The sequence below is a fragment of the Lytechinus variegatus genome, chromosome 5, assembly GCF_018143015.1.
Source record: "Lytechinus variegatus isolate NC3 chromosome 5, Lvar_3.0, whole genome shotgun sequence".
NCBI classification, from domain to species: Eukaryota; Metazoa; Echinodermata; class Echinoidea; order Temnopleuroida; family Toxopneustidae; genus Lytechinus; species Lytechinus variegatus.
In genome coordinates this window covers 25142433-25214521 of record NC_054744.1, presented here as the reverse complement: position 1 = coordinate 25214521, position 72089 = coordinate 25142433, and the positions used below count along the sequence as shown (strand labels likewise).

Here is a 72089-nt window from a genome sequence, read left to right as displayed (position 1 = left end):
GAAGACATGATAAATTCAATCTAGGCACAATGTATCGGGCGATCGAGTTGAAGGATGAAATTGATTGATTGGTTGGTAGAACGTATGCTCGGATATGGAACACAGCCCCTGTGAGGCGGGAGATTATTTAGAGCAAAAAGGAACACTTAATAAAGTATGCTCAAACCGATATGGTTTCAGAATGATGAGATATACAGAGTTTTTAAACAAAGTGTACTTGTAGGCCTTTGAATTCCTAGCGGACATTGGGGATTAAATCCAAACGTCAACGAACCCAATTGGCGTACTGAGTTATTCTTTTCTAGGAAAAACTTACTAATTGATTTTTATGGAGTTTAAAATAAGGCCTGCTCATTCAGTGAAGGAGGAATCAAAACATCGTACGTACATTCTCGAAACATGATATGTATTATAAAAAGCTACAATTATTACGAGAAATATAGCAATGGTAAAATATTTCTTAACAAATAATAGCATAAAGGTAGCTATCTTTGGTGAAATTTGAACTACTTGACGTCATTCCACTGCTCCTAATAATTGTATTGTATTCTGACTGTTAGAAAATCTATCTTTTAAATAAAAGAAGTTCCTGCAGCAGATTCTCAAAAACACCTGTAATCTTACCAGATTGCGTAATCTTACAGGAAACTGGTATTTGGTGTATGGAACCTAACAAATTTCCTTTAATAAAACACCCTTTTCCCTTTTTTTAGACAGACCTGTTCTGTTAGATTGCAGAAAAAATCATGTTTTATGAATTTACAGAATGATTCTGTTATTGCTTTTTGCAAAATCTTCTTTATTCTTTCTGTAAAATCAGGGTTTTTTAACAGTGTAACCTTTGTGTCTCGCAGATCCCATCTCATTGAATGTAGGGCCCTCTCATTTCTCTACTTCTTATGGGTCCTAAATTCCTTTCACATATCACGTATTTTGGTATCATCTGATCAGTGATCTTGATTTGTGCTAATGATGTCTGTTTTTAGATAGATTCAAGCTTAGAACTTTCATCCAGGAATGTATGGACATGCAGGGGGCGACCGCTCACAATCACTGTGTGTCCCAGTGGGTGAAATGAAACCCGAAAAGAACGAAAAGTGTCAAGAAAAGATTATTTGGCCATGGGGGGGGGGGGGCGGTGAATTATGCATCCCTTGTATTTTTAATTCAAGTACTTGACTTGTTCTTGTTTGTTCTATTTAGTTTACAGTTTTGATTTGTTATGATGACTCATAATTTAAGCAATATATAGTACATGTAGTTTGAATGCAGTAATTGTCATTGATTTTAAGTTTAAGTGAATATCATGATAAGAGTGATGGCTACATAATAGAGATATATTATTAAAAACAAAAATTTCCCCCAAGTGTTTAATATTTTACGAATTTGAATTTAACGTTTTGCAAGTCAATGCATAATGAATTGCCCACATACATGGCATATACCAGTGTTATATGTATTGCAGGGAAAAATCATTGGCAGTTCCAGACAAATAAGTTTTTCTTTGCCATTTTTTCACCTTTTTGTAACGGTCAAGTCAGCTGACATTCGATAGGTGCAACTCAATATGCACTCTATCATTTCTACAATCTGACAATAATATGCCAATGGAAATAGGTAAATTGCTTTGTAAAGATATTATGTGAGAAGCGGGGGGAAAACAGTGATGGTTAGAGGTGATAGCAGAGGAGATGAAGATGAAGGTGAATTGGGTGAGGAGATTGGCCTGTAGCGTGTTCAGGAGAAGTCTTCTAGTAATCGAATCAATGTCATGACGGATACACCAAGGGCGAGGAAATACATCACCATCAATTTACAGGCATCACCGAGTAACAGGTCATGTCATTAGTGGGCGGGGATGGGGTTAAGGGACTTGGGCTTGGTGCTTCTGTTCAATAGCCAAAATTTCAATTGCGTATAAACTCTTCAAAATCATACTGTTGCATAACTTCTTGATCTTTTGAAAGCCGACTGCTGGATAAACTCAAGGGGCATTGAATGCGATGATCTGTTTTTCCTTTCAGTGATTTTCTGTGTACTCTTTGTCATTCAGGTAGAATGTTATCTCCAGAGTTCCTTGTCATATTGTTGAGAAAATTTATACACGTATATATTTTTCATCAGCAGTGTTTGTTATTTGAAGACACAAAGTCGTTGATCGTTAATCGTATGTTACCCTATCTTTATATGTATAAATATAGGCCTACTATATTATTTTAGACAGTTGAAATCCGTCTGTTTGGAGAAGTTTTTAAACACCTTTTTAAATTTCTTTTAGGTTCAGTGGAACAGGACATAGCCCAGTAGAACAGAGACTGAAGCCTTGGGTCTAGTATTATCTGCGCTCCCAACATTTGTTTATATTTCAGCCATGACGTACCATTTAAAAGCGAATTGATTTCATGCACACATAATGAAACGTCGAATCTAGTGTATAGTCCCTTTAATGGTTGATATATGAACGGTATGCGGCATGATGTCTCAACTTCAGAATGGATCTATTTGCCAAGCTGTACCCAGTGCAGACTCTCACTCGGAATTGCAAAAACATTTTCAAAGCTGGATGATAGATCCAGTGAACAAACTCTTTAATTAAATCCCGCCTGATGTGAGTAAGTTGACACTAATTACCCTAAACCGGGTTATGCTTTATCACTCTCGTTTCCTAATGCTGGAGGACGAAGTACAAGGTCGGAAAAGAAAGAAAATCGCAAGGTGAGAATGAACTTCGATTTTGAAAACATGATAAGGTTGCACGGGTAGGGCAAATCGATGGCGGAGGTAAAGATCAATGTTTGAATAAAAGTCATGGCATGGTCAACAGGACAGTGACACTGAAAGTACAATGAATATACATAACACGTTTTGAAATATTCATTACGAAAAATCATAATAGTTAAAGAATCGAGCAAATCTTATGATTGAGATGACATTAAAATGTTGTTCATCACTGTCAATAATCTGTGTTATTGCAAAATTTAAATCTGATATTGCGCCGCATACGACCACATCGAGGCAATATCACAGATGCAAGCTGGGGCATACTGGTTGGGTTTTTCCTCGGTTTCTACTCACCTGGTCTATAAGTAGAGTATCTAATTATCAGATCGTGTTACATCGTCATTGCTAACTACATTTTCGTTGTCGCTTGGTCCACTTATCACTTGATCTAATACTCACTTTTGTTTACTGTCAATATTTTAATGCCCACATCATTTTGTTCATAAACGGTTCCTCTAATCATATAAAGTAAGTGTAGTTAGACCGAGTGGGCATCAGACGGAATTGGTGCAGCCTAACTGGAAATTTCCCAAAACAGGTAAATGAGCCCACTCTAAAAGTTAACATTTACCAAATATTGGGTAGAAAGGGAACATGCATGTTCGCTGGGTGAGTTTTTTCCCCAATATTGGGAGAAATGCATGTTTTAAGAGTACCTTTCAACGCAACATCGGACACAATTTTATAAAGTATTTGGTATTGCTTTACTCGGTAAACATGCATGCTCCCATTTCATTAAATATTGGGTAAACTTGGAGTATGGCAATTATACCCAATGGTATATACTTGAACTGGTAAAATAAGAACTAAGATTAGACCAAAGACAAAGAGAGTGTAGACCAAGTGGCGAACTACCCTTTTCAATGTGAGTATGTATGCTAGCTATATGGAAATGCATGGGTCAAAACATTTTGGCTTCAAGGGGGCATGAAGTGCTAGCCACATATGTTTATCGTTTCTCCCCTTAGACTCTTGGGCGCAAAGGTAATTGAATTCTCGATAGCGCTGCTATTCCTTATGAAGGGATCAGTAAAGAGTTGAAGACATGTGTTGAAGAAGGAGATAATGAAGGAGGAAATATCAAAATGACGAAGTACTTTAACAGAAGAAAACTAAAACAAAAACAACACGCATGAGGAACGAAAAATAGAACCGATAAGACGAACATCACATGAATACCATGAGTTTTTAGCCGCAGGAAAGTTGTTGGCGCTATTGTGAATGTCAGTACACTGGTTTCATTTCAATTTTTCTATTAAACCTAGCTTCATACAAAACACAACATTAAGGCAGCTACAGTAGTAACATTGTTTAGGCGACCAATGCAGGGCCAAGGCAGACGATGATTTTTTTTTCATTTCAGTAAACGTATTTAAAGATAGAGCATATTTATATCCAGTCAGAGATATAAAGCTTCGAATGCTGCAGGAAAGAACAAAGAATAGAATATTTGTTTCATCTTCATGTAATTGACACTGTCTTGAATAAATAAGGAAAGGTGATTTCTGTAATTTTACTTGGTGAGGAAAGTGGCAAATTGTAAACACACAGAGAAAACAGTTGTTAAATGTATGGCGGATGAAATTGATGATGCTTTTCAAGTTTTGGGCTATACGAACAGTTAGATGTTAAATAGATTGAGGGTACCTTTTAAAACCTCTTTATAAGATTGCTTTTTCAAGTCTACATTGAGACTTATAAAAGGATACTTTTTAAACCATCACCTGAACGAAAATGATTTTGCTTTGTTTTCGTTGTGTGTGGGTGGGTACGTTGGTAGGAGGGTGAGAGAGAGAAAAAGAAAGGGTATGTATGTGCATGCTTTATTTCTGTAATACCCATCATTGATGAAGAGGAATCTGTTAGCGGCATGATATGGGGATCACTGTCTTATACTACCTCTCACGGCAAAACCAGTTTTTTACCTCCCACCTTCTATTAAATTTTTCTTCAATCTCAGCTCCTTTCCATAATTAAAAGCGTGTATACATTGCAAATAAAGCCCGTCTCAGGACGGCATTAAGAGTTTAGATGGTAGTGCGTTGGTGTGTTTATCCGTTGATGAGCGCATATTGATGAAAATAAGACAAACATCGGTCCAATTTGTCCAACTTTTATTCATGAGGTAATTTTTGGCCTCTTCCTTAATTCTACCATATTCCCCATTACCTCTAGAGATTAACTATCCTTAAAGAGGATTAAAGCTTTTAGCTCTTCCATCAAGAGTGATGGAAGTTCACTGAGACATTTTCAGCGAATATCAATGAAGATTTTGCCAGTACAAATGGAATTTTGAGAAGGAACATTCAGTAAATCTACTGACGAGTTGTAAATGTTTATAATAGTTGGATCATTTTCAAAGTCCCTTTAGTTATGATAAAACCTTTTTTTTTTTATTTGTTATTGCCGTTCATGTTAGTGCGGATGAAAGTTTTTAGTTATAGAAGTTGGGATGTTTTGCCTGGAAATGCATTTATTAATTGATATAAATGATTCTTGTTATTTTCATTTAACTAGTGAGAAGCCGATGGAATATAGCAGATTTTAGCAGATTTATCAATAGATCTTTATGCTTTCCTTTGTTGACTTAGATTTCCGTCTGGTTAGAAAATGAATGCTAATGATGTTAGGATTGATCAAACAGACAACTTTATTATGAAATGTTCATCTTGAACGTACGGGTATTGTCAATTTATTTTTAACAAAATGTATTTATTCTTTACAGGCCTGTAAGTTTATGCATCTTACATTCCAATTCATATTTTAGATGATATATCTTTTAAGTAAAGTTAACAAGCGTCCGTTGCCATTAGGTGGTCGCTTTGGATTATCATTCATGTAATCCTTCGCCCGAGTAAAGCTCTCAGTAAAGCTCTCAAATCCACATCATCAGAGGCATAATGTGGTAGCTGCTATCAGAGTCGGGACGTCGTGAATATTAAAATCTATATAGGACTTATTTAGACAGAAAAATAATCGCTTTAATACTTGCTTGATCCGACTGCATGGTTATCTGAACATTCTGACTGTAAAAGAAAAGCGTCACGCTTTTTACAGCACCGGGTGAATCTGTTTTGCCTCTTACCATTGGTAATTAACGTCCTCGATCTTAACAGAAGGAAAGTTTGTATTATGATGGTTCAATAACCCATGCATAAGAGTTGCCAACGGGTGATTTAATGTCGGGGTGTGGCCTTTAAGATAACATCATTTTTATTCATGTAAACAGAGGGGCGTCCATGGGTACTTTTTCATGAAATGTTTCTTTCCTCTCCTTCCTTAGCCTCAACCTAGCCTTCTTAAATCTTCAATGCATTTTCGTGACAACTTGAACAGGCGCCGCGGAATGTTTTTGAAGGGTGGGGCTTAACATGCAAAATAAACCCACACAGATCGCATGGTCATTTTTAGGTTTTTGTACAACGTGTGGAAAAAAGTGGGGGGGAGTTGAACCCCCCTCAGTCCCCCCCCCCGGTTCCGCTGCCCCTGTTGGAATGATATGAATCGCCCTTGTTCATATCCTTCGAAACGTCCGAGAAAATTTTAAGAATCTTGTCAGATCCAATCAATAGTCATAGAACATGGTAATCAGGAATCACTATTCGGTTTCTTTTTGTTTGATGTGTTTTTTTCCTCAAAAGAAGGACATTAAGGATTGGGTCATTTCGATGAATCTCATCAAGATTCACAGCTGATTACTCAAGGGTACTTCTTCCGTTCTAAGGTCAGCTCAAACACCTAGAAAAACATAAAATGACCTGCTATTGAGTTAAGACGCACGAGTTATGGATTGATGGACAATGGGAATCTCTTCCAATGACTAGGCGTCAAGTTGACATCAAGTTACACATGTTAGAGCCTAGCGGAGCAGCTGTGGCTTCATCAACTTCTCTCTGAACAAGCTGATTACAACTGAATTGATTGTTCCAGGTGGGAGTTTCATAAAGCTGTTCATAAGGTTACCCACGACTAGAACATGTTCTTTGGTGTTAAGTGTTGATAATAATAGTAGGAATAATAATCTATTTAATTGATCGAAATAGATATCAGAAATAGAAATCCTCCGAAAGTTCCTTTTTGCCAAATTAATCGTCGGGCCTGACAGCCAGTGAGCATCACCAGATCGAGGTTGCGCGATCCCTGAAACCGTTGAACGCCAATCAGGGTATAGCACAACTCTTTAACGTCCTTTGGTCTGACGCGGCCGGGGTTTGTACTTCCAAACTCCTAGTTGTGAGGCGGGCGCTCTACCAACTGAGCCAACAGATAGTAATTATAATGAACATCAAAATGCGTTTAATATGAACTTTAACTTTAGTCAATGTGATTGGAATGATTGAGAAACATAATCGGTACTTCACCTTTCTGACTTCCGGCAGTCATGGTAGCATTACGAACAGATTCAATACACCCCATGGGTGTACACCCTTATCGGTTGAAAATCGAGGCGTGACATATAACCCTCGGGATCAAATAGAAAATTACGCATTCTGTTTTACTATCGGTTATCTCACATATAAGAAAATGCTTTGAGAATTTCCCATTACAAAATTTTGATAGATGACATATAATACATTCATATCTACTATAGAAAAAAGGTAATCCAAATCTAAAGGGCCAATGTTCGGATTATATGTAATATTGTGGAATCATTTTGAATTGATATAAAGGAAAACCTCATCAGCTTTATATCAATACCCTATACTATTTGCGCCACGCATGACCAAATTAATTGATGTTGGAGACAACTGTTGCAGGTACCACCTTTTCCAAGGTTAAGTAAAGTGGGTAGAATGTGCGCTTGGTAACAATGTTGGATAAAATGTTTTCAAAGTAATTTTTGCAATGGAGAGGCGAGGCAACCTCTGAAATGATGATTGAAATTTTAATGTCTTATCCACCCAAACCTTCAACATGTCCTCCTTTCCTTTGCACACAAAACTCGTAGTGTGGGGGGATTAAGGACATCTTGGAGAGCTCGCCTTACCATTGCCGGATTATTGCGCAAAAAGCATCTACCTCATGTGAAAGTCGGCCCTACAACTCATCAGGATCTGGGGGAGGTTTTTGTTTTAAGTGTATTCAAAGGAAATAATCATAGGGCGTAAGGTTAGGGGACCTTGGTGGCCATTCTACATCATAGTTGGGGCAACAACTGAATATCCAAAGAGTTCTCGGAGTCTATCTCGAACGATGTTGGACCCAATGGATAGGAGCGCTCTCCTGAATCCAACAAAGATGCAGATACTCTCTTCGAACCCGTCTATCAAAATGTTGGTCCAACTGTCATGACTGTGTTACGATCACTTCGTTAATCATTTGCAAGTAATTTGTCCCATTTACACTCCTTTGGAGGAAAAAAAAGACCCAATGAAAGATTTTTGCCAGCTCAGGCAGCGATTAAAGTGCTAAAGTATTTATATCAGCATCAGTTCCTTTTTCACATCCATGCAGAATAATTTCACAAAATGAAATATGATTCGAATATCAGCCCTCAACGTTTGGAATTCCATATTTTCTGAAACGCACTGTATATTATACAACCTCGTTCATGCAAATCTTTTTTTTTTTACATATTTGAAACAATGTAAGACCCGGGGAGCGTTTCATGAAAGGACTTGTCGGACGTTTTATCCGTCAAGTCCCATTTTATCCGACAGTTACTACAGTAACAGATCCTCTCAGCCAATCAGAATCAAGGAAAGATGTTAGATCTGACAACTTGTCAGACAAAAATGTTGATGAAACGGTCCCCTGAACTAAAATATTCTTACAGTTTGTTATCTAGAGTAGATGTGAGTGTATTAAAACGAATTCTATGCTATTTATGAATTATTCAAACAACAAATGAAGTGATATCGCATTATTTCCTTATTTTCGCTGATTTTCCGTGGAAAATGATATCACCGATGTTTTTAATGTTATCAACATTTATATAAGTATTACTTTCGTTATTATCATCACTATCATTATGTTGTTCCTGTTTTTATCATTATAATTATCACCATCATTACCATCACTGTCATCTTCATAATTGTGAATTTGACTTTAGGACAATCTTTGAATTGACATTTTTAGTCGAGAGTGCAAATATTGATGAAATGAGTGTGGCTGCTTTGAAGGAAGATTCGTAATAAAAAAGTGAACACTCTTCATCATGGTTGCTCAAAAGTCTTTCCATAAAGTCGATGTTGATTGCTTTCTGTTGCAAATATATTTAATGTTTTGTGACGAAGGTAGTTTGCAATCTATCCTAAGAAAATTGTCATCTAATCTGACTCATTCATTATGCCTTTACAGCGTGGTTACAAGCGTGAGTATGTTTCAATTATCAGAAAAGAAATTAATCCTGCCTACCCCCCTTTCTCCATCAAACTGTGTGAATGGGTGAAAATTGTTCCAGTAATTGGATGTGCTATGGGCTGTGCAAATCGAGTCTAGGGCACGGCAGAATTGAAATTGAATTTGTTTTCAGAAAAATGAGGACAAATCGAGGCAAAAGTGATAAAGGAAAGTGCCTCGCAGAATGAAGAGTCTCCCAGTGCTGGTTTTATGCCTATATTTCGATCTTCAAATTCATTTTGTTTTATTATCCTTGAGCTTCATAATCAATTATCGTGTAGCTACCGCGTTGATTTTCAGGTTGGGTTCGTTAGCTTATATCATAATTTTAAGGAAAATAATCACAATTAGCCTTATACAATTCACATTATACGAATTGATCTCATGTTTTCTCATTACCTAAAGCAGGATAAGTTTGCTCTTCCAGGAACAAAACTTTCACACACAGTAAGAAAGTTCTGTAGAAGGATACGTGTCATTTTTTTTATCATGCTTATCTTAAAAGGAGTGATACAAAAAGTAGCATTTCCACTCACTTTATCTGTTTCTGGATGTGCGCCTTTTCTTGAGATTTGTACGTGGGTGGTATTACTCGATGTGTAGGCGAGAAAGTGTGATATGAAGCTTTACAAGGAAATGAAAGAGGTGAAGTGGAAAAGTAAAACGGGGGAGAAAAAGAAGCGATACAGCTGAAAATTGATTGAAATACATAAAGTAAGCGTTCTTCAATATTCTCAGCAATTAGGGGGAGCAGGGGCGAATCCAGGATTTCATGTTTGCGATGGCGGCCCAGAATTACTTTACGAGCAAAAAAAAAGTAATGAAAGTGTTATCATTAAAAAATTGTCCTCTTCCTGTATGCAAATCATGAATGAGGAAACAACGAGGAAAATTAGACTAGCAGCTATGTCTAATTTTTGTTCACTCCTTCTCTATCTATTCTTCGTACACATAAATGATGATGTATAACGCATTTCTTTACTTCGTATAATATCAAAATAAACTCTTCGAGAAAAAAAAACTGACCCTTCAAAAATTGGCATTTTATTTCAAATTCAATTAACAATCCAATAATGGCATTTTCTTTCAAATTCAATTATCAAACACATTTTGAAAAAAAAAAATCATCCCGCATTATTTGATACCATTATGTGGTCTATGTTTACCCTAGGATGATCAGCAGGCATTGTTTTTGAGAGTGTTAAAATCGAATTGCCTCAGTACAACTGCCTTGTGTCATATTCGAACAAAAGCATTTTAAGGAACAAATTCTTTTCCTTTTTTCTTTTTTCTTTCATTTCCATTCCAGACATAATACAAAGTAATATAAAGTAATACAAATCAAGTACAATTATACAGAAGGGCATTCTTACTTCGTAAAACAAAAAAATAACATTATCACCATTCCAAGTTCATTAAAACATTTAAGCAGCAAGTCAGAAAATACCCCCAAAAAAATCATTGCAAAACAAATGTTTGTTTTGTTTTTCGCAGGTGCATTTTTTTGCGAAATAATTATGTCTTTAAACATTAAAAAATGAATGTGTGTTCATGACTCATTTTCCACAGTGTGTGTGTGTGCGTGGGTGCGTAAGCGAGTGTGGGGTGTTTTTGAATATGTGTGCCATGTGAAAGTTTGGGACAATTTAAGCGTTATTATATTGTATCTGCAAATACCAGATTAATGCTCCTATACAAACCATTTTGTTCAAACAACATAAGCAGTTGGACATAATTCTGAAAAATTTTGGGTGAAAATGCTCAATGAGGGTAATTTTGTATCCAACCAACATTGAGCATCTGTTTTTAGGCATTTTCATTTTATCCAGTGTGATGAAAATTTTGCCTATTCTAAAGTAATTGCTGCTTAATTTTTAACTTTACTAGACAATATGCTTCCCGCATCCGGTAAAATTCTGCCCCAAATTGGTTGGACACATAATTACACTCGTACTGGTTAGAATTTTACCCAATATTTTTTATAGTGTACTTTTTAATACTCTCACAAACAATGCCTCCTGCTCATCCAAATAAAGGGATACAAGAGCTACACTACAACACGAACAGAGGTTGAAGATGGAGATCACGAGAAAGAAGGTACTAATGACTGTCTATAAGTAGACCAGTAATAGTTATTTTCAAAGGGTGTTTCAGCTTAATGGCTCTAAGTAGTGGCGATAAATGTCAAAATAGTCTCCAGGATTTCACATAAGGTTATAAATGATACATATTATTCAGGAGCTGAGACATGAAATGCCCCTTAATGTGTATCGTTTTCTTCCTCTTTTATATCTATATTTATTCTTTATACTCTAATATGGCCAGATAAATGTTTACATGAAGCATATAATTATATAACGGTATCGCAGAGGTGAGTGTGTAAGCAGCTGATCTGACAAACACAATGCAGTGGTTTATGGTGGTGAACTACAGTGATGATGTTAATTGCTTATTTTAGAAGCTGTTTAGAGAAATAGCGATTAAATCTAAAGTTTTTCTACTAGTGGAGCTACCCTCAATGATATCAATTGATCAGTCAAACAACTATTAAGGGTTGTATGTGATTTATGTGGGCACTTTTAATTAACAATATCGCGAGGCAATCATCTATCCCACATTTAATCTTTTTTTCTGATTGTGTTCCATTTACAATTTAGGTTGTCATAAATCGAGAATTAGAGTTAGAGAGTTATTGTCTTACAGATAATATTCATGATGAAACGCGTCATTAATATCAATAATAATAAATTGGACGTGTATCGCACGAAGTCCACTCTGTAACGTTATCGTTACAATAATATTGACGGGATCGATGCACTGTTTCTCATAACTCTCTGTTGTAATCTATCATATTCCGTTGCATTTTACTTTAACCACTTCCCCTTCGCATTACCTGAACTACCTTCTCAGGTGTCGGTAAAAAGTGTAACAGGATTATTGTAGCAAAATCTACAATCCCCCCTCCACTCCGGAGTTCTCTTTCACTACTTACGCGTGCATGTTATGAAACATGGCCTTAGGTGTAATCATTTCACCAATCTCAAATCTTCTATCTTCTAGCTAATTACGTTTGATATCGGTAATGCATCGAGCAATATCCTATTTCACTGCCATTTCGTAACTTAGAAAACTTTGCTATTGTAACAAATGTTTCGTTGAATTTGTTTATTAGCTTTGTATCAAATGTCGAAATCACCTTCCCCCTGGATAGATCAGAATATTTTTGTGCTAAGAAATAAGCTTTAAAAAAGCCAGATTCAAATATCATATCTTAGCATGAAAGTTTAATAAGTATAAAGGTGAAAGCTCATCAGATGATATTCTTTGCTTTTTTATTGCTTTTTCATCGAATTCTACAAAATGAAAGAAGCGATAGAAATATTTAGAGGATAAAATGGAAGACGTAACAAAGAAGACGAAGAAATAAACAGAAACAAAACCAGATCTTGTTGCAGCTCACATGCATTTCAGAGATTAGCACTGCCCAGCTGATAATTAATAGGCAGAATATCTTAGGGCATCTTGGCCACAATTGTTTTCTTTATTACCATTTAATTTAGTATTTTACGCCTCTAGAAAAAATCTCGAACCATCGCTTATTTATCAAATACACATATATTACACTGTTTTAAGAATGTTAACGCAAGGTATAAACTCAAGTGTATAGAAAAATTGATTTCCAATAAAAAGCAATTTCCAGTAAATTATCAAAAATAAGTAGTGGAAAATTTCGTTTGTTCTTTGTATCGTGGAAAAAATTCAGGATTGTAATCTCTAACTGAGTCTAGCATACGAGGATTTTGGCCGTTTCATAAAGACATGGTAACTTTTCCATTATAAAAACATCTATGAAAACCTTGATTTTGATTGGCTACTAAGCAATGTTCTCATGGGATTTACCAGGTAAAGTTACAATAGATTTAAGTCTGAAGAAACAGGCCCATGATTTCCCCTATCTTGGTGGACAGGAACCCACTCAACACACGTGCAATGACACAAGCTATCGGCATTTTCAAACACAATGAAGATAATTTTGCCAGGACCATGAGTGCGGTATTTGTCATCTTTATTTGTCTCCTCGAGGACACCGCAATATAAGCAGCACTGCCATGTCACCTGCGTACACAACGCCAAAACTTCCCTCCGGCCTATTTTCATTTCAAAATTATTTTTATGTGGGTTATTGGATTGAGCAAGGCAACAATTACGTTTAATATCGGTTTCATATCTATTACCATATATACATTTACGTTACAAATATGTATTTAGATGTGTTCGTTATCAAACCATTTAATATTATTTGTTTAAAGCAGCTGAGACTTGCAGTAATCAAACCAGATGTGCCAAAGACCTGCTTATGATGAATAAAATTACTGCCATGTGATACTGTTCGTTTCTCATGGGTTCAAGAGTTATAATGACGACCAACAGGAGATGTTGATTTACTTAATTAACATTATCATAATATACTTTTGAAGAATAAAGCAAAAGATGCAAACGATGATAGAGAGTGCGAAAGTGTGATTCTATAGGTTCCATTATTCTGAAATACAAAATATCCATATGTATATATAATATATCCATATGTATATATAATACATAGCTAGATGTCATTGTTCCTAGTGATCGTTATTTAGAACGTACGTTAATCCAGAAAGAAGATTCGCACCGAGGATCGTCATACCGAAAATACACTATACACTATAATGCACTATAGGATATTACTTCGGGATCGTCACCGAAAATACACTATACACTATAATGCACTATAAAATAAAATAGGATATTACTTTATTTCTTGAATTATTGAAACTCGGGTTGAAACTACGGAATATCAAATCATATTTCATTTTTAAAGAGATATTATGATTAAGAAACGTTCATTCGGACCAATTGGCCTTCGAAATATCGAGTATTTGAACGTTTAGAATATCGAGCCATATAACATCTGTAACATATAAATGTACATGCAATCCTATTTGTGACGAATAATAATATTTATATATATTTTTAACTGGGAAAGTGCAATGCAACGCCCCTCCCCCTTCCTCACCATCTGATACAAATATCCAAATTTGATTTTTTTTTCGTGTTGTCCCCTCCAAATCCAAGGTAGGCATATGCGACTTCTTGTCATCTAACTCACAAAAAGAAAGGGCCGAACTATAACAATAAACTTAATCCAATTCAATCTCAATTCACGACGTTTACTCTGAATTCTCTATCTGGGGGTGATCTTCAATTGACGAAATTGTTATTGAAATAATATCTTGCAACCAAACGCCCTTCAACTGATTTAATCGCCATCAAATGGTTTTCTAGAGGGGCAAATTGATTGGGTTACGTTTAAAGAAAATCCTATTATAAGCTGAATAGTTCCACTGTCTTTCGTTTTGTTTCGTATAAACTATTCCTTAACCGTTTCCCCGTTTATGCAGTTGCGGATTTAGGTAGGACATGAAGGAGGGGCTTGTTAGATTTGCTTGTTTGAGAACCTTTCCCACTGGAAAGAACACAGAGACAGTGACCCACACTGCACACTTAAAATGTTGGGCAACATACATGTAATGTCCGCTGTGTCAGGTAAATATATATATATATATATTCTTATATATACATATATATATATATATATATATATATATATATATATATATATATTCTGTGCAATTATCATACAGGTGAGCAAATATATTACCCAATTATTAGTTTTAATGACCCAATTTGGACAGATTTTAACCAATATAGCTGTGTGGACAGTAAGTTGCCAAGGGTTGGTTAACAGTTCGGCATTCCCCCCCCCCCCCAACTATCTTAAGAGTGAGTGTGAACAGTGAGGAACACAATGTGAAATTACCTTAACATTGTTGAATTTGAGAATCTCATCAGTTTGAATCACATAGTCGACCATTTGAACGCGCTGTGAACAGTCACACTGTCGAGGTGTCCACAGTGTGAAAATATCTTTACATGGTTGAATTTTAGCATTTTATCAGTATGACTAACATACTCAAAAAGTCCACTATGTTTACACACTATACTCACACAGTGTGACATTGTGTTCTTTCAAGTATTTTTTTTTCGATAATCAGAAAATGCTTAAAAAATTGCCCCTTTTTCTGATTCTTTTACGACGATATCCTGTATTACCTTGTCTTTATTCTTGCATCGGCTATTAAAATAGTAAGCAACTTGGTCATAATTATCGGCACTAAAGGAATATTGAGCAAAATTATCTTAGATATAATAATGACCTTGAGAATACTAAAGATGCTCTTTTCCAACATGGGACTTTTTTATAAATCGTGTAAACGATTGCTTTAAGCTGTTGTTTATCATTACCACTATTATTTTCCTGACACTAATGGATTTGTTGACACGGTGGTTTTTTCTTTAAACCCTTGGTTCAAATTTGGTCCACAGAAACATTGAATAGATAACACTGCCGTTAGGAAGAAGTGGGTGAGTGATAATTTCTTGACGATTTTTATTTTGCTTCTATGAAAAGATTTTGACGGAAATATGAAACTCTTTCCGAAAATGATAATGATTATGTTGTTTTGGTCCTATTTTGTTTTTGCTGGGTATAATGCCTTTGATCTACATTACACTTTCAAATTGTACCAAACTGTAAAAAAAAATCGGTAAAAGTTAACCCAGCACGAGGGTAATTAGGTGTCCAACCACTTTGGGGCAGTTTGCCCAACGCGGGGAGCATATTGTCCAGTAAGGTTAAAAAATAAGCGGCATTTACTTTAGAATGGGCAAAATTTTCACTATACTGGACAAATAAAAATGCCCAACAGAAATGCCCATTAATGGTTGGACACATAATTACCCTCATTGGGCATTTTTACCCAATATTTTTTAGAGTGCACCAGCGATGAAAACAAAAACACAAGATGATATTGGCTGTTATATATTGCAATCAGATGACAAACCAGGAAGTCAAAAACATATAAATATTCAGTAAAGAATGAACAAAATATCGTAGAGATTTCAGGAAACTATTCCATTTCATACTGGAACGAATATTTCGTTTTCCGCAAGCTTATTGAATAGAGCAATTACAATCTCCATTAATTGGGAATACGATACGATTATAAGACTAGATTACTGTCATCCAAACTGTAATTACCTGAAAGTAAAATTTTATTGCACTTTATTGTATTTCCTTGTAATCATTTCAAACATAATTTCATTGGGTTTCCAGGATAATGATTATCATCGAATACCATTGGTCTAAAACAAATCAATTACACCTTCTTGTTACTTAATTTAACACTTTATTAGCGTGGTTATCAAAATGCATCATCAAAAGGTTTTTATCCGCACTAAGCGTTGGGAAAACACAGTTTCTTTCATAACAATAATGAAAAAATTAAACATGAACAAGTAGCAAAATTTGTTTTCATTTTTCTGTTTGTATTTTCATGTCAAATTTATTCAGCAACGTGAACTATTTATTGTAAAATCTATTTTTATCTTATCATTAATCAAAACAGTAGCTCCTGTTTTGTATAAATTTTCATTTAAATTTCAAAATGCATATTAATCTAATGAAGGCATGTTATGATATTGGTTAGATGACGTATAATTAACTGGGAATCCAACCCCCCCAAAACGTGTTTTTTGTGGAAAAGGAAAAATCAGACAAGTTGAAATTTTGAACAATATCCGACAAACAATACGAAAGGTATGAATTCTTAAAAGTTGTAAAAATTGGTATTCACTATACCCATGGAGACTTCACATTGGCCGCATATGTGATGTCATAGTGATGTAAGGCAAGGACCACTCTTCCGTGTACTCCAATACATAAAATGGCTAAAATGTCATTTTTTCAAAAGTTTACTTCAAATTATAGTTTTCATTCATGAGGACATTAAACAATATACTACCTGGGTTATATTTGGATTACTGCCCCAGGGGCATTGGTACTTCGGAGAAAACCACGAATCCCTGATAATTAAGTACATGTCCTATGGGAAAGTTGTCCTTGCTCCTTACTTGTTATGATTTACTTACCCAGTTGCCAATTTGAAATCTACAGTCTTAAGGATCTCAATTTTAAAGCAGCCATAACTTTCTTAATATTTGTCCGATTTCTTTTAAACTTTCACCATTCTCTTTTATTTATTTCTCTCCTTTCCAACACAATATATTATGACCAAGGCTGGATTCCCCTTTAAAATGTAATCACCGTGTACATGATGTTGCGGAATCAATACTGTGTAGCCATTGGCGAAATATTTAATCGCGCTTAATCGTTCACTTATCGAGTAAATGTATTTCTTCCATGGAGATGTGATAGCTCCTTGGTTCTTCCATCACGTTTTTTCTACACGAGCAATACAAGCCAGGGCGGTTTGTGAATTATTAGAATCACTTAGGAAAGCGGGTACTTACGGGAGAGGGTGGGGGTGATGACTTTAGAACTGGAAAATCTATGAGTGAAGAGAAAGGCGGGGGATGAGCGAAAATCAAAGGAAATGTAAGCCTCGTGTAAAATAGACTAAAAAAGTAGGCCCCCTATATGTCAAACGATGTTAGTGTGAAAATGCGACAATGGATAAGAGAGTTTTGCTCCAACATGTCCAATTTCTACTAAAATTAGGTATTTGCTTACAGCTCTTTTGATCTAAGAATCCTATAGATGCATTGTATTGTTACACGTGTTTGTTGAAGGGGTATCCCCTAAAAACGAAAAAAAAACAAATTAAAGGGAAATGTATATTAGAAATGTATAGAACTGACTCAAGCATTCACTTTCAATTAGAATCGATCTGTTCATGTGATATCAATCGTGTCGTTGTGTCATTTTTTTCTTCTAATTTTTGTTTTCTTCATTACATTAATTTTAATCGAGTTTTAGTCTCCTTCAGGAGAATACTCGATTGGCGGGTAGTGAGAGAAGGCAACGATTCAATGAATATAGAGAGGAAGAGGCTGAAAGAAACTTAGAGGAAAATACATGTTAATATAGGTTTTCCCGTCCAATTTCATCAGGGTTGCATTTAAATTAATGAAAGGACTTTCAAATTCGAAATATTTTGTCAACCCTCTGCACACATGGTTCATTTTCATTTATTCATCATTTAATTCCGTTCTATATCATTCCTTTGAATTTGGTAGAAATTTAATTTAGGGAGAAATTCGTTCAAATTAATGGCCCAAAGTCGTCATTTAATTTCGCAACGACGAACTGATCGTTTAATTTCACCCAAAATACCATTTTCAATTTCATTAATCGGCACACATATTTGCACTTTAAACGTCCAATAATTTTATTCCATTATGTTTGAAAAAGACGTAATTCATGTAACACTTATAGGATATGGTTGTGAACGGTTATTCTTTTAGTGATTAATGAGTGGGTGCACGGGCGGATCAAGGATTTCCAAAAAAGGGGGCATTTTCCCTTGGAATTTGACGAGCAAAACCGAAGGTTTTTAACCAAAAAATAAGGGACGGTCCACGATTTTTTTAAATTGTGGCTCTCAAAGGGGTGGGGGGGGGCACGGACACGAGCCGGGTGTGCCCCCCCCCCCCTGGATCCGCCAGTGAGTGGGTGGATGACCTATGCCAATGGTGGGTATTTTTTTCATCATCTTGTTCTTTTTTTATTTCACATAATTGTAAATTATATCGTTGTGGGGAAGGGAAAACCTATATTAAACATTATTCACAAAATAATGAAATATCAGTACCGAGTTTAATAATGCCAAAAATCAGTGGCTTCCAGATGGGAGGCTCTTGCCACCCCTCCCTTCTTTTTCTTTTTTTCTCTTTCTTTCCTCCTTTTTTTGCTCCGCCAATGGGGGGGGGCGGGCCCCACGGCCCCCTGGATCCGCCTTTGTATATATATATATACATGTATATACACTACCCCATCAAAGAAACAAACAAAAATTAACTTCGAGCAGACGATCGGGGAAAATGTGGCTGAAAAAAAATCCGCCGCCCCCCCCCTATTGATGAAGGCTTGATCCGCCCCTGTATATATATATATATATATATATATACATATATGTAGAGACACATATCTCACCAACAAATTAATGCGAGCGCGAAGCGCGAGCTGAAAAATGTACCTGTTTAGGACTGTTTGTAGTAACTATGAGGAGGATAGATGCATGTATCACTACATAGATAATGCGAGTGCCGAGAGCGAGCTGAAACGTCTTTATATTCTGACCTGAAAGCTTGATATTCTAAGCATTTTTGGTACCAATGATTAAGATGGGTTTCTAAAAGAACAATAGATGCGAGTGGAAGCGTGAGCTGAAAATTTTGATATTTAAATCTGAAAAAATGACAGTTTAGAGGTTTTCAATAAGGAACAAGATATATATCCAACAAAAGATTATTGCAAATCGAAGCGGGAGTTTTTTAGAGGTTAAGAACCGAAAATAGGACATTTTATTCATCTATTTAATCATGAAAGTATGGGGTTTTTTGCTACAGAAATGATGTGAGCGCGAAGCGCCAGCTACAAAATTTTGATATTTCGATCTGAAAAATATGACAGTTTAATGGATGTTTAATGGACACCCCCTGCACTCCCCAGGATCGACACCTTGGAAGCTTAAAGGTTCCTAATAGGTTCTAAAGTACTTTAAACAACCACTTTGGAAGTTTGTTAGGGTATTTAGTGATAAAACCAGGTAAGGTTCCTGCGCATGTACTTTTTGTGAACCCTTTTTATCTCGAGGGACTCGTTGGGACAAAAGGCCCTCCAATTTAAACTTTTTCATAAGAGGGTATTATCATAGTTATATTTCTTGTTTATCCCCCCCCCCCCTCCCTCTCTCTTTCTCTTTCTCTACCTCTCTCGCTTAATAAAACCTCGTCTCTGTTCTTCATACACCCTTACACACATCCTTCGCCCTTTTCTCTTTTCTTCTTCTTCTTCCTCCTCCTCCTCTTCTTCTCCTTCTTCTGCTTCTCATTCTCCACATCCTCCTCCTTCTTCCCCTCATGCCTTTTTGTTTTTCTTCCCTATCTTTCCCTTTCCCTCTCTTCTTCACTCTCGTTCAATTTCTGAAAAGTAGGCTGTTTCAACAAAGTTGACATTCAGGAGGAGTGTCTCTGTATCAACCGCCAGAGGGTTGACTTTCTGGAACAACGATGAAATAATTCAATAAGAAAACGCCATTCCAATCATCGATGGTGCGAGAAGGCTAACATTGATTAGGGTATAGAAACAATACCTTAAAAGGCAGGGTTCTGGGGAAAGGAGAAAAAAATTCTGAATGGCATTTGCATTTAAAGGATGCTTGTTGGTAAAACAAAAAAGATATTTGAAAAGAAAAAGATATATTACATTGTAATATTGCTAATTTCGTCGACTAAGCGAAACAAATGGACCCATTTTCGTTTTTATTTTTTCACTGCAATTCTTAATCATTTACACTTTAGTCCACTGTTTTGCCCAATGCTGTCCTTTGTATGCATAAAATAACGATAGCATTTATACAATGCTTTTACCTCTTTTGAAAATATATTCTGACAATTGGCCATGTTGATGGTTTTGACAATGATTATACACTCTTTATTAAATCACATTTAAATTCAAAACGCTTTTTTCTTCATATAAGCAATTATGAAACCCAAATCGATTTCAAATTTAAACTGAAATAATTCAGTGGAAGGTATTTCGATTAAGCCACGGTCACAACAGAAGTCCACAAATACACAATTGTACGTATCGTGAATTGTGACGAAGTACACTGATAGCACAATATATGCTCCTTTGTGTTCTCAAAAACGAACATTAAACTGGATTAACGAGACCGTGTGCCAATTAGAAACGTGTCCCTACGATTTGTCCTTTTAATAATAAAAGCAATGACATTTTCATTGGTATATCATCAATTAATCAGAGCATGTCTATCGCAATTTTTACATTACAAATGGAATTCCCAAGGCAGAAAATCACACCGATCCTAACGCAACGATCACTTGCGTGACATATACAGTGTATGATCAAGAAAGAGTCAAATAAGCCTAGAAGTTTGTGAAAGAAAGGGGGCGCGTGTCTTTTGGGGTAGTCTGACTGGCAGATAGGGAGAGAGGAGCGTGTCTCTGATTATTCCTTTTAATAATCAAGGCAACGACACTTTCAATGGTTTGTCATCAATTTATCAGAGCATGTCTATCACGAAGAAAAAGAGAACGAAGAAGAAAAAGAAGAAGGAAAAAAGAAGGAGGAGGAGAAGAAGTCAGAAGAACAAGAAGAACCAGAAAAAGAATGAGAAGAAAAGGAAGAAGAAGATTGAAGAAGAAAAAAAGGAAGAAGAAGGAGAAGAAGAAGATGATGATGATGATGATGATGATGATGATGATGAAAATTGATAATGTCGTGTCGAGGTTGTTATATGGCAGATAGTCCTGTTCAATCAGTGATGGACATGCGTGTCAAACTTATAGGAAAGTGGTTAATTTGCGGAGTGTTCATGACCACTTCTCCTGCCCCCGGGCTCCAGCCTTATGGCAATCAATGAATATGACAACCTTGGTGTACCGTGCCACACGAGACGCTTGATGACTTCAGGCATAGTAGTACATCCGATACCGTCAACGACTGCCGTGTGTATATAAGACATTCACGATCAATCGAATTAGTTGGTAATGCCAGCAATGAAAGCAACAAGAATCGCCATGCATGGTGATGACCACATAATATATAGGGCGTATATAGCTCCATGGTATACCCGCTATCGATGGTTGGGGGAGGGGGGGGGGTAACCCAAGACCAATCGAACGATTTTTTGTTTGTTTTTACAGGGAGAGCATGGCATAACCTGCATGATCTGGATCTCACACTGTCACAAAATTGCCCCTTTTATTCATGATCCCTCCACCTCAAAAAAAAATGAATAAAATAAGATAAAAACTTCCGGCGCGTTTGAAACTGATGACTTTCAGCTATAAAATTAATTTTTATCTTTCATATTTTCCATTTTGTATAAAATATTTTGATAAATAAGTGAATTTCAGGCCTGAAAATGTGCATAAAACGTTTTTATTTTAACCACGAAGCCGGCCACGAAGATATCTATATTGCCGCAAAGCTGAATTTCTGTACTTTCTCACTCTTAATGCGGCACCTTTTAATCAGATCAAGATCACACTTTTTCCATCGAGGTACGTACATGCAGGACTAGATTTCTAAAATTTTGGAGTAGCATTATACTAGAGTTCTGATTGGCTGGATAAGGGTTCAAAACAACAAGCGCGGGTAATTTGAGGAGATTACCACATGGGAAGTGTGACCTTGCCGTGAACCCAGCAGTGGATCTTTTAGAATTTGAGTGAGTGGGTGTGCGGGTCTCTTTGACCAATCAGAGTGCATTATTTTACGGTTTTAAAACTGCTACTAAATGTACTCTGCCAATAAAAAGTGTGATCTTGACCCAATTAAACCAAGTCTTGTTTGAAATCTATATATACCACAGATATTCAGCTTTATCATGATTTAAAAATCATTTTGGCGAGAAAAAAATTAAATGTAAAACAACAACTTTTGTCGGGTGAAAATAATTATTTTGCAGCCATGTTTTAGATCAAAATATTCACCTACATTACAAAATATTAAATTTGAAATACATGAGCGAAAAGAAAGATTCTCCTTCTTTACAATGATACAAAAAAATATGAAATATGCAAAACCTCTCTTGTGATGATTACCACGTCCCTGCTTGGAAGCCGCTCTTTTGATTGGGACCATGCCTGCTGACTTCAAGTCCCGGGGGGCCACTTACATTGACGAGTGGATACCATGCGCGACCAAAAAAACACGTAAATAGGATGTCATTTTCACGATAGGGCACGTTACGTACGTAACGTGATAAGGGTGTCAAAAACACAAAAATAATGAAAAAAGGGTATCTATTTTGATAGGAAATTTACGTGTTTAGGGTCGAATTTGCGGGGATGATAAAACAAAATTAAAATGTTTTATAAAGGATGTCCTTTTTGCCCCAACACTTCGTGTTTAGAGTCCGATTTGCGCGAGTTGTAGAAGGTGGGGTCGTACTAAACCAAATAAGGTAAAGCCGACGACCGAAGGACCCGTAACAATAAAACATTCCTGTACTTGTTTAGGGGTTCATTTCAGGGAATATTTGCCAAGAGTATCGTTTTGTTTCCAATACTTGTTAAGGGTAGGGTTTCACACGCCAATACTTGTTAAGGGGTGCATTTTCAGAATATGGAAATTACGTGTTTAGGGTGCTTTTCGAGACCCCATGGTCGCGCATGGTATCCACTCGTGAATGGAAGTGGCCCCCCCGGGCTGCAAGTCCGTATATCGAGATTCTTTTTTTTTCTGAACCACCTCAACCCCGTACCTCGATTTTCATTCAGATATATCTAGTAATCTCAGTTGCGAGGGGACACATTGCGTATAGGAATATTGGGATCCATACTTTACAATAAATACAGTGGACTCCCCATGCCCCCCCAAAAAATATATTATGGTCTACAGGGCTATCTTAAGTCCATCTTGCAATCGCTGATTTTGTTAATGTAAAAGGCCTAACAATGTACGTTCGTTAATTTGTATCTAATTTCTATAACTATGCATTATTTTGGATGGAAAAACTTTTATTTTTAAAAGTGCAACAACTCTTGGAAGGGAATTTTTTAAAGTTCTGAGCGAGCAATGCAAACGAGGATTGGCTTTATCAAAATGAAAATCCATTTTTTTTTGGATAGATTGAAATATTACACAACAATATTTTTTGGTGGGGGGGGGGCATTTTCGATCAGAGTATCTATATGAATGATCTTTGATCGAAAATAAAAATTGAAGATTGAAAATAGAATAGGCACAGAGTTGTAGGCCCCTATTGGTTCTATGGAAAGCAGTTTGTGGTCATTGGTTACACAAGTATAGATAACCATAAATTATTCTATCCAGAGTATATTATGATGAATTAATGCAACATATAAAGGGAATTTGTATTTTTTGTTAATCGATTTTACCTTTATGATCTTTTCTTTTCTTATGTAAAAGGCAAAAAGAGAAAGGGTATGTAATAAATTTGAGTAGCATTTGGCTTTCCATATAGAAAGTGAATTATCAACAGCGCGAAATAGATTTCGTATTTGGGAATCTAAGAAAATGCAATGGCCTCTTCCAGGTCCAAAAAACAAGAACTATCCCGGAAGATCCTGTCCCGGGATTACGGAAAGGAAGGATATATGGAGGGGTCGATTATTCGGATTAAAATGAAGAATTTTGTGTGAGTATCGCTGGCGAAATTTAGGCGGTAGCATGCCATAGCCATCGCATTGGGTCACTCGCGGGATCATGCCATCACACTCCGTACAGGTACGGTGCGGTGCATGCTTCATTTGCTTGCCCAATCTGTGCTGTGGCGCGGCCACGGCTAGCGGCTCGGCAGCCCGCTCGCGCTCGCTCCGGCGCACAGTGGGACGGGGCGAAACAAAAGTGCGCCAAAAGTCATTTTGGGCAATTTCAAATTTGTAATTTTTGTCATGCCCAGCTGAAAGACAATGCTTTGAAGAATACTTCAGCAAAATATTTCATTCCAGAATGTGCATAAAGGCAAGCCAAGCCCAAAGGTTGTTAATTTCCTACCTAAAAATCGTAAAATCTGACATTTTGTGTAGAATCTAGGCAGGGATGCCACTCCAAAAATTGAAGTGGTGTAAGTTAGGCCCAAATCTAGTTATAGTTTAACTGGAATTAACCCAGGCCAAGGAGCTCTGGCTCGCAAACAGGTTCAGCCTCAAAAGAAACTGCTGAAGTATTATTAGATGTAGAACCCCTAGACCTTAGGTCTCTGTTTTGTTGGTCTGCTGAATTCCGTTGGCTCCACTCACCAAATACAGAGACTGAAGTTCTAGCTCGATCTGTACGGGGGACTCAATGGCCCTATGTTTATGTATTAAGTTCGGATAAAACAGGGAAGTGAAGTTGCGCCACAGCCGAAGTAAGTCACTGTTTTTTCCCTGTTAATGTTAACAAACTCCTCGAAACAGACGGCTGCCAGCTGTCTATATTATTATAAGATGTTACAATTAGCAATGTCTTAGAACAATTAGTAAATAGCCCAACAAGGGAAAATAATTATTAGAATTTAGACCTCTTCTTTTCAAATAACATTGCTGTTGTCCAGGATATAAATGTCATCGCAGGGCTTAGTGATCATGATATAGTAGAAAAGTATCAATATTACAATAAGAAGAAATTGTAAACCTAAACAAGAAATTTTCCAAAGATAGAAAAGTGAAAAGGAAAAAAATAAAGAAAGAATAAACCAGTTTAGTAAGCAGTACAGGGAAAGTTTAATGAACTGCTCAAGGCAGGATAAATGGGATAAGCTGGAAAAAGAGCTGAAATCCGTAATGAAGGACCATGTACCAGTAAAGTTGGCTTCTAATAGACAAAATTTACCATGGTTCACAAGAACACACGGGAATGTGTAGGAAAAAAACAAAGATTGTATAATAAATCAAAGATCCGGTTTGAAAAACTAATTGAAACTGACCACTCACTCATTCAGTGAACACGGTTAGGTCTAACCTTGTTCTCTGTTACTACTCCCTGTGTGGTAAAATAAGATTGGCAATGATTGGCTATTTTTTCCTTGTTCTTGGGGACAAATGCTTAATTTTTATGACACTATCAGTTTCTTTACAACTATTCATCATATAGCTTGTCTCTTAAGAGTGAATTGAATTCTTTTCATTAACTTTTTCTAAATTATAAACAAGAGATTGTAAAATGACAATTTTCTTGTAATTCTATTTTCTGCCAATAGAGGGCCCTCGGTAAATATGCCCCGTTATTCAAATTTTTAGCGCTCTGGTGAATACAAAAATGATCCCCAACTTACGAATGAAAAATGAATTGCAACTATAGAAAAAAATATTTTGGGTTTAATAAAAGCGATATTTTTAATGATTTTTTTTTTTTGTGTTGTATACTGCATAGATCTACCTGTACATGTAGATTCCTCGCAGGCAGGGTGGTTGCAGTGAACAAGTGGAAACTGATAGTGTAAAAAAAAAGCACGAACGAACGAGAGAAAAAATAAGCCAAACATTGCCAACCTTGGCCTTATTTCACTACACACAGAGATTCCTAAGTAACAGAGGACAAGGTTTCATGTATATCTAGCAGTCATTCGCTCTCGCATTATGTTCGGCCCCCTGCCGAATGAAGGCAGTCCGGTAGCCTGCGATTGACTGACTGACTTCTGTGCAAATTCAGTGCAGTTTAGTTTTTCCTTGCTGTGTTTTTTTTTTATTTGTCATTTTGAAGACAATCCTAAATTTATGAGAAAGTTTGCGAACTCGGAACAAAACCACAGAATTCTTTATTTATAGCACATTTTTTGCAACCCTGCCTAGAATAGTAAGAATAGTTGACTTTGATATTAAAGCTCTTCTAGCTGTTTAAAATGGCTGTTTGGTGATTATATGAGTGGCAACAAGAACATCTCAATTTGTTGACAGATAAAGTAAGAAATCTTTTTCTCATTTTGTTTTCTTTATAGGACCTATGACTGCTGTGAGGTGTATCCAGGTCCCCATTTGAACATGATCATGGGTCCTAATGGTACTGGCAAATCCACCATAGTGTGTGCCATGTGCCTTGGTCTCAACGGCAACACTAATCTTCTCGGCAGAGCCAAGGATGTGAGTTTTCTTTCCAGGCTTGGTGGGTCTTTGTCCAAGCTGTGTATGGACATTGAGTTAGTCTAATCCCAAAAGAAATTACATTGCATCTAAAACTTGTTTTTTTTTTTGTTTTGGTGATTCAATTCCAACATGGAAATGGCACTTGCAGTATGCGCTTCAAAGCCTGAAAAACTGTGCAGACAAATGCCTGTCATTTACAGTGATTTCATTTTGAGGGATGCATTTTTAGTTTGATTATTAAGCAACTTGGGATTTTCGATTTATTCTGGCTTTCCCTCTTTGCAAAATTGTGAGAGCTCTTTCAATTTCTGCTCTTTTCAATATTTTATCAATTTTTTGCTCTCTCTTTTTTTGATTACTCACACCTCTGATTTTACATGAAGAGCTAGTATAGTGTAATCAGTATTATGACAGTAAAAGAAATGCTGCTGTCCACCCACTGCTGAGGTTGGTGGCTGATGCCTTTTTACGGTATTTAAGCAAGAAACCATGGATGTTGATAAGAAATGGATGATGACTTCAGGTCATCTCTGAAAGGCAGCTTAATGTTTCCTCCTTCCTATCGATAAATCCATGCTGTGTTCAGTGGGAACCCCGAGGTGAGATTACCGGGTACTTAACAAAGCCAAAATATATTATTTGAAGAGCAATTTTTGAATTTTTATAATCTTACTGCAATATTAAACAGTAAATGCCAGTGTTGGAGCTCAGGTAATAATATTTACTTCATTATGAATAAGAAACACCTTCTTTTGGTTATGTCTTCTTCAACACAGTTAATGTTGGCTTGATTTGTATTACTTCAAATATCTTGTTATTGCAGCTTGGTGAGTTTGTGAAGAGAGGAACCAACAGGGCAGAAATTGAGATAGAGCTGTACAACTCTAAGGGTCGTAACCACGTTATCAGACGAGAGATTCAGAAAAATGGAAACCGCTCGGTTTTTACCAAGAACAACCTACCAATAAAGAGCAAGGAAGTGACGCAGTTTGTTCGTGAACGGAATATTCAGATCACCAACCTTTGTCAATTTCTACCCCAGGTGCGTTGAGTTATGTTTTTTGTATGTGTGACTCCAAAAAAATGATTGAAATATTTATTTTGAAAAACGTGTTCATGCATGCACCTTCACTTTTCTTGACTGGCAATTCTAATGGTATGTGTAGATGGGCTTAGAATTAATGTCCAGGAAGTTAATACCATTAAATAATTTTTATTTTGCGATTTAAAATCAAAATTAAAACTGGACACTTGTCAAACTTGGAGTAAATGTGAAGACCCAACACTATACGACCAAAGTCGATTAGGAGTTTTAGTGTGAACATCTGAAAAAGTGGTGGGTGAACAATTGGGTTTTCTTACTGTATTTGTTTTTTTTTCATGGTAATCAAACTTCCATTTGTGATGAACAATTTACATTTTCAGAGTACAAAATAGATTGACCCTACTTCATTTACTATAAAATTGTATTATGCATGGTGTGAGATATACTATAATGTCACCCTCTTTTTTGTAGTGAAAACAGTAATGGTCAAATTGTTTTATCTCTTTTCTCTCCAGGAGAAAGTTGTTGAGTTCTCACAGATGAATAATATAGAGCTACTGGAACGTACAGAAGAGTCTGTAAGTTTATTCAAGATGTCTTACTTCGGGGTGGGGGTAGCGTTTAGACAAAAAAATGGATGCCAGGTAACTGAATGGAGACTCTTTGTCAAACCCTGGCAATCTCAGTCACTGAAGTTACTTAATCATGCATTTACCCAGTCTCTTACACTTTATCACCAGATAGTGTCATCTCAGCCACTAAAAATAAGCTGAGATAGGAGGCCTAGTCAAGAGGCTAGGTGATGAATGGTATTGCTTTTTTCTCTTTTGGAGTATATATTGTTGCTACATGGGTAATTGCTCCAATTTCCTATCACTATTGAGCTTAACTCTAATTGTTATCCCAATGTGCTATTAAAACTTGAGTATATTTACATATCATGCATCTGAAGACGTTCTTGCTTATATTTGGTTTGGAAAATCATGGTAACTGTCCACATTAATAATTTGAAATCGGATTGGTTATTTTCATTGCAACGCTCTCCACTCGTGGAAACTTAGGAATTCCCTCTGTATCAGGTTTTCTTGTACTTGTTGAATTCTCAGTGTTGCCTATTTAGAATCCAGTGGTTCTTGTATAAAGCTGATGATGTCATTGGGTTATTGGCCCTTGATCAAAGCTATAAGAAAATACTACACGCATCTAACAACCTAAGTTATCTGAGCCCTCTGTTATCTTTCTGAAAATATACCCCTCTTGTTCATTAATGAAATCTAAATCATTACCCAACACAAGGCCTACAGTGTAGTTTTGCAACTTTCAGAAATCTGTCAAAACTTTCTTGCACTCTTATATTTGCATTGTTCAATGTACACCTAGTACTTGTCTGCTAACGCAGGGGGTATATTTATTGTAAATATGTAAAATATTTTATCAATCAAGTATATGTGCTAGGAAAAAATATGTCTAAGAAATTGCCATGTTTCCATATTCAAGCATTCACTGTGCATTGTGCGAAACCTTTTACACTTGATCTTTATATGAATAGATCGGTTCGCAAGAGCTGTATGACAACCATCAGACCCTGAAGGACTGCCGCACCACTGAGAAAGACCTAGAACAACAGTTGAAAGACAAGTCTGACCATCTTGAGAAGCTGAAGCAGCAGAATGAGCGTGTTGAGAAGGACGTCCAGCGTTTTCAGGAAAGACAGAAGACATTGGAGACCATTGAGACGTTAGAGAAGAAGAGAGTCTGGATGGTGAGCTGATCTATGTGCTATTGAATGGCTGTCACATGCTTTAGTGATTGTATGCCGAAGTATCTATGGCAAGCCGCTTTATCATTTAATCCTGTTTATTGATCAAGCATTTAGTTCTTCAGGAACGCAATTCTTGACATCGCGAAATCAGATTCTTGACATCGGGGAATCCAATATCGAGAAATTAGAGGGGTTTTTTTTCAGAAGTTGTTTTATTGAATGTTGTATAGTATGCAGTATAATCACAAAATAAACAAAAATCTTCTCCAACTGACATACTTTCCCGTTAACAGGAATAAAGAAATGTGTCGAGAAGATGAAACAGATTTCTTGGTTTGCATATCAAGAAATCCAATGCTTCACGTTGAGAAATTTAATTCTTGATATGACTAAATCAATTTTTTGTATGTCAATAATTGTCTATTTCTTTTTCAAGAAATAGTATCAATTGATAAAACAGCTTGCCACAGCTATGTTAGCATGCACTGACTAAAACATGTAGGTGTGACCGCCCCTTGAGGCAGCTTTGGAGAACATTATGGAAGGTTTACATGGCAAAAGGAACAGATAAGAAACTGGGGCATGCTCAATCCTAAATTTCTTTTCATCATCCCACAGATAATTGAAATTTCCTGCGATAATTATGATAAGACAATGAATAACATGTTTGGTTCTGTACAATCTGTACATCTTGCATGTTTATCAATGGTGTTAGCTGCTCACATATTGTGATAATAGTCATACAATGGATTTTGTTCAAACTAATAATTTAGATGGTTACGACAACTGACAATTTGAATATGTTTTAAATCTAGCAATATGATGACAAGCGGGTTCTCTTCATGAAAGTGAGAGAGGAGAAGAAGAAAGCCGAGGAGGGACTTGCGCAAAGGAAACGTCGAGCTGATCCTCTAGAAAAAGAACTACACGCAGCTGTGAAAGCATGCAAGCAGCTCGACCAGCAGAAGAGAAATCTGGTAAGTATGCTACTTGCTGTCATCTGGTCATTTTCAAACAAAAGTGGACATGGGGGTGAAAATTAAAACTTGCTAGAAATCATTAGGCATCAATGTTTTTTGAAACTAGACATCTCAAAGTATATTTTTCCATTTCATTTACATAAAAGTATTAATTATGTCTTGAGATACAGTGAATTTTATGCAAGGGAAATTAAATGTTACAAAATGTTGATTTTTGCATTAAAATTCACATATTGCCTATCACAATATGAAATTTGTATTAGAAGCACATTTGTTGGCAAGATACAAGCTGTGTATTGCATCTAACTCCTAAATAGCAAAAAAAAATTCTGTGAAGTGTTTTTCTGAAAAAAATTGGGTTTCGAAGTTTTCAAAACTGGTTGTCGTGTCACTCACGTTTTAAATGCAAAAAGTTTTCTAGAGCTGTGTATTCTGAAAATTAATTTATCCCATTACTGGAGCAAATACAGTTTATCTGTACCTTATTGTATATAAAGTAACTTGGTCCAATGTGTTCAGGTAAAGCTAAAATTAACTGTTAAAGTTGTGTCGTGTCACAATGTCGTGTCACTCACGAAATGTCGTGTCACTCACGGTATTATATTGTGCATAAAAAAGGACATCCAGTAATTTTTGAAGTGTTTTACCAGGGATACAGTCAAAATGTTGTTCCTAAAATCATTTAGGCCTATTTTACGCTAATTCCTCCATCTTCCTAATTTTACTCCTTTTTATGGAAATATTGAATTTGACATTGAGTTCATCTATTTTCTCTCCTCTCCGTGGTTGCCTTGGTTTAAAAAATCCTGTCAATTTTCCATTGGTGTGAAGACTCGGATCCTAATTCATATTTTGGTGAATGTACTGTGATTAAGATTATAACAACATAATCAATCAACACAAAATTATGAATGTATCAAGAGAAAAACCACTATACTTTAGCAATGGACATATTTACAATGCATAAAGGGTTGTTGATGGTGATGTTTCAAGTCATACCTAGGTATTACTCGAACATTCTCTGTCTCCATTTACAGAAATGAGCAGAAAGTTCACCTTTCTTTTGAGCAATGTTATTTCTTTGTTATACTCATAGAATTTTAGAAAAGTCAGGGATTCTTTTTTGAAATTTGCAGAAATTTAGTGGTAAATTAGTGTACATGAGATATAAGAGATCACCATGAACACTTTTTTCAAATTCGGAAAAGAAAATATTTTTCTTTTCCTTCTGATTGATTAAATCAACCTTTTCATTTGCCATAAAGCTTGTACTCCATGACATGACATAAACAAATTTGCAAGAAAACAAACATTTTAGGTGACAATGTACTGAGATTTGATAGAACATTTTAGATATTGCTTGAAGCAGCTACATGCCAAGTTTAAAATCATTATTTGTTCGGCCACCATTCATACCGCTAGTGATTAACTACATGTAGGGTCTGAACAGCAAACTACCGTAAGCAGACCGATGTGTGTTCAGAGCAGATTTGCATTTACACATATTCATTACAACAAAATGATGCATGTTCATGTAGGTCCCAACAAGTCCCAACCGAGACCGCATTTTGATTTTAGCAACTTTGGATGGGTTGCTGCTTGCATGTACCAGTAAATCACTTTTTTTTGGGGGGGGGGGGTACCCTGATAATAACAGAGCAGGACCTTGAGGGAAAAAGCTATTGAGGTATAAAGGGAGCCTGGTTGGGATGCTGAATTGGATTTTAGTGTGACATCCAAGGGCTTAGAAAAGGAAAGGCTAATGACTTGTAGTTGTTATGTAATAGTAGCAGACTGCAAGAATCAGGTACTGACTGTGTCTTTCACCTTGTGGCTTTCCCTGGATTCCCGTGGTATGGTATACATGTATAATCAAATAATTAGCAATGAAAAGGCGCTTACAAGATTCCAGCTAAAAGCATAGCTCTGAATTTTGGTACAGTGCCTACATGTACTGCCTTGGGAGGGTCCACAAACAAGCAGTGTTCAGGAGAAAACCTATGCTTGTTGAGATGAATTCCCAAGTTTCTCAAGGATTTGCTGATAGCCCATCTGAAGTGTGCAGCAACTTGATTGGGGTTTGGTACCAAAAAAGACATAGAAACTGCCATGTCTTATTTGGACAATGCCTAAAATATTAAAGGAGGATAATATTGTAATCCAATATTTCAAGAAAAAGGAGTCATACATGACATTGGCTACCAGACCATGCCAGATGATGTTAGTGACTATTGAGAATACCTTACTTACAAGGAAAAATTATTCCATCTGTTGTGGATGCTGAATTGTATGAACCTGTAAACTTTCATATACAGTTAGGGAGAAAGAGTTAAAGTTTTGAATGATATCAGGCCACAAAAAGAATGTTTGAGTTGATGTCAATGCCAAGACCTCATAACACCTCCTTCAAGTGCCCCCTCCTCCTCTAAAGAGGAGAGTGGTAGAAGCCCTAGTGTGAAAATGTGGTATGGTATAGGGAATGTGAGTTGATGGGCAAATATGACCATAAACTAAGAATAAAACATCAGGATGACATATTATGAATTTTAAAGAAAGCAGTTATTATGTAATTAAGCTGCTTTTTGATTAATGGTATTTTACTCTTCTAGATCATGCAAAAAATACTTGCAATGTTGAGATAAATGTTATATTTTTGCACTTGTCGTGTCACTCACGTTTTGGATGTCGTGTCACTCACGGTATATAGGAGGGTACCATTTTCCATAGAGAAGGTTTGTTTGATTTTGACTATATGTGTTAGATAGGTACACTATTTATGTCCATTTACTGGTACTCACAGTACTCCATGACAACTACTTGGGCACGAATCCAACCATATGAGTTAGTGGTCAGAAACCCATGTCCAAAATTTGTTGTGTCACTCACGCACCGTTTTTTAATCATATCTACTAAACGGATTGTTGAATTCAAATCAAACTCGCAGTGGCCCATGCCAGTCCTACATTGTATATAATGTAGTAGTCATGATTGATTCATAACCTTTAAGTTTGAAGATATGAGCCCTTAAACCTCTCCGATTGTCGTGTCACTCACGTTTGAAAATGACCATCTGCATGTAGAATTTCATAATCCTTGTGATAGTTAAAACAATATTCTGCTTTGTCAGTAAAAACCTTTTGACTTTTCAATATTACATCGCAAGAAAGATTTACCTGAGATGTAAAAAAAAATAATTTTGTTTTGTAAAATCTACAAATAAAACTATAAAACTTATCAAGCTTGCTGTGCTTTAAATGCAGTTTTAAGAATTTAATTGCTTTGAATTCTCCACATGCTACATTGTACATAAAAATATATTACTTTATTTGATAACTTCCCTGAAATGTTTTGATATTTTAGTTTGGTATATTGGGGGCAGAACAGCGCTGTAGTTTGCTTGGATACCATACAACCCTTGTTGTTGAGGAAGAGTATTGATCATGTTTTGAAAAGGGCGCTTAAGTTTGAGGCAGCTGGTCAGAGGGTTAGGGGACGACCGAAGAAATCATCGAAGAAACAAGTGGTGTAGAGTAGGAGAGTTGGTTTGAGGGAGGAGGATGCAAACGAAAGAAAATAAAGTGGAGGGAGGGCGGGGATGAGGGTGATCTCTTTGTGTGCAAGGTGAACACGGCCAACCCTGTCGTTCGGACTAAACCGGATTTAAAGCGTGGATGACTGACTGACTTTGATTATGTTGTATTTCATTCTTCTGCAGTCACAAGGAATCAGTGAGCAGGAGAAACTGATAAAGAGTAAGAGAGATGAGATTGGAGAACAAACAGGCCAAATTGCAGAATTCCACGAGGAACTCAGAGACAAGAGGACACAGGAACAGAAAAGACTTAAATCGTAAGAATTCTTAAAGTAAATTCAAGGGTCAATGGATCATCAGCTGACTTCTCAGGCTTGTGATGTGGGTGATGGGTGTCTATGTTTCACCCCCCTCTGAGCAAAGATGCCAACCCTCCCAATTCCATGGATTTTTCTTTAAATCGTGTAAAAATGCATATCATATTTTATAATGTTCATGTTAAAAGTAGTGGGAACCATTTTATTTTATAAACTTGTGAACTACTGCAACATAAGGCTCAGATTGCAGCAGAGAGCATTGAGCCACCTAGAGTTTCCAGGATCCAGCCAAGAGGGCTGAGCACTCTGCTCAAGAAGTACGCTACTCGCTCATAATTTGATGTCATTTGCGAATACTCCCTACTTCTAATTGTCGAAAGTTGGCACCTCTGCTAGAGACTAAGTATTTTGCTTAATCTGAAAACTCTTCACTGGTTGCCCCTGAAGGAACGCATAGTCTTTAAAATCCTTCTTTTGATTTTTCATGAAGTCAGTGGAACTTCCCCTAGTTACAATAACTCTTTGATGCATAATTACCAACCCTCAAGAACCTTATGATCCTCATCAAATCTCTTACAAATTCCAGTTGCTAAAAAAATCATGCGGGGAATGGGCCTTTGCTCATGCCTAAACTGTGGAATTTTCTTCCACAGAGTTTGAAGACCCAGACTTCAGTGACCACCTTCAAGGGTAACCTGAAAACATACCTGTTTAAGAGTGCTATTTGATAGACATATTGTTCAGACTTGTATTATATTTGTAATTGTTCTGCTCTGAAGTGCCTTGAGCATCTAATTAAGATGGAAAATGCGCTATACAAATCTCATGAATTATTATAACTATAATACTAATTTCTGTAATGCCTTTCCCCATCATTTTCTGGGGCCAGTGGAAGAAAGAGTTACTTACATCTTTATAGATGGCTGATAATCAACTAGTCATCAGTGAACCCAGATCAGGTGCTTTTCAATAAACTCATTCTTCAAAGTGTCTTCTTCTGTTGAGTACAGTCCTCTTTGTAGAATATAGTTTTACTAGATGAAAAAAAAAATAAATGTTAACCCTAAAAAGACTGGGGGGGGGCTTTTTAGATAGGCCCCCCCCTGTACATAAATCGCGATAACTTTTTTGCGCATGAAGCGTTCGCGCCGCCATTTCATGACTTTTTTCTCTTGAGTTTTGCGCAACTTTTGATACCAAATTTGTATACCCCCATGCCGCGGTTGCGGAGTTGCGTAACATTTTCGTATCACATGTCACGTAAGAAATTGAAATTTGTATTCGTTTGTGTGTAAAGTGTATGGTATTTGAATGAATGTTATACACATTGTTTTCTAACTACATTTTTATTTGTTTCTTTCTATATTATGTCACTTGTGAATTCAAGTAGCAGTTCTAGGATATGAAAATAATGAAAAACATTGCATAAAAAAATAAAGAAATACATAAGAAATGCAAAATAAAGAAATACATAAGAAATTAAAATCAAAGAAAAACATAAGAAAAGTAATGCAATAAAACATGCCAATTATTGTATTTCTCTACATAATGCATGCGGAGTACTTATTTGCATATTTAGTAATTACTAATTTGCATAAGCATATCTAATAATTCAAGCATGAAACAACACAATTCCATGATAAACAACCTCTTCTTACAGCTGAAAACCTTGAAACAGGAATTTATGGACCGCAATAAGTACCAAAATATGAATAATTCAATTTTTTGATAAAAATTTGCATATTCACATAATTAATTATGAATATAATTTGCATAAATTATGTGATATCTCTTATGCTTTGTTTTCACCAGCTAGTGTACATGTAACACATCACTTGTTTATCTTCCAAGATTGCTTTGGCTCATTGCAAGAGAGTGTAATGCAATAAAACATGCCAAATGTTGTATTTCTCTACATAACGCGTGCAGAGTACTTATTTGCATATTTAGTAATTACTAATTTGCATAAGCATATCTAATAATTCAAGCGCGAAATAACACAATTCCATGATAAACAACCTCTTCTTACAGCTGAAAACCTTGAAACAGGAATTTATGGACCGCAATAGGTACCAAAGTATGAAAAATTCAATTTTTTGATAAAAGTTTGCATATTCGCATAATTAATTATGCATATATTAAAAAATACAATGAATATCAGTATTTTGACTATGTTTTCTTTTAGAGGACATGATAAAGGATGTGTGTGCCAAATTTGGTTGCGATCGGACGACCAACGGCCAAGATCTTAGGGGGGCCCAAAAGGCCCCCCCCCCCATTTTTTCTAGCCTCCAAAATAGCCCAGTCTTTTTAGGGTTAAATATCCAATATTTCTAGGTATATCCATTTTTGGATACATAATTTTCTCTAGTTTTGAGCATTTGTTTGTTGATTTTGTTGTAGAATTCATGACTGGAAAGAGCAGGTATCAGGATTTCAGAGGGAATTGGAACAACTTGAACCAGATGAAAATATCAAAGTGAGTCTGGGATATCTTTCACAAATACAATGGGACATTACAATGAACATGTGATTGATTGCAAACCAGATGCAGGTCCACATTTCAATCTGAACTCATGCAGTGTAATGAAAATTATTAGATAGCTTTTCTTCTTCATCATTTTACCTGACAAATGAGGCATTGTCTTATATGTGATGCCAAAAAATAAACACTTTAAATCTATAAATTATTTTTCGGCAAAAAGACATTCAATATCATTTCTCTTTTTTCTGCATTGATCATAAACCAACTGGATCTTTATAGGTAGTGCTTTCTCAGTAACATGCTGTCCAACTAAAGTAAAATAAAGAAATACAAATTATGTTTCATACTCACAGAGATTCCATCTTTAACTTTATTGACGTTTTCTCTGGTTTTTACTAGCCCCAACTGGATGAAAATCTTGCCGAGATCAACAGGGTTTCTGAAGAGAAGACAACCATAGAGAAACAATGCAGCACGATAGGAGATGAAAGAAAAGCTTTAAAGAGAGAAATCAAAGGTGATTATGGGGGAATACTGTCTTAAACATGGATGCCATTTTGTCACCTCAGAAAAATTTGAAAAGCTTTGAATAAAAACGAGGACGTAGCAGTTTCGTTATTTTTTTCCCCAATATTTGATACTATTATTGTGCTGAGTTTAAACTTAATTTAAGAAGATTTTTTTTCTTCATTGTTCTCTGACAGTTTGAATGAGAGTGATTTTTTTCACTCCATATGTTGCAGTATCTGATGTTTAGTATGTAATCTCATGATCATAATCATAATAATTATATTATATAGATTAGATTGTAGTATTAGTTTTATTCATCATCCATGACAATTTTCAAAATTATTTTTTTCATGCTACAATTAGTTAGGCCCTACATATAAATTCCTTTTTTTCTCTGTTTTCCTTCTTTTTTTAATTCTCCTGAAATCCTTCACTGCTCCCTGTCTCTCTTTGTAATTAAGCTCATCAATATTCGCGTATTGTGCGATGCCCACAGCTGTATTGGGGATACGCCCTATACCTGTCACGGGGCCTTCCTATTGGCTAGAAGGGCTCCCACTGGGAACTAACGATGATTTTGATTGGTTTGTTTCCGAAAAGATGGGCGGGAACTTTGAGAGATATGACAAGGGAAAAGACAATGTTCAGAATACCGATTTGTGACAATCATAGCGGTGTCACATCTCGTAGAGAAATGACAAAATTTATGAGAAAAGTTATGACAGAGTTACAGAATACCACCCCAGGTCTTTTCAATTTCTTAATCCTGGTATGTAAGGCATGCTTACATAATATCTTGCTTTGAAATCTGCCTATCGTAATTTGACCAAAATTGCCCATGAAGCAACTATGAACTGGTCTATTGCTATGATACTGAAACATTTATCTAGGCTATCAGGACCGCCTAAAGAAGTTGAACGATCTACGTGATCAGAGACTACGCACCCTTCAAGGCAAGTCACCCGATACCTACAACGCAGTTCTCTGGCTACGTTCCAATCCTGACAAGTTCAAGAAGACTATTCACGAACCCATTGCACTGGTGGTAGGTTATATTTTATTACGAGGCCACTAATCAGCCTGGGAATTTTCTTTTGTCAGCACTGGGATGGTATACAAATAGTGAATGTGTATGCGTGCAATGGGAAGAATATTTTCATGAGAAGAAATATGAAAAGTTCCATTCAACTTGACTGATTCATCATTGGAACATTTTCATCTTTCATCGAATGTAAATATTCTTTCTATTGCACAAATATTTACATTCATTATTTGGGTTATGTAACTCCTGTAAGTAACAATTTTTTTTAAATATAAAAATGAATAAAAGAGATAAAATTAAGATTAGGTAGGCCTATTTCTAGCAACTCTTTTTCTCTGGTAATTACTATTCGGCCTTCAGCGGATTCCCCACATGTATCAACAGCTCATCAGCCCTTTGCTTTAATTCTTTTGTGACTCGCATTGATTCATGGTTCTGAGTAGAGTGCGCACAGTCAGTCTTGTTTGATCTGTGCTAACTTCACGCACAAACACACACACAGACATTTACAAAAGGGAAGTAGAAATACATACGATTAGAGGTACATACTGAGGGGGCACTAGCGTACTGTTCAATTGTAAATTGAAAAATACATGCAGTAAAGAATGGATCAAATATTGAACACCTTTCAACCAATCAGATGGCAAGAATCTTTGAGTTATAAGATACTCAGTTGGTTCAAAGACAGTGATGAGACTGGAAACTACCAGAAATGTTATGAAATGATTTTAACTGGGAAGGATAAAGCAGTATGAGTTTGCAGGTTAAGTTTTGTGTTTTAGAATAACAGGGTGAAGGAGAATTAAAATTTAGTCATGAATGTGGTATTTCTTTGGCTTAATGATCAGTGGTAATCATCTGCTCTTTTGTTTAAGAGTAACTTATAGAAAAAATTAGCTTTTCCGTCCTCCTTCAAATGTCCAGTTTAATTGAATACACACAAAAACATTGTACACTGCTTTTTTTTGTAACGAATGAATGCGATCTTTAAAAAATCATTTATGGGGCAACTTGACCTCAGTCTGTTTTGTATTTTCTTTTCTAGTTTAAATTTGGATATACTGAAACAAAGAAAAATACTTTGCAGAATAGAAAAGTGCTATGTAAAATAGGCCAGTGTTTGTAAAAGAATTATAATAATACAATGTATTTAGATATGCTCTGATAGAAAATTACACCATAGAAATAAGCAAACCTTTAAAATGAACAATGATTATAAGACAATGCAATGTGAATACTGATGAGCTGCCACCTATTTCCTAAATCTTTTGAAGAGGTTTCTCTTGATGCAACAATGGTAACTGTATGTTTGTAGAAGCAGAAAGTGATCTTTACTTGAATGAAATAGAATAGTACTAACAACAGTGGGTAAGAAAAATATCTGTGTTTTTCCTTCTTTTGTAGTTGAACATTGCAAATAAAGACCATGCCAAGTTCATTGAGAGAGCCATACCCTTTCAGGATATGCTAGCGTTTGTGTGCGAGGATGCCGAAGATCAGGAGAGATTCATTAATGAGGTAACGCAAGCTTGATTCTTGTACCCATCGATCATGTGACTTGACTGAGACTTTCTGAAACATCATCTTGGACCTTTAAAATTTCATTGTCCACCAGTTGCATGGGGGGGGACACTCATGGACTGACATACCTATCATATAAGAAACATAGAATAAGGATCAGATTTAAGACCAAATGCGACATTGACAGTTTTCAGTCTTATTTTTATTTAAACTAAAAAGGGTTTAACTGGGCCTTCAAGGCTTACACCATTTATATGCAATGTAGGTGTGCATTTTATATCATATCACCATTTACACTGTTAAGGATAGAATCAAGATCCATGGGGGTGGGGGATATGCGACTTTGGGTTCGATTTTGAGGTGCTTGGTTGAGCACGGGTATCACCTCGAGCCAACATCTAACAATAATTCAAAGCAACTCTTCAATTGGTTTGAATAGGAATCTCCCTCTATCTGTCTACCTGTGCTCTGCTCAGTTTAAAGGAAAGCTTTGTGTCATATGGAATAGAAGCAACCGTTGGAGAGTATTAATTATATTAAACATTGGTTTCATGAGAAAGTCTAAGATTGTTACTATATCATCGTGGATCTAGATCTGGTAGTTGCATAAACTGAACCGTGTGATATGAAATCTAAGCTGAAATATTATCACATTGAAGATCACCAACACATATACGAACATAATGGAACTGTGTATTTTCATTGACAAAAAGACGAGACGAGACAATGCTTATTTTGCCAATTTCTCAGCAAGGACACAATTTCATACATAATCCTTGGGCACATATTTTTTTATTTGTACATTCAGACACTTAGATGGGCATTTCATTGGATTCTTTACTATCTTATTTGAAAATCTTTAGAACTGGCATATCCTTAATTTCATTTCTCATAGATCCGTGAAAGACAGAACCTCAGAGTGAGTGTTGTCAAGAGTCCTGCAGAGCCCTCTGAGAGTTATGTTTCACCAAGACCTATTCAACAAGTAGGGTAAGTTAAAGCTAAACTAATGATGCATCGAACATTTATTTCATGAGAATCTTGAAAATCAAGATTCATTGTCACTATGTCATTGTAGATCTGGTATAGTTAAACCTAACTTCGCGAAATTATGAATTCTAATCTGGAAATGGACCAACCGAAAGGTTGCCAACTACGATGTGGGGCAGTGTATTATCATTGCTTGGAAATAGACTGAAAAACCTAGCTCTTTTTCACGTGTTATTTACAATTATTCCTTTTATACTCTAATCATGTGGCATTAGCATAGTTTGAAGAAAGGAAAATCATATTCAAACACTTGACTTGTCTTTTTATTGAATTCTATTCAATCTAATTTTAAGGAGGAATGGGATAAAACTCAGTTTTGCCTCTTTAAAAAAAAAGAAAAACACCTCAAGTCCTATACATGTAACAAAGCTGTAGTGGACACTTATTTTCAGATTTTGAATGTTTTATTTTCATAGTGTGTCTGTATAGTAGAATTTCTTATAGTGTTATTATGAATGCAGTAAAATAAATTATTCCTTGGACAGTAGTTACATTATAAAGCAATGGACAAGACATGATAGCTCAATCGGTAGAGCTTAGGTTTCATAGGTGGTTAACTGGGTTTGGTTGCAGTGGCGTACCTGGATTTTCCACAGGGGGGGGGGGGGGCAAAACCGTCCGCCAAAAATTTGACAAGCAAAAAAAAAGGTCTTCAAGCTCGTCAGGGGAGGAGGGCAATAAAGGGTCTTTCAAGCTCGTCAGATGGGCAGGGATACGTCCTTTGCATGGTTTGTGATTCGTCAGGTACCTTAGGTATGCTAGTGTTTGGTTGCCATTTGATGTGCTAGTACCCTTTGGTAAGGTATTTTTTTCAGTACCAGGCCACTCAAAACAGCCGTCTTGGGTTGCGCGCTAACAAGCATTCATGATTTGTTAGCAATCTGGGATGGAAAAAAATCACCAATAATCATGATTTTCTTTGTCTTTTTAAATTATTTTAGGTTTGGATTCTTTGCCTATTTGAAGGACCTTGTGACTGCCCCGAATGCTGTGATGGCTTACCTGTGTAAGCTTCATAAGCTTCACAACATTCCACTTGGAGATGAGAACACAGAACGCAATGTTGCAAAGGTCAGATACAAAATTAATGTATACCTGGTTAGATGCATGATAATGAATATCACAAAAAATATGTTTGCTGTATAGAACCTTTTCATTTTCATCTCACCTGTGTAGCGGAAGCGAGACATATGCACCGCATTTCCGATAGCTACAGCATTGTCAAAACCTAATCTTAACCAAGGTTTTAGTTCATGAAATATTATCATAACTTTAACGATTAAAGACGTTTTTCCTTAAACATTGATACAAGGGTTATCAAGTATCGTTGATCATCTTGCATGGGTTTCAGGTCACATGATCAGTGTAAAAAATCATTTTGGTTCATTGAACTTTAAATATATTGAAATATTAACATGATAAACTTAAATAAGGATAAGATTTTGAATTTTTCAAAACAGTATTCCATAAAACTTATAATGGTCATGAGCATTATCTTCAGATAAATTGGTGTCATTTCAACTCACTAGGCAAAGGTCATACAGAGCTGCCAACCAGAACTGATTTTCAGTATTAAGTACTGAATAATGCGAAGAATACTGATGGTTTGTGAAAAATACTGATTTCTGAAGTTTCAGTCTTATGTGTTGTGGTATGGCATTTCTTTGAAAATAATGCTTTCCTCACTAAAATACTGATTTTCAGCATTTGAAATACTGAAATGTTAATGTTCACGTTGGCAGCTCTCGTCGTAGATCATTTGCCACATTCAATATAACAGCATTCTATCATGACACAAATATTTGCTGAGCTGCTAAAAAGAGATATTCAAAAACAAATTTTGTCATAATATTGCTCCTCAGAATAGAATATTTGTAGGCACATGGCTCTATACAGATGCCTACATGTATTATTATTCTTATGGTAATTGTTATCATCATCATTATCATTTCAGGTTATCGAACATGCTCAGCTAACCAAGTTTTACACCCCAGGATACCAGTACAACATCAAGCAGAGTCGCTATGGTAACAAGAACAAGTCATCACTGAGCAGTCAGGTTCAACCCGCAAAGTTACTCGGTCAGAGTATGGTGGATATGAGAGAAAAAAGAGAGCTGGAAATGCTTATTCAGGTGATCTAAGAATATCATTTATTTTATGATATTTTTAGATGAAATTAAAAAAAAATTAAATGTATTGAGATCATGTTATGTTTACATTCCTTACTCAAGGCAAAAACCTGCCTGTCTTGAAATACTTGTCTATAATAATAATAATATTAATAATAATGATGATGATGATAACAGAAACATCAACAACAATAATAATTAGCAGTACATTTCTAATGAGCACATATACATTCAAGGGAATGCTCAAGACGCCAACATGATAATATTAATATAACCTTTGCTTTTTTAGCCATGCTGCCTACAGACACTCAAGCATTCAAGGAATTCCTTCCTTATCGGGTACCCATTCATATCACCTAGGTTGAGTGCCCCCACAATGTTAGTAAATTTCTTGCTGAAAGAAAACATGCCATAGCTGGGAATTGAATCCACATCCCTTAGGTTGAAAGACGAGAGTCATAACCTCTTGACCACGACGTTCACACAAATTTTGTTTTATGTTTCAGCAGTAACATAATTTATTTTCATCAAGGAGTCTTGCAAATTCACAAGCTACTTGAGTGCCTAAAGGAGTGTCATTGTTTCCATCGTTTTTGTTGTCTCACCTGCGAAGCAAAGTGAGACTATAGGCGCCGCTTTTCCGACGGCGGCGGCGGCGGCGGCGTCAACATCAAATCTTAACCTGAGGTTAAGTTTTTGAAATGACGTCATAACTTAGAAAGTATATGGACCTAGTTAATAAAACTTGGCCATAAGGTTAATCAAGTATTACTGAACATCCTATTAGAGTTTCATGTCACATGACCAAGGTCAAAGGTCATTTAGGGTCAATGAACTTAGACCATGTTGGAGGAATCAACTTCGAAATCTTAACCTGAGGTTAAGTTTTTGAAATGTCATCATAACTTAGAAAATATATGGACCTAGTTCATGAAACTTGGACATTAGGTTAATCAAGTATCACTGAACATCCTACATGAGTTTCACGTTACATGACCAAGGTCAAAGGTCATTTAGGGTCAATGAACTTTGGCCGAATTGGGGATATCTGTTGAATTCTCATCATAACTTTGAAAGTTTATGGATCTGATTCATGAAACTTGGACACAATAGTAATCAAGCATCACTGAAAATTTTGTGCAAGTTTCAGGTCTCATGATTAAGGTCAAAGGTCATTTAGGGTCAATGAACTTTTGCCGAATCGGGGGTATCTGTTGAATTACCATCATAACTTTGAAAGTTTATTGGTCTAGTTCATTAAACTTGGACATTAGAGTAATCAAGTATCACTGAACATCCTGTGCGCGTTTCAGGTCACATGACCAAGGTCAAAGGTCAATGAACTTTGGCCGAATTGGGTGTATCTGTTGAATTACCATCATAACTTTGAAAGTTTATGGATCTGATTCATGAAACTTGTACATAAGAGTAATCAAGTATCACTGAATATCCTGTTCGAGTTTCAGGTCACATGATCAAGGTCGAAGGTCATGTAAGGTCAATGAACTTTGGCCATGTTGGGGTTTTTTGTTGAATAACCATCATATCTCTGTAAGTTTATTGGTCTAGTTCATAAAAAGTGGACATAAGAGTAACCATGTGTCACTGAACATCTTGTGCGAGTTAGAGTAGTATTCAAAGTCAGCACTGCTGCTGTATTGAACCGCGTGATGCAGGTGAGACGGCCAGAGGCATTCCACTTGTTTTCAATTAAAAGGCTTTATATGCTGCATAACAAGTATATTTACCCATTGTATATTGAATAGTATTAATCCTATTATGTTTTTTTAGGGACCACCTGAATCTCAAGCAAACAAGTCAACAATTTCATCACAAGCTTGGTTTTAACTTTACTCCCATTGTTGACACCTATCAGGTCTTGATCTGTCCGAGTATTTCAAAAGTCTAAACCAAACGTCTGATGACAACAAATATTGCAAGGTACTTGCTAGAATTATCGCTCAAGCTTTCAACTTGACTTGACTTTCACCTTGACTTGATTCCTCTGTTTGATATAGGAAAAGGAAAAACTTGTGCAGGAAGCCGAGCGGAGGTATGCTGACCTTGAGAACCGACACAAGAGCTTGGATGCCGAGCTTGACGAGATCAAAGAGGCCAGAAAGCAACTCAAGAAGAGACAGAATCAAAGAAGAACCATCACTCAGAACATCAAAGCAGTGATTGACAAGTAAGTCTTTCTTTACGTCAGGTGTTTTGCAAAGTTTGTAAGCTATTACCTGTTGCAGCAAACAATCTTCGTAAGAAAGTCTTTACAATCAAGGTTTATCGTCACCATATGGTAGATCTAGATCTTGTACATTGTACATGGTAGATCTGTATTAGGTAAATGTAATTCCATGAACTCTATGCTAACAGATCCCCTCACTGAAGATCACGAACACAGATTCGCACATGTGGGATTTTGTATTATTATTGTTTGGACAAAGACCCAACCTCTGGCTGGAATGCTATGCTTAGTTTGTCAATTTCTCAGCAATGGCACTATTTCTTCCAAAATCTCTTGGCGCATATTTTTCTTGCATATACATGTATGTGAGCACTTTGGTTGCTACTTTATGCGAATCTGTTTGAACTCATTTTGAGGCCTTTACCACATCTGGCATTTTATGTGTTAGGTAAGTGAGACTAAAATCTCAGTTTTGCATGGTGTGTAACACATCACTGCATTAGTGAGATCATGGAATTGGGATGCGCATAACACCTATCAGTCCATCAGTACATTGCATCTTTATATCAGTGAAGATGGCTATGGATTATGCTTGCACTCCTTATAATGTTAACACTGCCTGGAAATAATTGTAGGTAGGAAATAAATATTTGACTTGTTTGATAATTATGATAACAGCATAGGTTATTTTACTTTGTACATGTCCACCTTGTACGGTGCCCTAGGTGCTCTGTAGACATGTGTAGAAATCACTCTTAAAGTTAGATGAAGGCTCAGAAGTGAGAATGTACATGGAATAAAGCAAAATGACCCAGAATTCATGTAACAACCAATTTCACTCCGAAATCCAGCCCCCCATGGTTTCCTTTATTGCTGTCGATCCGTCTATCACTGTTAATCTCTGTTGATCATGCTGTCAAGGTTGTTTCTCAAGCGGAGAGATTGCACTCTCATGCATTTATTTTTTTCTAGCCTGACCTATACCTCAGTTGTCGAAAAAGTAGTGTAAATCGAAATCAGTGCTTTAGTTGTAAATGAGAGGTTTTTGTCAGTCAATTCTTCAATTGTAAATGGTCTAACTAAATAAATGAGGATTATACCATGGGTGATGAGACCAAACAGAAAATTAGACGAAGCGGGTGAAGACCAAGAGGCAATTTACCAAATCTTCGTACAATGACAGGATCAAGAGGAAAGAGAGTATGGCCATTGACCTTGAAGAGGAGAAGAGAAAAGTAGAACAAAAGATACAAGAAGTCAACAGGAAGAAGCTCGCCCTCCTAACAAAGATTCATGACTTCAACAAGGTAAGTATCATCACTGCTTTCATTTTGAAGATAGGATTTAGAAGGGGGATCATTTTGGGTGTGCTCACTCATTATTTACACGTCCTACGCCCATGTGCTATATTTCCATATCACGTTAATTTATTTGTATTCATGTTTATTTGTAGTTTATGACAGTGGAAAACCTCATTCAGAAAGCTCAGCAAAATTTTCCATGATGTTGAGACATAATTACCATGCATATGCGAAAGACCCAGTTACATTATAGCAGCACACTGCTTGCACATCGAAAATCAACGAAAACGTGGGAGTTCGTTGTTGTCCACTCAACATTTGTCAAAATTCAGGAGCTGCGACTAAGTTAACAACAAATGCCCAGCGTATGGCTAGTGATCTGCTCACATACAGGGTGCAAACTAAACGCCTAATAACAGCCTATACAGGCCAGATGGGTGTTTCACAAAGATTTTAATGACTAGTTATGTGCATTATAAAAAGTATGAATGCATTGGTTAGATCATGCCAAGAGGACATGCACTACTGTGTATTAAGTGATAAGATTATGCATTGCATATATTTTAACCCTAAAGAGACTGGGCTATTTTGATGTCTAAAAAAATATCTGCCGTCAAACCTGTGATCACGACAAAAATTGGCACGTGCATTACCCACGGCATGATCTACAAACCGTACTATTATATACTTCGAAAAATATCATTACTAATTAATTATGGTAATTAATGCTTAAAATAAAAAATTGCTCTAATTACCTAAATAAGGACCATGAACTTCTAATTTTCTATTCACACACTCTTTGTAGGGTTCTTATCAAATGTCCTTTAACAAAATTCAATATTAAATTTTTTTCTCATGTCATTCTGTTTTTTTACTTTTTTTAATGGAAAGTATCAGGGACTTTATGCTGACCAGAAACCAGAAATAACATGAAATTAATTGAATTTAACCAGTAGAAGTAATTTGGCTAATACACAATTTGCAATGGCTTTGTACACAAATTCATGTTTTTGAGCAATTTTGGGTCTTCATACACTTACAATATGTTGGGTAATTTCAGAATTGCGTACCCGGGGGTCCCAACTTTGGTCTCAAAAGTTGCTCAAGAATTGAAAGAAAAAAGGAAGCAAGCGACGCAGTGCAAAAATTTTGCGCTGTGGATTTATCACAAAAAAATGTTTATGGGGGGCTGAATCAGTCCATCCCCTGTCTTATTAGGGTTTAGTGTGACTCTAATTTATACTTAAATCTTTGTGAAACACCCCCCCCCCACTAATGACGATGTACAGCATGTTGCTCACACACAAAACCGTCTATCTTTATGTCTCTCCATTTTTAAATGATTCTCTCTTTCTCTCTCTTTCTCTCCTCATCAGGTCTGTCTTGATAAGTCAATACAGAGGGTTTCATTGAGTCTCCAACAGGTAGCAGCTGAGAAGGTCAGAAAGCAGTGTGAGGATAACATCAGCGACACCAAGAATGAGATCAACATCCTTGAGGTACATACATTAGTCTCTCCTTCAACAATGATCTTGTCAGGCCCACAGGTAATGGGGTGGAGAGTGGCCCACAATGACAGATGTGTGACTGACTTCAAGTTGTGCTTGTTGCATGTGTTATGCAAATGTAGACAGTAAATGGGGAAGGGGTAGACAACAAAGCACTTTATAATTATTATTTTATTTGGTATTTCAGCAAAGATCATTTTACAAAACAAATGCATGAATACAAAGAGTAAAGAAACAATGATGTCTCCTTTACAAGCTTAGATTGCCTGGGAAAGGAAAAAATGAAATAAATTACCATAGCCTGTAGGCTTTTCTCTCCTACCTGGACTTGTAAAGTGACATCCACAAGAATAAAAACACATACATAAACCTATATTAAACAATTACAATTCAGTTAGAAATAGCATTTTAAGATTGATATGTATGAGAACAAGCAAAAATGTATTTAAAAAAAACAAAAACAAAATACTATACTGGCCAGGTACATATTGATTTCCAGTAAAATACATGCATATGGAGATAATCTCTATAAAGCTTTTTAAAAAAAGGGACACTTTCAATTCAAATGCCTTTGAAGTTAATGAAGGTCAGTATAATAAAAGTGTGTATTAGTTCGATAATTATACACTGTAAGTGTACAACTAGTGGTTATCATTTCTATGCTTAAAATAATTCAAACTGAAGTATATTAAACCAAATGCTAATAAGGGCACATAAGGTTTCACTATTTTTTTAATAAAAAAAAAGATTCATAAGATTTGACAAATTGATCCGATATAAGAGTATACAAATATAAAACTTAAGGCTGACTGCCATTCCATAGTTTGACGGACCCCCCTTGCAATAATCAGTTAATAATACAGTTAAGATTCTTGTACATCTCACTCAAGTAGCTCTGTTTGTAAGCTTTGTAGCCATGGGTCCAAAGATCCACAAAGCAAATCTAACTCAGATTGCAGACTTGGTGTCAGTTCCTCCCTAACCCTTGGAAAGTAGTGAATGGAGGAGCAGTGCTGCCTTTGGGTCCTTGGACTCAAGTACCTAAAAAGCAGTTTCTTTCAAGACATTAACAAATCTGGCAAACATTTTGAAAAAAATCCATATTTTCTGATCTGTTATTTTTAAGTCACAGATGTAACCCCTGCCCCCACCTAGCTTGCAGTCAGAATGTGATATTTTCAGGTGAACTCCTTATTGGTACATGTATAATTTCTTAATTTCAAAATACTTATTCAGGATAAAAACATGTATCAGCACAATGGCTGTTTTACATCATAGTCGTGAAGGACAAAATATAATGAAAAAATAAGTTCAATATTCATGAAGATTAATATTGTCCCAACAAAGCGAATATAAGATACAAACAAACAAAGTAGCAAAATTTAGGGTGCGACAAAAAAAGGTTTAAGTCCAGATAAATGGGACAAGTGGAGTTGATTATTCCAGTACACTTTGACAGGTTTGAATTCCTGCATTGTCTCTGCCTCCATTTGCCTCAACAATTAACTTGATGTTCACCAATATGTTCTCATCAACAAAGTTTTCAATGTCGGGTGGAAGTTCGACGTTATGATCCTAAGTAAAATTGTGTAGGGCTACGCATGCTGCGATTATTCTCAACGCTCAGGGAAGTTGGAACATAACCGCCTTTAGTGAGACACCTCCATCGCATTCTTATTTTATTACCTTACACTATTTCTTCTTTAAGCGCATAGGGACATGCTATGCTATGTGTGATGCGCTATACAAGAATTGAGCATTATTATTATCGCATCTTCTGCACACCGTTCCATCTTTCTACAGTCGAACTGACCTGCTTGTGTCTCATGTTCTTGGGCTTGGTTGGCAGGGCAGAGGAGTGGTGAAGGACACCACTGTTTGACTGGATAACCTGAACCCAAGCATCAAGCTATTGGGCATATTGTTCTCCTCAAAGCATTGTCATTCGGGCAAATCCGCATGTGCATTCATTGAGTGAAACCCCTTTCTTTTCACAAATGCCGCTTCATGAGCTAGACGAAATTACGTATGAAGTGGAACGTGGGTCCCGCCAGTAAGACTTATAATAGATCGATCGTTGTCTTTCGTTTTGATAGAAGTCTAACTTTTAATCTCAACTCTTTCTCATGTGTACACTGTATGAAGTGGTGCATGTTATCACAAATGGCATTGGCCAGTGTGTATGCAACTGATTGTAGCGTGGGATGATAAGTCATGTGCATCTCCTACTATGGGCAAATATTCTCCTTTTGCAAACTAGCGGAGTGCAGTGTAAAGATGAAGGATTTGTATGACGGCGTCTTGCCAGTGAAAGAAGGGAATGTATTTGAATAATATACATACAAGCTTTTTTAATACTGGTTTGAAATGTAATGTTTTGTTCATTTTTTTATGAATTACGACATTTTAAAAATCTGAATCAGTTTAGAGTTTAATTTTTCTTGGTGCAAAATCAAACCCAATGGAAGTGGTGAAGAAGCGGTGTGTTCGCACGTACCGACTCATTATTACGATTCATGTATACTGAAATCAAACAGTGTTCAATTGATTAGGACACATCTGTAATCTTTCTTTGTAGAAAATTTTATCATACTCCTGCTTTTCCATTAACCATTGTTCTATTTCCACCAGCAGATCCATGCAATGTAAGTATGTTTTATTTTCATTGTCTAGTACCAAATATTGTTTGTCTGTTTGATTTTGTAGACCCAAGTCCAAGAATTGACTGTTGAGACCGACCAAGTAAAGAATGATGCTAAACGACTATTGAAACTTGCAAGAGAAAAAACTGGCAGTGAAAAACCATCAGACAATTTGAAGAAAGTAAGTAAATAAGTAGGGAAGCTTGTCTGTATACATGCTGTTTAAAGGTTGTCTGTAATTTGAACTTAATCCCTAAGAAATAATTGATGATTTATGAGATACACCATCTGATGATGTAGCTTTTTATTTTAACTACTTTGAGACCCCAATTATGTAATGATTTCTTTATGGCTCCTTGTGCAGACTTTCATCTTATGAAAAGTACAGAGGCTGTTATTAAGATGAAATGGATATGGATAATGTGATTGATAATGCATGCGCATTTGACCGGTCATTTTTTTGCTCTAACATATAGATTTACATTATAGTGTATAGTTAGGAGTGGGCTATAAATGTGTGATTTTTTTGTTTTACTGTGGCAACAGTTTTTTATGTTCCTTGTACCTTATCTCAACATGAAATGACAATAATTTTTGTCTTGGGTCCGAGAAAAAAGTGCGCCAGGCAAAAATGAAAAACTCCCCCAAATCACATTTTTTTTCACAACTTCTTTATTTGGTGGTCTTTTTTTCTGTTTTTTTTTTTGGGGGGGGGGCAGGATCCACATCACTTTCTCATAAAACATGATACACATCTTTTTATCAGGGTATTAGAATAATTACACACGCTTATTCCTAATGCCCTTGATAATAGGTGATAACATGTATTATTTGTAAAGTAATGATGTAGTTTATTTATTTGATTTTATTGATTCGGTCTCTATGCAAGGTGATAAACAGTGAATTAGGGAAATATGTGTTTGACACAAACATCAACATAATTAACTATTTGCCCGCTTTGTTCGACTACACTGTTAAAAATACCCAGATTTACAGAAAAACAGAAGATTTTGCAGAAAGCAATAACAGAATCATTCTGTAAATTCATAAAACATGAATTTTTATGCAATTTAACAGAACAGGTCTGTTTAAAAGGGGAAAAGGGTGTTTTATTTAAGGAAATTTGTAAGGTTCCATACACCAAATACCAATTTCCTGTAAGATTACTCAATCTGGTAAGATTACAGGTGTTCTTGAGACTCTGCTGCAGGAACTTCTTTTATTTTAAAGATAACTTCTAACAGTGTCGAGTCACATACAACAGACTGCCAAGATCGTCTCAAGTCAAATTCTATTCACAATACACACAGAGTGCATGTAGTCTTAATGTTCATACACACACACATAAGCAATAGTGATGTGTGCATCACATTGTACTGTGTAGAACTGTACACACAATTTTTTTCTTGATGATAAACAAATCAAAAGCTATTGTGAGCTAAATTAGCATAGTTTATGCAAAACCCCTCTTAAGATTTCACTTTGAAATTAATGTGGGTCAAGAGTGATTCTGTCTGTGGCGGGCAAAGAGTGGAATTGAGCACCAGCCGATGCCAGAGGATCTCTCTAAAATGAATTTGAAATTTGTTAAGAGACTCTCCGCATTGATTTTTTCAATAATGTTTATTAAATAGCTTTCATTTTGCTCCGATGAGACCATTCTCATGTTGTTGCATTGTCAAACCAACCATTTCAATCATTCGTTTGTTTGATGTACAGCTGTTTGAGCAGTACCCTAACGACATTGATATGGTGGATGACATGATCTTCAGAGAGAAAGCACAAGCCGATTGCCAGTTCGCTACGGATGAAGGAGTCGTCAGAGAATATGAAAGGAGAAAGAAAGAAATAAGAATCGTTGAAGCGGAGGTAAGCTGATTTCCACTTGAAAGTGGAATGATTAGTCTTATCAGACAGCAGGTTAACATGTATTAATAGGATTTTTGTTATCCAATTTATACAAGCAGTTGTTCTTCATTTAGCCCCTCCACTTGTAAAATATCTTTCAATGTAATTTTGTTCTGACTGTTGAAATAAAGTTGAATTATAATTTGAATTTGAACCTAATGCAACATTAATGAGAATCAATCCTTTGAAAGTGAGCCTTTTTATAACGAAATTCTTCCGAGTAATCCGGTTATTTTTTGTTGTCTTTCCCTCAACTGGGGATTTTTATTTTTAAGTCTCGTGAATGATCATGCGGGCAATCATGCAGACATTTGTTGTTATGGGCAAATGCATGAAATTATCCCCCCATCAAAAACAAAAGATAATAGTAATGATAATGAAGATAACAATGAATGAATGAATAAGACAGTAATAATAATAGAAATAAAACAAAAGCAAACAACTCATAAAATACTTTGTGTTCTCTTGTGCCTTGCTATTTGTAATCTGTAAGTAAATTGTTCAAATATTATTTTGGGCCTTCAAACACTGGAACCAACATGCCCCTTTTTTTCTCAATATCTAATGTACATGTACTTACAGAAGAAAACCATCACACATGTCTCATGCCTTTATTCCTTTTAAATTCATTTCCAGGTTGTTAAGAAGAAAGAAGAGGTTGACCATCACAAGGACAGGATAGACAAGCTGAAAGAATCCTGGTTACGAGAGCTCAGGGACCTGGTTCACAATATCAACGCCAAGTTCTCAGACTTCTTTAAAACCATGGGATGTGCCGGCGAAGTCAGCCTCTTCTGCCCAACTGAGGTAATTTCAAGATGTGTTTAGATATATTTGTCCCATTTGGGTTGCATTCTAACTGGTTAGCCCTAGGATTGATCTGATCAATTTTAATTATGGATATTCATCACAATTCTTCATATAAGCAGGCCTGTGAAATCTCCGCTATTTAGCGGAAATCCGCTATTTTCATTTTTAAGACCGATTTCAATTTCCGCTTTTTTCCTGTGTTTCATTTCCGTTTTTTTTTCTTAGTCAAAATTCCGCTATTTTATCCAAAACGGCTGGAAAACAAGTCTAGGTAAATGGATGCGAGCAGAATGTGTGTGTTGTGAATATACACGTTACGGGGCCTTGTATTTTGCCTTCGCGAAGTTTCGAATGAAACTGCTGCGGATCCATAGAGATATATACATCTCTATGCGCGGATCACACCGTGCATTGTTGCCGTTGTTGGCATACATGAGCAAAGCAGCGGCTCAAATTGCGATATTTTGCGACTGGTTAATACGTCTGTAAGGATGATGACGTCATCCAAGATGGAAACTTACATTGACCAACGAAAGGATCGAAGATGACGATGTTTTGATCATTATTTCAAAGGAATTAGTGGTAACTGCGGTCTAAGGTATGATATTTATGAATTTTAAACATTTTTTCGTAAATATGGATGTGATTTCTTTTTCATTATGTGACATTTTATGTACAAAAAAATGATCGGAAAATCAGGTTTCCACTGTTAGATCTAACGTTACTGCTAAAATACGTTGTCTGTACTTATGGGCCTCCAAGCTCTTCAGTTTATGTATTGGTGAGTGAGCCAACGCAGTTCAGCGGAATTTTTCCGCTATTTTTTTGAAACCCCACTCACAGGCCTGTATAAGAAATATAAACGATGTCCATTTAGAGATGATGAGGCACACCCTGATTTGTCTTAACACTTATGCTTGCACAAGTATACATCATATTTAGAAAACTCTTTGAATGGACCTACATACGTGCATTTTAGATGTTAGTATTGCTGGTTTTTCATATTTGAGAAATGTTGAATCTATCGCAAGGTCTTTGGGGAGGGGGGTTCATCACAAACTTGTTTGTTGGTCTTTTTTCAATGCAAAAATAGTATTTTACTTTGTGAAAGAGTTAGCACCAGATTCTCCATTTATCACTACTTGACAATTGAGTACAAGTATATACAATCGAATTCCTATATCTTTGACTTTCCTGAAAGGATTTTATTAGATCATATGCAAAGTTGCTATGCCCTCAGATTACCATTGCTTCAGCATTTCATGACATAGAGTAAGAATGGAGAATAATGGGTAATCGTTATATAAAAAGGTCAATTAGATATAGGCCTATTATTGGAAATCACCCTAGGGTTAACTTGATTAATGATTTATATGTATATACCATTTGAGTTTCTAGTTTACTTTAATGTTACAGAATACTATTGTTCTTCTAAGGGTGTGTTAATGTTTCCATTGCGAGGACAGAATCAGCGATTTCAAACGTTGATTCAAAACGCCGATCGTAAACGTGGTTCTGGGAGTGCTGTTTATGCTTAACTTTTCAGAGCAAATCATGATCTCAAGCTGGCTTCGCTTCGTAAAGCGAGGTCAAATTGGGCGCGCCTATTTTCGAAAGTTTTTTTTTCCGATTGTTGTTATTACGTGGAGATAACATGGAGCAATGCGACTCACCGGAAGCATGTGCCAAATGGCGTCATTTAAACACGTTTACGATCGTGGTTCTGTTTATACTTCCCCAGAAAGCCTGATTCTGGTCAAACGACGTTTACAAACGCACTTAAATAAACAAACAGCATTTAAATGAAAGTAAGCATGGACGCAACCGTGTTTTGGACTAATCACATTTGGAAACGCCGATTCTGGCCTGAAAAGTGGAAGCATAAACATGGCCTAAGTTCTTCATGTTTGTTAAAAGGATAACACAGCTACTGCTGCATGCACACCAGTGGTGTTCTGATTATGACAGAGGTCGTGGGTTCGAATCCCACCCGGTCTGGGTATGATTTTTTTTCATAGGCAGGCATCACACAGCAGTAGCTGTGTTACCCATGTGTCATTGTTGGAGAAACATGAAAAACTTATTATTTATCTTTATCACCCAACAAATGAATCCTTTGATTTGATAACTATTGTTCTTATTCCTTGACAGGTGAAGTTTGAAAAGCTGATCATTTGAACATCTATTTAGTGTTGTATCAATTTTATTCTTAAAAAAAAATATAACGGGAATAAATGCAAATTACATTTCTTATTTCAAACAATACCGCTGAAATGATGTGATAATTTACCCTTGTCATCAATGTTTGGTTGTTTTTTAGGAGGATTATGATAAATATGAGATAAGGATCAAAGTGAAATTCCGTCGCAATGAACAACTCCAGCTTTTGACCTCAACCTACCAGAGTGGTGGAGAGCGTAGTGTGGCTACCGTCCTCTATCTGATGGCCTTACAAGATCTCAACAAGTGCCCCTTTAGGGTAGTGGATGAGATTAATCAGGTTAGTTGAGAAGATATGAAAAGAATTCGTGTTTGGGGGTGATTAATAGAACTCTTTAGGGTAGTGGATGAGATTAATCAGGTTAGTAGATAAGATATGAAAGGAATTCGTTTGGGGGTGATTAATAGAACTCTTTGTTGAATAATTCATCATTGTTAAAGTCATTTTATTGGCATTTTGTACGACAACAAATATTTCAAATTTAATTCTATTATGTCAGGTTGGGCAGTCATGGTATGGAAATAGTTAACCAAATGACTGAGGCCCCCAGGCTATCGTCCCAAACCTAACAAAGTTTTAGATAGAGGAGAGAGTGGTTTTGCTACCGTCTTCTACCCAATGGCCTTGTAGGATCTAAACAAACGCATTTTCTCTAAATAATTCTGCCTCTACATGTACATAGAGCTTAATACATCTATTCAATATCTCAAAGCACTTTACACATAAAATTGTTCAGTAAAATTTGGTGAAATGAATTGTGTTTGGTGCTGAATATTACACATGTCTGATAGACTCAGCAAACTATTCAAGTACAGTATTGTAAAATTGTATAAAGCGTGATACTCTGAAATTGTTTGGCATCTCATTCTGATACGTTGCATTACCCAAGAGCAAGTAGGGCAGGAATATGGCAAGTGCTGATTGACTGAGAAAGTTTAACTGTGGATGTGTTTTACAGGGTATGGATCCAAACAATGAGAGGAAGGTGTTTGAGTTTGTGGTTGAGACGGCATGCAGAGAGAATACATCCCAGTACTTCCTCATCACACCAAAGGTAAGTTATGATAGGTCCATTCAATTCAGTATGATTTTATTCAATTCAATATTAAAGAGTTACATAATCAGGTAAAATACATGTATGGTTGTTAAAGTACATAATAGACTGATGTAAAATGGCTGCTGTATAAATACCCTTAACCCTATATAGCCCGATGGGGGGGGGGGCTAAAAGGCCCCACTTGACATTTTTCGCGATAATTTCTAAATGCAAAAAAATAATACGCTGAAATCTCATGACTTTTTTTCTCTCACATCTCCTGCACTTTTTGAGACCCTGTTTGCGAAAATCGGGGGTACACTTGCGGAGATATAGCACATATTCGTGACCAATGTCACCGAAAATGGCAATTTCCATTGACTTTTGTGTGTACAATGTATGGGTTTTACAAGAAGTGTTGTCAGATGAATGTTTTTTTTTTTTCCTCACATAACTTTCTTTTGGGCTATCACCAACTATTCTAGATTTAAAAAAAACAATAAAAAATAGAGATTTCAAAACAAAGAAATACATAATAAATTAAAAACAAAGAAATACATAAGAATTTGGAAACACGGAAGGAAACAAGAATATTATCGAGAAAAATTAGCATATGCGCATAATTAATTACTATTATAATCTAATAATTATACAATTTCAATACAGTTGAGTGAGCTGTCTTTTAAATTACATGACTGGCTACTAACATGCTTGATTCCATTGCATTTTCCAAAAAATGGGGGGAAAACTACAAAAAAATGAAAATTCCCTTAGAAAATTTGAATATTTGCATAATTAATTAGAGAAATAAGAAATGATAATAGATATCACAAATTTGACAACGCATTCTTGTAAACTACATAATGAGACACCACACATCAAATTTGGTCGCAATCGGTCGATAAACGGCCGAGATCTGAGGGGGGGGCCTAATAGCCCCCCCCCCCTCCCCCGGGCTATGCAATTTCAAAATAGCCTGGCTATATAGGGTTAAGGGTTGTGTCATGACAGCCACCACAATATTAATAATCGAGAAGGAATTAATCATCACCAGAGCTGTAAAGTAGTATTGATTTTCCGTATTTTGTACTGAAAATAGAGAAGAATACTGATGGTTTCATGCAAAAGACTGATTTCTAAAGTTTCAGTTTATTTGTTGTCTTATTGTATTCCTGTGAAAATACTAAGTTCCTCACCAAAATACTCATTTTCAGCCTTGAAAATACTGAAATGTTCTTTTTTTCAGGTTGGGAGCTCTGCATCACAATAGGTTGATGGCATTAAAACACAGCATTGATTTCCTTGTCAACTTTTTTTCTGTATCTTCCATTTTTACAACAGCCCGTTCTTATATTTCCAGTGCATTTGCTCCATTTCAAGCACATATATCTCCTCTTCTTCTTCTTTTTTTCCATCCTTACTCTCACCTCCTTCCTCCATTTCTCTTCAATGTCCATGTCAGTTTTTTATCATCACATTCAGCACAATTTATGCGCTCTACTTTGTAAATTGCTTTTACTGGTGATATCATGTTGTAAGTTATATTTCTTTTGCATTACTCTCATTACTGGTGTAAGTTATTATTTTGAAATATATTTGCAAATGAAATTTGTTTTATACATTGCTAGTTCTTGTCGACTATCAAAATTAATTTCCACTGGACAGGGTAAAGTATTATTTCCACCTAATATCCTTTGTTTTCATTTCTGCATTATTCACTTTTCCACTATCTTCCCCTTTTATCTTTTTTATCTAGCTTCATCTTCACTTTCCCCTTCCTTTCTTCCTTTTCTTTCCCCCCAAAAAAATTTATTAATGTAAACTTCCTATCAATTGTTTGGTGCACCTGAAGGACACATTTCATGGAGTATGAGAATGACAAACACGAGTTGTGAGAACTTTGCACAATACTGCATAAGAAATGTTTCGGAAATTCATTTGGAGAAGAAAGTTAACAGAATTTGGGGGCTTAGGGGAATGTTGGAATTATGCATTCACATATCAAGCGACACTCACAGAGAAAGGAAATTCAATCACACTTTATTTTCATTTCTTTTCTTACCTTTTCCGATTGTGTTGTAGCTGCTACCAGACCTGAAGTATGGACCCAGAATGAAAGTTCTCTGTGTATACAACTCCCACTGGATGCTGTCTCATGAGAAATGGAGCATTCCAAAGTTCATCCAGCGAAAGAAGAGACTGAACAAGGAGAACTAATCCTCATCCTGAACACTCGCTCCTTGTAGAAAGTTCTTTCTTCATATGAACTCATAATGTTTTGAAAGCCTGGGGCCGGGTTCATAGAGAACTTATGGCCCAAATTCACAAAGGTAGTTTTGAAAACCCATGGTTTATGCAGATTTCCTGTAAACATTTCGCTTATTTTACCGCGTATCGGGCGCACAGAGCTGCCAAGTAGTACGATTTTTCCGTATTTCATACGGAAATCAATTTAAAATACGGCAGTACGCTTTTTCATGATAAAATACGGGAAAAAACAAATTAGAGAAGAAAAGGTATTCCGTGTGTTGCTGCCCTCTACGTTCAATGAGTTATGCTTACATCAAGGCTTTTTCATTAGAATTTTCAATACGCCGGCGCGGCGAGTCAATGCGGGTGACAAGTTCCGAGCGCACACGTAGTTTACAAGCGCAAAGCAGCGGCTCAAATCGCGATATTTTGCGACTGGTAAATACGTCTGTAAGGATGATGACGTCATCCAAGATGGCAACTTACGTTGACCGACGGAAGGATCGAAGATGACGATGTTTCGATCATAATTTGAAACGAATTAGCCGTAACTGCGGTCTAAGGTACGATATTTCTGAATTTCACACATTTTTCCGTAAATATGGGTGCAATTTCTTTTTCATAATGTGACATTTTTTTATTTTATGTGCCAAAAAACGATCGAAAAAAAAACATGTTTCCGTCGAATGTTGGATCTAACGTTACTGCTAATACGTTGTCTGTGCGTACGGGCCTCCAAATTCTTCAGTCTATGTATTGGTGAGTGAGCCAACGCAGTTCAGCGGAACAACCAAAATCTAGAGTGAAGCTTTCGATCTCGTGTGCGACGGTGTGGGGCGCAAAATAATGTAAGAAGTGATCGAACTTTGCCATTATGCATGCATATTTATCTCATGGTAAAAATACGGATTTTTGGGTCAAAATACTGATTTTGGGGGATAAGAATACTGAAAATGCGAAATACAACTTGGCAGCTCTGGGCGCATGTATAAAACATGTCCAATGCTGATGCGCGCTTTTGTCACAGTGCGCCAAATTGACGCTGTTACCATGGTAAGATATGATATTTTTTTCATGAGTCCACTGTTTGAAGAGTGGACTCATCATTCAAAACAGTGGACTCAAGAATAAAATACATGTAGCATGGATAACCACGGCAACAGGCGTCAATTTGGCGCACTGTGACAAAAGCGTGCATCAGCATTGGACAATTTTTTATATACGTGGTAAAATAAGCGTAATTTATACAGGAAATCTGCATAAACCATGGATTCAACCGTGGGTTTTCAAAACTACCTTTGAGAATTTGGGCCTTTGAGTATTGAAACTTGACCATCATGGTAACTGTCATAGTACCAGAGCTCAGGAGCCAATCCTAATCAAGATTTCCTTCGTAGTTACCATAATGTATAATTGTATGTCTTTATGAAACCGGGCCCTAGTCCAGGGTTTGGAGCAACTACGAAGCAAAATTAAGAATCTGTGATTTTGGTGCTGCTTCTGCTGCTAACAACTGTTTTTTTTTCAGGCCCAACTGAAATCCAGAAATAATTGTAAGCAACCACTTATACTGTCAACAACTGCTGACTACTGCAATCAAGCTGCAATCAGTTTTCTTCAGCCACATCAAGAAATAAATTTTAACAGACTTGTCAGCAAGAATGACATTTTGAGGGGGGGGGTTTGGCACATGAAAAATATACATCACACACCCATTTAAAGCTTCCAAAGTGTCTATCGCAAACAAGTGTTATGTTTTGATAGATGTGGATAATAAATAAGAGAGGATAAGTCCTAATGAAGTTCACTAATATCACAATGTGTTTATATGGTTGAATTAAAAATGAGGAGAATCGGAAAAGAAGTCCAAGCTCTCAACCTAATAAATCATCTTATCTTATGTGAAATGAGACAAAGTAGCAAAAAGCTACAATAGCTTACAAAGGTTAATTACCTTAATTGGGCTTGATTGACTGCTTACTAGGATAATTCAATCTCAACGTGAACTCAATGTGAACCATTTCATAGCAGCTGATTACCTTAAAAAAAAGATATTGTGCCTTTTTTTGAATTGGACTTGGGTCTTGTTTTCCTTATGCAGACAAATTATGCTCACATCCTCTGTGTTGTGTTAGAAAATAATTGATCTGTAATCATTTCCAAAAACTCGTTCTCTTACATTTCATCTTCATATTTCTTCCTGTGTTATATTTTTCCTAGTTTTCCTTGTTATCCTTCTGCTTCCACCTCCCCCTTTCCATCTTTCTTTATGACCCCCCCCCCCCCATCTTCCCATTGAATTCTTAATTTCTCCCTTGTTTTCTTCCTGACACAACTCTCTTTTCCACCCTTACATCTCTTCCTTCATTTAGCCTCCAAATCTTTCTAATTGGTCTGTATCCTGTACTGCCCTTCATTGCTATCCACACTAGAGCCTTTCCCCTTCATGACTTTTCTTTCAGTTTCCAACTTTTATTTTCTATAAACTCCAGGGAGGTGCTACTAGGGGCGCCCCTTCATTCATGTGATCATCAGAAGTTTTTATTTAAGAAAGAAAAAGGGGGAAGAAAAAAGAAAGAAAAATATACCTAAAAGAATTGGTACAACTCTCAGAAAATATACATGTAGGTCTAATTTTATAATACCCCTTCTGAAGTCAACTTTCAGCAGTCTTGCCCTCCTCTCTTCAAAGTACCCTGACATCTCTTAATTTACACCCCTACCGTGTCTTCCTTCCCTTCATCTCTTTCATCTGTTATCTTCCATTTCACTTGTTGTCCCCGGTCATCCTCATTCTTTTCCCCTTATTTTCCTTTCCTCTTTTTCACAGTGTAAATATGCGTATTGATCTATTCAGATATACTTGGGCTTCAAAGGATAGTATGATGATAACAATCCAACAAAGATTTATTTGGTCTAATTTAAATGTATAACAAGCTGGACATGGCTCCACCCAGACTTACCACACTTGGTATCAAGAGACAAAATGATAAAAAATAAACAATGTAAAAAATTAAAAGAAAGTACCTGTTATAAGAAAAAAACATTAGTTTGTTTGATTCAAATTACTAGTTGAGAGCGAAATTACGAGAAACAGTTAGTTGCCACATCTCTATGCATTTAAAATTAATCATCGGGGGGGGGGGGGGGTCTTGTCCTTAAGCCCAGTGAATGTGTCCCAAAATGAGAGAGATTTACTTTACTGTAAATATGTAATGTAGAGTTAGATGTAGATTTACTCAGTACAGTAGAGTGAAAGTGTTGTCTACATTATATCAGTTGTCATGTTGAACATGACTATACAAGCACTTTTGTATTTATACATGTACATACTGTAAGATATTTATTAACACTCTTTGTTTCTTTTTGTTACTTTTTACAATGTTTTGTACGTGGTTGTTTCTTGCCATAGAAAATCTTCTCTCTCTGTCTCTTTTGCTTTTACATATGGACAAACAAATTCCTTTTGTCTTTCACACATTCCACAATTCATTGGAAATGTAGCGTTATGTCATTACCATAAACTTACCAACAAAAATCTATGAAATCTATAGAATTTTCTTCCAGGGGGCTTGATGAATGGATTCGTTATTTACCAAATGAAATTGAAGTTAATTACACTGGCCTTTCAGTGATATGCTTTATACTGGGATTTTACTAGATTGATCAGTAATTAATGAACTATTGTACTTCAAAATCCAGTCTCTTTTTATGCCTGATATGTTGGGCAATCTTTCTTTAAGATTCCATGTTATGTTGCAATAATACCAACAAAACTGACTCCACTGACCGATATCAGTGATAAAAATAGTGTTAATACAGTAGTTTTTATAGGTCAGGACCGCGTCTTACAAAGAGTTGCAATTGAACCAATCAATCACAACTATGGATGGCCAGCAACATCAACATCTAAAATGCAGATTTGTTCAAAAAATTATATTCTCGATATGATGGATATTTATACATTCATCATTCTCTTGAAGATTCCTTGTGATTCTCTTTGTTTACTAAGGAGATTGTGAAAATTGCTTGAAAAAATATGGTATGGATGGATTTCCTAACAGTTGAGATTGATTGGATCAATTGTAACTCTTTGTAGGACGGGACCAGAAGTCAGTTTTGTTGCTTTGCTTTGACTGTGGCATTATAAAGGAACAAAATTCAATGGTCAGCAATAAGGACTCAATTCTCTTCCATCTGTACCCTCATAAAATGTATAAATGTTTTATGTTTACATAGAGTAGATACATATTTAACCCTGTTTTAAGTTGTGCATACACAGTACGTGTGTTTCAAGATGTATTTATGGAAAACTTTATTTACATGTTATCACTAAATGTGCTTTATGGCAATAAACTTGAAGTACTTATAAAAAAATATATAATCTTTGAATGAGTCTTTTTGGTCTTCATACATTCATTCAAAGACAGATGGCTGTGTGTGTGCTGTATTTTAAGTGGATGATTAGTAGCAAACACTGAGTGAAAGTGGATACTGAAGAGCTATACCAGTAAATTTCACTATTAATTTCGTGGAAAAATTACCACCCCCCCCCCCCACACACAGAATTTATATGAGTGTGGGAAATGCAAGTCAACTGATTATTAATAATGTGACAAGATCGACAATAATCTTTGTCCCGCTTTCTGTCTGATTTATTTGAAATTAATCTTGATCTACCAGAAAACGTAGCCTACCCCCTCTACGTTATCGACGTTATTTTCATCTTATTTGCTCACGTTCGAAAAGAAAGAAATATGATAGCATCTGGGGCGTGGGGTGCTAACAACATGCGTCTCGCCCCCTCTCTCGGCTAGAGGCAGAGATGATTGTCCCTTTCAAACACAAAAAAATGTAAAAAAAAAAAAAGTAAATAAAGATACGAAAAGCATCCCCCTTTTTGCTTTCAAAAATTTAGATGTGCATATTTCCCTCATCGCCCAACCAGCTCTCACCTTCGCTCGATTAGAGATTGGGAAAACAATAATGTCATTAAATGTACTCGCAGTGGCCCCGCCAAGCGCAATCTTGCATCGTGTTGTAGAACAGTAGCATAAACAGAGACACCCTCGATTCAATTTTCACTATTGTTCGGTGTTTGGTGGCTGCTACGCCTTTGTGAAAATAAAAATCAACTGATTCTGGCTTACAATAAAAATGTCGGCAGCTAACCTGACATTTTTTATTGAATGCACGTCCACTCATCCTTTTCAGTTTCCAGTTATTTCACTGCACCTATTGAAATCCATGAAATCATTCACCATTATTTAGAATAAAAGAGGCCCCAAGATGGACACTTGGGGTACTCCCCTTCAAACTTTCAAGTAAGATCTATACCAAATAAGTAATGTCCTTTTGATATTATACACAAAGACTTTGTTAACCACGTTCAAAAGATTTCAACAGGTGATCAGTAACGTCACATTTTACACTCCTCGATCGTGATACGTCGTACCATGTTCGATTATGTTATAGCGCACGGTGTCTTGTGGGGCATAATGCTCGATCTAAGCTCTGTCCAATTACTATCAGCGATCGATCGCATGCTATTTCAGACCGTAATTCTCATCCATGGCCTAAACGCGATCGGGACTAGCGATTTGTCACGACCAGTGATTGCTAGCGCCATGGCTCCCACGTTGGGATAATGCCCAAAAGGGGTATATGATTTAAACTGAAGTTTAACTGAAGGTTTAACTCGACGGAAATATATTGTGATTGATGGCCGCACTATCATGTACGTATCAAATTAAAATATTTATCAATTGAAAAGAAACTTCCCCATTGTGTGAAATTTAATTTTCAAATAGTCGACGTTGCCGAGGGAGATGTGTGAGAGAGCGAACTTCCCAACTTCCTCTTTTATAAGCGCGTGTCACAGTGCAGCGTCATTTGGCTGAAGATAGTACACAGAGCAACGCACTTTCATTTTGAACACTTCACCGTAAAAAAATAAATAAACAACGCTGTTTACTATATGAACCTTACAGTAATTGTTTAAACAGTTTAAACAAGTGTTAAAATCTTAAGCAACGAAGTTTAATTTTCAATATCAAATCTTCAAAAAATTAATCATGATTGTTTATACGGTTAAACAAATACTGTAAGGTTCAAAAAGTAAACAGCGTTGTATAAAATCTTTAAAAGCGTTTTTACTGTGATGATAAGGACCTGATAACAGGGCTACGCAGCTGATAGCCAAACACGACGACTTTGTTGCGTGATTACGTTATTTTTATCAACCCTACAGCGAGTTATTAGTATATATAATTCTGGAAACTAAAATGGAATAAACGTCATTACACCAATATCTTTTATAAAGCAGTTGTCATTGAAGGCATGTCTTTACCTGAGTGATAATGATAAAAAAATTCAACACTTCAATGTAACATGTGAACAGCTATGAAAAGCTATGATCACCTTTGTTTTGACCACCGGTTAAATATACATGTAAACTGGTAAAGGAGATATCGTGACTTTTCTAATAGAAGCTTCTAGAAAAGAACGAAAAAGCACCTGATAAAAGTCCCTGAAAACGATTGAAGTGCGCGACAAATTGACAGAAAGAATAACACCATCACAACGATAGAGCGTTAGACGGGAGGGGTGCGTATCAACTCAAAATCTAAGCTCAATGTCAAATTCAAGGTGTTGAAATCCAAGGAAAAGCTTTGAAGATCAGCGTTGAGCCATCCTAATCCTTAGTTTAAATTCCGAAATTGTATCTCCTCGCATAACCTTGAACCTTCCACCCAAGGACAAATTGTTCCCCCCATTTCGAGTTTCGTCGTAAAAAAAATCGATGGGTTTTGTAGATCCATTTACTTGTCAGCCATTGTATACATAACATCCACTTTCGAGCAACATTCTTAAGAGATGAACTTGGGTTTCTTGTCAGGGATTGGCTGCAAATTTGTAGAAAAGCCCCTGAGATGCGACGAAAGATTTACGCTTTATGATTGTTGGCGTCTTTCTCCTTAAAGAGAAACTTCGATCTTGTTGATTAACTCTCATTTTGGGATCATCCTTTACAAGTTTGACATTAGGTTGGGTCTAAAAAGATGATTTGTATCGTCGTGATTCAAAGCTTTATATATATGTTCTTTAATACCCATAATTCACGGAAATTGTTGATTTTTACACATAATTCTTGTTCCCCCACCCCTCTCATTGTCTCTATGTTCTATCTCCATCTCTCCTTCACTGTATCTTTTTCATCCACAGGACATTTCACATGAAATACGTAAAAAAAATTATAATGCATAGAATCAGCCGTAGGCCTACGATTCTTTTAAACTTTCCCTTAGACATCACCATTTTCTCCTTTAAGATGGAAGTTTTCCATCATTTTCTAGGCGACCTACTCTGCAGGAGGTTTCGAAAACTAACCGGGATTTAGTGGTACCTTGTATCGGAGGCACGCCCGACAATGCCCGACCTCTGACTTTCTTTCTTAATTTTACTTTATCATAAACGTACAGCAAGTTTTTTCCCCGTTTCAATTTTGTAGTTTATACCCTCGCAAATTATCTTATCTTAGGAAGAAGGTTGAAAGAGATGGTTAAAATTGCAGTCATTGTCGTTCAAGACTCGGGATTTGTCTCGCCTTCTGCAAAACCTTCTGCACATGAGGCTCGTTCTCCTTTTATTTTGTGATTTTAATTTATCTTCTCCCCAACAGCTTAATTGACTAATTTTCTCGTGACTTTTTGAGACTTCATAGTAGGGTAAAGGAATATCCTCGACATAAATCTTTCAAGCTCTATATCCAGTTTACATGCTTTTTTCCCTGGTATCTTAATACTAAGAGTGCGTAAAGAATATTTCTTTAATCTATTCAATACAAATAGAAAGTCTATTTTTCTTTTGGTACGGGGTAAGTATAGGTATCTTAATGTCTACGGATACATGTAGATCTTATCTTATACTGTGTGATATTTTTTTACATGAGGGTTATTTAATAAATTACAAGCATCAATGTAATCACTTTATAAAATTGACATAAGTTTAAAACATTTTGTTCTGTCAATAGTTTAATCACCCACACCTTCGAAATTGTCCACGTCCCTCAGCTATAATGCCTTTGGTCTGACTTCTCGGAATGTGAATAGTTTTCACCAATGCCATCAGTTTAATATCCACCAGGCGTAGGTGCTCAAGGATGTTCAACGTGCATGATGGATATCAGCCCGGCGTTGATATATCTAGTATCCATTTAAGTGTTGTTTTCACTACAAATGATTCAATATCGCTGTGCTATACGTTTATTAAAGGTATATTGGTTTGCCTCCGATACGGAGCAGTTCGTGCAGGTCGCCCCATTAAACATTATAGCGTTGAAATCAAACGTAACTTGTATCAATGCCCCTTGATTACCGTGTTCTTTATATAGAGAACAAAGAGGCCGACACTTCCTGATGGATAGATTGAGAAATGACTTCTTCTTCTTCATGTTTTTACATTTTTCTTTTCGATCCATTAACGATTATAACATCTTTATACCAAGTTTCATGCATCTTAATTTATCTGTTTTATCGTGCTCTGACGTCTCAGTCTAGACGGTCATTAAAATTGACCAAATTGTTGGACAACAAGATCTTTGTCTAAAACACCTTGATAAGTGTGTCATTCTTTTCGGGATTTAGCGATATATATGTTTCCAGGTTGCAGAATATTGGTAAGCGATTTCGGCGAGCATTGTACTATTTTCGAAGTCAGAGGAAACTACCTTTATTATTTACGTCATGACATTGTCAGGTAAATGGTTAGCTGTGGATTTACGGTGACACCAGCGCTATCGATCAATGAGTTTATTTTGCGAATCTTCGCTATAGGTCTGTCGGCTTTCTGTAGGCCTATACAGCTTATACCAGTATAATTTTGAAAGTTTATTGTGAAAAAAATAGATACTTGTTCTACTCCAATGCATCCATTTCTATCTGTGGAGGATTATCTATCAGCGTAGAGATGAATTTAAAACGGAAAGCAATTGCTTGCAATACGAATCTGTCCAAATCTATCAATAAAAAAGTTGTCCTGGATAAAGGCACCCCTCTCCATTCCTACCTCATTCTTAATCATCTTGTACTCATTCCTCCTTTGAACTACATTCCCCTCCTTTCATCTTTCCTTCCCATCTCTCTGTCAGAATTTTTCATAACCACACTGTAAAAACTGCGGTGTTAAAACTGACACCAATTGGTGTTAGTAGAGGACCACACCCTGAGGTGTTAAAATTACACCCTAGAGATTAAACATAACACCGAAGAGTGTAAATTAAAAACAAACGGTGTTGTAATAACACCTATAGGTGCAAAACTAACACCACCAATATAACACCGGTGTAAAATAACTGATGTGGTCCTCTATGTACACTGGTTAACACCACAATTTTTGCTGTGCATGAAGAATTATGAAACTGAAAATCAAATACGCCCGTCTAACCGGTAGCATAGGACTTTCAACATCTCCCTTCCCCACCAACCCCCTAAAAAGTCCAAGATGAACTAGTTGCTCCGCAAAAGTTAGAAAAATTATTCTTCACTCCTGCGAAATTGTGACTGGTGCCTTTTAAAATGTGCAAGAAAAAAAAGCCCGCGCGAAAAAGTTAAAAAAAAAAAAAGAAGAAAGATTTTAAGTCATTAGCGGGTGAGAGAGACGAAGCCTCAGTGCTTGCCCGAAGCACTGTTATCTTTTTACCACATATGCCACTACTTTGTATAACTCTCTTTTTTGCAGGTTTTGTGGGATTTTCTGTGTTTCTTAACTTTGACCTATTTGAAAGTGCTTTGGCCATCCATGGTCATTTTTATCTTTGATAATAATTGTAAATATGGTTGGTGTGTTGGCAATGTTGCTGGAATACGTTTGCAGATGCAGCGCCCGGTCGGAGAAAATATTTGAATTATGAGATTAACATCTATTTTTTTTTTTTAGATCAGTCAACAAGATGCAAAATTACAACCAGCTTAGATCATTACCGTCGCACTTTATCTCGTCTTTTTTGCACGTATCACCCTTTGCTATAAACAATTTCGAAATGTCTGGAAAACCTTCTGTTTGTAACTACGTCACTGTCATCATGAATAAATTATTGTAGACTTGGTTCGTAGCGTCCTCATATATTTTTTGTCACCTACCTGACTTATTTGTTCTGTTCTGCCATGCATCTGGATGAAAATATGATTGAACGGGTCTGAGGAAAAGATATGTGTTTGAACTTGTTTATTCCGGAAGTCCTTCCCACCAATATTAGCAGATATTTAAGCTCATGGTCAGTAATCGGGTGACCTAATTTCTTGTTCTCTGATTCTAAGTCTTTGATCAGTACCTCGCTAACGGGATGCGAAATGGATAGTAGTCTTATTACAAGGCTTTTTGTCTTACATATCGAAACTCATAACCGTATTGTCATCTACTCACATAATATTATCAGGTTTACGTATAACAAAAAATTACTATTCAAGAAAGATTTTTAAATAGGCATAGTATATAAAATCAATGATATTACGAATAAAAACTGTACTTTCACGTAGGCCTTATTTCCAAGTATATTCTTTCCCCGCTGGATGAATTAAATAAGACAGACACTGTCAGATAATGTAAATATACCATTTATCAAATCGATAAATTTCTACAAGAACATTTTAAAAGATGAAAACAAATAAGATTTTTTTTGTACAACAATTTAATCTACATATAACACCAGATAAAGGTAAGAAAAGACTGCAGTCTGGTTAACCCCAACTCAACATCCAAATTAGATTCGAACTAAAGTAGCAACGCCAATGCAATAATAAACACCTCTAGTCATTAGGCCGTATAGTTACCTGAAAATCAGTGAGGTTATTACTATTGTGTTTTAGACAGATAGCAGTCAGATATAACAACTGACAAATTACACGATAAGTAAGGAAACTACACTGTTAGAAAATGTATCCTTAAACTAAAAGAAGTTCCTGCAGCAGAGTCTCGAGAACACCTGTAATCTTACCAGATTGCGTAATCTTACAGGAAATTGGTATTCGGTGTGTGTAATCTTACAAATTTCCTTAAATAAAACACTCTTTTCCCCTTTTTCTAACTGACCTGTTCTGTTAAATTGCAGAAAAATTCCTGTTTCATGAATTTAAAGAATGATTCTGGTATTGCTTTCTGCAAAATCTTCTTTTATTTTTCTGTAAAATCAGGGTTTTTTTAACAGTGTAGAATAGAAGTTATGGTAAATAGACTATTGAAACTGGAAGAAAATGATGTTGCTTCATGTCTAAGTATATAGAACGAATGGCGAACACTAGAAAGGGATAGTGAGAGAGAAGAGGAGAGAGAATGAGAGAATGCCTTGATATCGGAAAAAGATGTCTCTGAAATTTCATCTACTCTTTTCTTCTTCTTTGACTGACCACCGACGTCGGGGCTAATTTGCTACATGCATTAAAGAGTCTACAGAGTTCAGGAGTCCATTTCAGTGTTCCAGTTTTTTTCGAAGGCGATTACACCAGACGTCATCACTGCCGGTTCTCTTCAGCAGCTAGTTTAGGTGAACTCTTTAGCTTTGGGATATTACAGTGCGCTCCCCCGTTTGCCGAGCGAGTTATCAGGTTCAGCTGTCTTTGGTAAAGTACACGAGACATGAATGTAAGCCGTGTAAATAAACCCATAGATGATGCACTCCTACAACTGCTACATTATCACTTACATCAAAGGGCGTGGCTCCCGGGGGGGGGGCACTTCCATTGACGAGTGGATACCATGCGCGACCATGGGGTCTCAAAAAGCACCCTAAACACGTATTTTCCATATTCTGAAAATGCACCCCTTAACAAGTATTTGCGTGTGAAACCCTATACATTAACAAGTATTGAAAACAGTACGATACTATTGGCAGTTATAATTCCCTGAACTGAATCCCTAAACAAGTACAATACGATATGTAGAGCTGCCCTTCGACGTAAGGGGTTATCTACAAAGTCTAGTGAAGGTAAGGGTAGAAATAGAAAAAAACAATAACGACAGAAGAAATGAGGGAGAGAAACAAGTGGAACGCCTCTGGCAGTCTCACCTGCATCACGCAATTCAATAAAGCAGCAGTGCTGACTTTGAAAACTACTATAAAATAATTATTCACAAAAAACACTATATTATAATGATACAATACTACCTTAATTGACATTTGACCTTGATCATGTGATCTAAAACTTGTCAGTGATACTTGATTACCCCTATATCCACATTTTATATTATATCTATGAACTTTTAAAGTTACGGCAGCAATCTAATGGTCAAAGTACAATTACCTTAAATGACCTTTGACAATGGTCATGTGACCTGAAACTCGCATGAGATGTTCAGTGATACTTGATGACTCTTATGTCCAAGATTTATGAACTAGACCAATATACTTATATGATGGTAATTCAACAAATATCCCAACATGGCCAAATTCCATTGACCATTGACCTTTGTCATGTGACCTGAAACTCGCACACGATGTTCAGTGATACTTACTCGGTTACTCTTATGTCCACGTTTTATGAACTAGACCAATACACTTACAGAGATATGTTGGAAATTCAACAAATACCCCCAACATGGCCATAGTTTATTGACCTTACATGACCTTTGACCTTGGACATGTGACCTGAAACTCGGACGGGATGTTCAAAGATACTTGATTACTTACTCTTATTATGTCCAAGTTTCATGAATCAGATTCGTAAACTTTCAAAGTTATGATGGTAATTTAAGAGATACCCCCCAAAAAGAAAAACAAGAAAAACAAAAAAAACACATGGCCAAAGTTGATTGACCTTTGATCTTGGTTATGTGACCTGAAATTCGCACAGGTTGTCAAGTGATACTTGATTACTCTTATGTCCAAGTTTTATGAACTAGACCAATAAACTTTCAAAGTTATGATGGTAATTCAACAAATACTCCCAATTTGGCCAAAGTTCATTGACCCTTAATGACCTTTGAACTTGGTCATGTGACTTGAAACTCAAGCAGGATTTTTTTTTTTGAAGTAGTATTTATTAAAACATTCAGT

The 72089-nt window shown here is 36.3% G+C and overlaps 1 protein-coding gene across 1 annotated transcript; it reads left to right on the top strand.

Moving 5' to 3' along the window:
- The first annotated feature begins 24183 nt into the window (after positions 1-24183).
- LOC121415802 (structural maintenance of chromosomes protein 5-like) lies at positions 24184-59125 on the top strand. The gene is made up of 23 exons (XM_041609134.1): positions 24184-24374; positions 26658-26799; positions 27626-27844; positions 28363-28425; positions 29397-29609; positions 30425-30586; positions 34305-34438; positions 36842-36917; positions 37323-37440; positions 38324-38478; positions 39880-39993; positions 40892-40986; positions 41988-42117; positions 43001-43180; positions 45196-45365; positions 46549-46672; positions 48043-48165; positions 50881-50997; positions 52536-52685; positions 53361-53531; positions 55855-56034; positions 56714-56809; positions 58874-59125. Exons 1-23 carry the CDS (start codon positions 24259-24261, stop codon positions 59006-59008), a joined length of 3183 nt encoding a protein of 1060 aa, XP_041465068.1. The 5' UTR covers positions 24184-24258; the 3' UTR covers positions 59009-59125.
- The last annotated feature ends 12964 nt before the right edge of the window (positions 59126-72089 follow it).

Excerpts from the sequence above, each read along its gene's own strand:
- LOC121415802 (XM_041609134.1), top strand. The coding sequence starts at position 24,259 with ATGGCCTCTTCCAGGTCCAAAAAACAAGAACTATCCCGGAAGATCCTG. Across the intron at positions 29,610-30,424 it reads AGAAGAAGAGAGTCTGGATG|CAATATGATGACAAGCGGGT; the intron begins GTGAGCTGATCT and ends TTTTAAATCTAG. Across the intron at positions 50,998-52,535 it reads CATCAGACAATTTGAAGAAA|CTGTTTGAGCAGTACCCTAA; the intron begins GTAAGTAAATAA and ends TTTGATGTACAG.